Genomic DNA, 71621 nt, shown 5'->3' with positions numbered 1-71621 from the left:
GAGATTCCAAAACTGAAGAACCCTGCCCTTAGTTCCTGTTAGTGTTTCTGACAGGAACTTTATCCCATTTACTCATGCAAATTATAACTTTATTCCCTGCTGTACTTTGTGTTGCCCTCCACTGTCAAGCTGCTGAAGGGAGAGAGCACAAAAAGCCTCCATTTCAACCACTTGACCCTCTCTAGACTCAGTGAGGCTTTAACCTTGTGCCTTACTGGGTGCCTGTGACATTTTTAAAGGGAAGAGGGACAGAAACAACAAAAATAAAATTTGACAGGCGGTCTAGAGTTCAACTTTTCTCATTAAGAAAGACTGGTCCAGCATCTGAGCACTAATAGTGGGCTGGTTCAGGTAAATGCCATACAGTACCACAGTTACTGTGTAGTTTTTGAGCTATTCAGAAACTCCATCTCCTATTATGAGATTTAGGTCTGTCCAGGAAGACTAAAGTGCCTGAGTATCACTGAGGGCCTGGGAAATGGCACAGAATCTATGTTTACTTGAAAGACCAGAGTGGTTTTTCTATTAGCTGCTGGCATGCATGCTGTGTTCACACAACCTTCACAAGTCTCCCTTACCCCCATAGCAGGCAGTGAGAGCATCCCTCTGAGAAAGATCTGTGTTGACCTGGGCTGTCTGGAGTCCTTCCACAGCAAGGGAGCAACTTGGTATCCAGCTATTCCCTAATTAAACAATTCCTTAATTAAACAAAGCGTTCATCACATTGTGAAGATATTCTAAAAAAAGGTTAGGTGCTTATCCACTGTGGTAATGTGGACCTGGAAAGAATTGAAATCCAAGACAAGAGTAGAAATCCATGTAAGCAGGTGTCTGATGGATTATCAGATGCCAAGTGTTGAGATCTCACTGAAGAGAATAACTTTTGCTGTGTGAGTTACTGGCTATATCTTTTGTTGGCCTATCCTTACACAATAGACTATACAAAAGAGGTTCAAGAGAGATGCAAGGTGCTGTATGCACCCTTTTGCACCTCATCCTAAGATACTAACTTTGGCAATTCTTGCAATTTCATTGCATCACAATGACTGATGATCTTCAGCACAAGATTGAAAAATATCATTACTCAAAACCTGACTGGACATGGTCATGGGCAACTGTATAACTGCTGAAGTAAAAGGATTGCACGGAGATCTTAGCTTCTCTGAAAAAAAAATGTGATGGTTCATCCGTGTGTTTGCAAGGAAAGATTTGAAAATAACAAATGAGTTCAAGATCAAAGAGAAAAGAAATATGCACATTTTAAAATTAGACAATATTTACCCAATCTTCAGATTTTAGGGGACTTGACTCAGTAGTTTTGAACATTTAGGAAGTGCCATTGATAACTAAGATTAATTTGTGTCAGTCACTGGGTCACCCTTAAATCTGATCTCGGTGCTAGAGATAAACCACCAAAATGTTTCACTTTTTGAAAATGAGTCTTCACCTGCCCAGTTGACTTAGATTTCATCTGGGTTATTTTTGTTGAAAATAAACAAAGACTGCTGCAGGAAAAAAAACTCTCCCTCAAAGTGTAAGATACAGAAAGATTTGTGAGGGTAAATCTCACAAATTACTTGGCCTGGAATTGAAGTCTGAGTGAAAGGAGATTTTTGGATCCAATAAATGCCTTTGGAGACCACAGTAAAGGCATTGAAGTGACAGAGCATGTCTATGAAAATTCACTGCAGAATCAGACATCTCAGGTGCCTATTTTATCAGGAATCATTATGCTGCTCAGTGTTCCAGAGACAGTTCTGGACAATGAAATAGCTTTTGCATTCAAAGAGGTGACATTTAGTCACCAGGCATTTAACTGCCAGGCATAAAGGCTACTGCTTGTGAAAGGGGTTTGTTTGAGGCATGTGTGGTTAACTGGAGACCAAGGGTAAACTTAAAAATTAAATGTGCTGCAGCTCAGTCAATATCTTGAGCTCAACATTATTGATGGGGGGTGAGGAGGCACTTTGAGTTCCTGCTAAGCTTACTTAGAATTAGGACTGCCACAAAACCTCACCAAAAATTTGTTTTGAAATTGTGTGCCTTTGAGAATACTTACTTCAAATGCAAAAACCCAATAAAATGAGAGTGTGAATCTGATTTTTTCTCTGATGAATACACATCACAAAAGAAATAGTCATTTTTATATGTGTTTTCAGCTGAAGGCTGCATGCTTTGGGAACTGATATAATTCAGCTCAATGGAGCAAAGAAATAAGAAACAACAAGTTAACAGTTAGAGTAAAACTAATAAAACCAAAACAATTCACAACAAAACAAAAAGCCCCTCCAAAAGGTATTCTAACCAGAAAGCCATCTCTAAATGAAGGAATCTCATAACTGAAAGGTGGAATAGCAATGTGATCAGAATAATGCTGTGGGGCTGGCTACATTGAAAAAGCTTGTACAGGCAGGCTCAGGATACAGCCCTCAGACAAGCCTTCAGGAAACAGTGTTGAATGCTGTCACTGTCTCTCAGCAGTGACAAATCAAGGTATAGCTAGAAATACAAAGATTCAGAGAGAAAAAAATTATTTATTTTGTTTTGAAACAGCTTTAAGATAAGTCAGAAAAAAAAAAAAAAAGAGATTTAGCATACAAGCCTTTTGACAAGTCAGTCATTATTTTTAAAGATCTGACCAGGAAGCCTATAGAGAAAATCACATGCAACTTAGTATTTAGTGGAGGAAAAATAATTACAATTTTATTTCAGTTTCTTTGCCACTTTTTTCACCTATTGGATCTGTCCTAGTTTAGGGCAAAATTTGGGAGAAGACCTCTGGAAGGAGCCCCCAGAAAGCAAACCCCCCACGACCCCTCCCCCACCTGGTTCAGGAAGGATTTCCTCAGAGAAAAATGGAAAAAACCTGTTTATTTAACAAGCAAAAACACTCCCCAATACAAAAAAAATCAACACCAGATGACGAAACCCTTTCACCGTTCTGAAGAGATGACAAATCCAGAAAGTCTCTCCTGGGAGTGGTCCCCCAGCTATCAGTCTCCGGCGCTGGGGATGGCTGCTGCAGGTCACAAAATGCAGACTCTCGGTGTTTCTTGATGTTTCCCAGGTCCAGATCCAGAGCAGGTTCAGATGATATTCAGGAAAGGGAAAGGGAAGGGAAAAAGAAACAGTCCAGGGTAAAAATTGGACTGCCTAGCTAAACTAACTAATAAGCAAAAGCAAAAGCAAAAGCAAAAGCAAAAGCAAAAGCAAGCAATAAAGCCCAAGCCAGCCAAGCCTCTCTAGACACAGACCATGGGGGGAGGTGAGCCGGCTGATAACAAGACAAAACAATCCTTCACTTTCAGAGTCAGTCCTGAAGGCACAGAACATAATATCAGGCATAAACAGAACACACGATTTGGGATACAAACACCATACCATCACTCTAGGACAGGATCCTATTTTGGGTTGCAAGTATAAGAAATCAGACTGATGCTGTACCAGAAACTCCAGAGATTTTGAGACCCAGAGACCATTCTGACATTGAGAATTCCTGTGGAGATACACTGTCTTCCCCTTTCATTTGCAGTCTGGTTAATGAGCCTGTAAATTGAATTAACTCAGCTGAAGTGCTCAAAATCCAAGCTGCAATGAAAAGAAAACAAGATAGGAGTGGAGTATGGTGGCTATACTGGGCAAGAAAGACTGAAATAATAATAGCAGTAGTAACAATAATAATAATAACAACAACAACAAGAAAAGAATATGTGACTGAAGAGATATGATTCATTATATTGTACAAAGCAACCCATTAAACAGTGTTCAAAACTCAGAGTGCTGGGTACTCCATCAGTGAATCAGTGTTTCCCAGTTCTAAAGAGCAGTCTCTAAAGAGATTAAGAGTAGCTAAGAGGGAAGGCTTCATATTTTAATTTTTTCCCTGGTGCTATGGTATGTGCATATCCTTTCGGACAATGTTTGTCATCTCTTTTTTTAAATAGCAAATGAATGGCCCAGGGAAGTGACTGCAAATTGGAATCATAAATAACTAGATTTATGACAGCCACAATGCACTCAAGTGTGGGGACAAAGCTGGCTCTCATTGCATCATTTGTTCCCAATGGTTTTGAAACAATCAGTGCCAGAAGAAAAAAAACATAATCTGTCCTTCCAAGTTTTCCTTCCTCTAGATCAAAAAGTACCTGTTTCTCTGCTGGCAAACTGAAATGGAAGGTCTTCCTTCTCTGCTGGTGATGCCTTTGCAGCCCTTCTGCACCTGCCTGGGGCTGCTCTGTGCCAGCATCACCCAGAGCCTGGCTCTGACAGAACCTGACATCCCTGCGCCAGTGGGTGAATCACTGCCCAGGCTGCTCATTTGCACTGACTATGCTGTGAATTTCTGTTGGTATAAGGCAGTGATTTCACCCAGCTTCAGAGTGGTTTCATCAGTCAGTCCAGACAAGCATTTGCTGACATTGTTTCCCTGCTCACAGTAAGGGTTTCTCTGATTCAAACTGAGTGAGGTGATTCCTCATTTGTTTGCTGAGAAAACAGAGTCTAAGTAACTTAATGATTCATCCCTCTTGCAATTACCTCAGCCATTAAACAGACTAATACCCTCTGTCTGGTCTTTCTCTGTTTGCCTCTAGACTCAGTTATAGTTCACTTTCAGATGGAAAAGTCAAACCAGTCTCACCTCTTCCGTGTCCATGAATGGTTCTCCTGCCTCCAGATGTCATAATGACTTACCTTTGGGAAGTCATGGCTATTAAACTCTCCCCAGAGGCACATAAGAAAAGGCTGATATGTTTCTGATATCCTGAAGGTTGTCTGAAATACCATCTAGGATTGAATATATTTGTATATACAGAAATGTTTCTGCCACAAAAAATGGTATCCCCCTTAAATTAACAACAGCATAGCGATTCAGGGATTAGATGGCATTTCTTATCAGCTGATGGCTGTATGGGGAATCATGGTGTATGCAAATCATCTTCTTTATATAGGAGTCAGTGTGACGTTATGTTAAACAATAGCACTTGGAAAAAGCCCAATTTCACAAATTTTTTTCTTGTCTCAGCTGAAAAAATTGAAGACTTGGAGAACAAATATATAGAGATTTATCAAGTTTTGAATGAATAAACCTGCAGCAAGAGTACTAGAGGTGACATCAGCTAGTAACAATAGAACTAAATGAAAGTCCTTCATCTTATTTTCATCACTTTTACTTCTGGGTATGAAATGAGACCTAAACTACATTATTATATATTATTATTGCTAGAGAATCTACTGTCTACTATCACAATAATGATGTGGTCTTCTGGGGAAAAGAAAATTATAAAAAAGAAAGCACTGAATATATTTTTTTCTCCTATGAAAACCATAAATGACTAGTAGTCATGTTTTTGGCTCAAAAATAAATGTCAGAAGTAGTACATAGTGGAAAGCTTGAGGGAGGCATGCAAGATGTGTGCTTCAAGTCAGATTGAGGGTTATGGTAGATATTTGCTTGCTCAGCAGCAGAATTTTCCATCTTGTTAAGAACCAGTTATTAAAATTATTAGAGCGATATCTCTGCCCAAATTAAGGTGCAAATGAGACCATATACCAAAGCCAATAATATGGATTTTAATTTAACAGTAAATGTGAGGTAGAGAGGGAGGAGAAAGAAATAGGAAAAGAAAGACGTTGTGGATCCTGTGGATCCTGTCCTGTTTGTCCCCTTCTTCTGGTCTTAGTGGTGAGTGTCTCAGTATTATCAAAATGTTGGTCTCTGTCTTGATGGGGTGGGGGAAGCTGAAGAAACAGAGTCCACGTGGTTTATATTCACTCAGGTTCAGATGGGAATGCTCAGGTACTTCCCCTGAGGAGTCTCACACTGGATGTTACTTTGGATCATGGGACACTTCAGGAGTCTTTGATGATTTAGGGCACCTTCTAAAACATTACAGCCACTTCTCCCATCAGTGAAAGTAAGTCATGAAGGGGAGTTTTCACACAGTATGTGTGTGTGCATGTATGTATGTATATCTATCTATCAATCTATCTATCTATGGGAGTTTTTAGCCATTATGTAAGGGAGGACATTGGCATGATGAAAAGCGCTATCCCACCTCATAGGATTTGCCTCTTGTCAGACTTTCCCCTTACCTTGTACAAAATCAGCTGTAGCTTCCAGCCAAGGTGTGCATGCCCTCTGCATCTGAGCTGATAAATGGTCAATTGTTTGTGTCATTAAACATTAACAGTCCAGTCTCTCCAAGTCTGCAAGCAGTAACTACCACAAAGGAATAAATCTGACCCAAAAAAGGGCTGTTTACATGTTGTTTGCATTGATTCCCTCAGTGTGAGAGCCCCAAAATAACTTTTGTCCATCCAAAAAGCCTGGTTGGATCTAAACAAACCTAAAACATTTCTATAACCTAAGAATAAAATTTAAGAAAACATAAACCTACTCATAGTACTTATAAGTCCTTTTAATTTCACTATATGAATTTCTAAGTAATTAAACTAAAACTATATAATCAAACTTTTCTTGCATCCAAGGAATACTTGGGACATATATTTCAATAAGGCTACACAATAATGAAGTTTAGAGCTCAGCAATAGGACTCAGAAGCTGTTTAACAGAACAAAACAGTGTGTGTATGGAAGATTACCACCTTTGAAATTTATTAGTGCAGCACTCAATGATCTACTTGGAGTTTATCCAAAATGTTGAAAGCAACATGTAGGCCTAACATACCTACCTTATAAAAAGAGCTATAAGGATTTTGTGTCTGAAATGTGCACATATTTATGAGTCAAAAGATGACAGAAGTTTGACAGAATTTGAAATTTTATTTAGATGATACTACCCAGACAATATATCCATAAACATGGATAACCTCGAAAGTGTACTTGTGACACTTAATAAATGTTTATGAATCACATGAGAAAGAGCAGCACTAAACTGAATTTCCCTAGAGTGTTAGTTCTTTTCAATGTAACAGAATGCCAGGCCCCTTTATTCCTTATACTTGTCTTATTTATATTTTTCAACAAGCCAAACACAGAAAGATGGCCTCTATCTCCAGTGGGAGCTAGGAGAAATAGATGTATGAGGAATTTTAGGACAGGGTTCAGGAATCTCTGCTGCTGCTCAAACTTTTTCATGTGGAGCTCTGAGAATGGAAATGCCTCTCTGAAGCTTTCATGCTGACTTATTCATCTTTGTTTGCAATGAAGAAGGACTGATTGCAACACTTGAAAATGAACCTTGATAACTGTCATTAGTAATTTTTCTTTACAAGCAAAGAGTATGTCTCTTTTTAAAGTTCCTGGCTGTTCCTTAGTCATTGAAACAATGATAAATGCATTATGGATACAGGAGGGGATATTCTTCCTAGTGAATCAGGGCTTCCTGTAGTAGGTTCTTCTTCCAAAGCTTTGGTATTTGGATTGGGACATGTGATGGAGAAGTAGTGTCACAGATTTTAGGTCAGATTTCAAACAAAAAAATATGGGAAGACATTTTCACATTTAGGAAATTTAAGCAGAACTTACAAGGACTGTGTACAAATATTCTGCTCTGCTATTATCTTCTAATCTCAATTTTTTTCTTTCTCAACACAGCCCTACCTATAGTTTCCAGTGTGAATCCAAGCTCAGAAGAGCTTGGGCAGAGCCATTGGAATCATCAGACAGAAAACAACATTTTGGTCTTTTTTTTTTTTTTTTTTTTTTTTTTTTAGTGGTTGCTCCACAGCCTAGCAACGCTTTAGCTGACCCTCAGATGTGTTCTGTGCTAGATTCTGGCATCCAGACCTCCTTCCCTGGGACTTGCCTGTCAGTAAGGAGGTGGATTGGTGGAGCGGTACACTCTCTGCACTTAATCCTACCCCCAAGTAGGATGTCTTGACTGCATATGTGGCCCCAGAAACTGGTGGTATTACTTGGGTGGGTGCAACGAAATGTCTATTTTAATATCTGGCCCGTGCATCACGTGAAGGAGCAGTCTAGCTGAGTCTATCTTTTGACATGCTTTTTTTGTTCTCTGCTGAATTGAAGATTTTTCTCCCTGATGCTTCTTACCTACACAACAATTTTTTTCACAACAAAGTTTTCCTTTCCTCTACAAATTGCTGCTCTAATGGAAATATTTTTCTGTCATTATTTTTTCCTGTTCAAATAGAACACAGGAGAAGATATAACAGAGCTCTTAATAGAGCTCCCCATAGGAATTCAGTTCTAATCTAGACTGTAAAATTTGTGTCCACCAAAAGCTTTGGCATCTAGCTACAGGCAAGAGCTTCTGGAGAAACAGCTAACATTTACACATTTGTTATGGTGACCACTTACATGACTAAAAAAAGAAAGAGCTAGAGACAATGAATTTTTATACCAGCTAGGTAAGAGAAGTAATAAAAATGCTTTTGTTTGTCAGGTAATAATATTGTCAGGTAAAAATAATTGTTTGTTAATAGTGCTTGTTATCAGCTATTTGACATGGATCAAAATTTCCAGCCACTGTTCTTACTACTATAGTCAATAGGCTATAAGTGTTTTCCAGGCCCTCCTGAAGGAAAACCAGTCTTTGCCTTGCATGACTCTGCTGGGGCAGATAAAATATAACATATTTAATAGCTGACCTTTTACTTTATCAAGAGTAAATAAACAAATTAAGTCTGGAAGTACCACATAATGACAGAAGCAGCTTTTCATGTACTACTGCTTCTGTGTTTAGCTCAGCAGCTTGACTTCTATGAAAATCTACTGTGGGAAAAATCGAAATGAATGAACTGTTCAAATGGCTGTGAATTTCAAGTTCAGGATACTAATTGATAGCATTGCTAAATGTAATGTAGAGCATTCCTCTCTAAAGATTTTGGAAATGGATGCTTTCTGCTCACTCTAGCAAAAAGGATAGCAGAAAGTTTCCCTGTGGCTCTGTAGGTCCTTGTGCACTTGTGTGCATGGCCTAGACACAGGTCTTGATTTCCTCTTTCATTTAATTCCTACATTATATAAATTGAACAAAAATTGCACACAATTCTCTAATGTAAACAGCAATAAAGGCACAAAAACCTTGACATTCTATTTAACAAGTGTTTAACAGAATGTCCTAGCAACCTAGGATGGAGCGAGGCTGGGGCTTTCACCCCTCAGGGAAACCTGCCATGGAGCAGGGCTGGGGCTGTCACCCCTCAGGGAAACCCGCCATGGAGCGGGGCTGGGGTTCCGACACCTCAGGGAAACCCGCCATGGATTGAGGCTGGGGCTGTCACCCCTCAGGGAAACCCGCCATGGAGCGGGGCTGAGGGTGTGACACCTTAGGGAAACGCGCCATGGCAGCCACCTCCAGAGTCTTTGATGTACTTTTTTCTTGGTTGAATGCCCATCAAAGACCAATCTAGCATCTTTGCAAGCGAGCATGACATTCACGGCCATTTACAATTGAGTCTGCACTAATTATAAAAGATAAAGCCTGTTACCTCTAAACTTCCCTTTTCATGACTGTCAAACAATATATGAAAACAATAGAGAACTTATTTCTTATATCTGACTTCAAATATCCATAATGCAAGATTCATTCTGATGGCAGGAAAAAAGAAAACAAAGAAAATAGGATATAGGCAATCTTCCCAAGGCACAGAGAAGAAAACAAACATTAGAAAACCTTAGAAAAAATAGTTTTTCTTCATCTTCTCAGTAGCTGCTGTTTGAACTTTTGTTGTCTTACTTGTTCCTCTCAAAACAAGACACGTTACAGCTTTATTGTCTCAGTGGTGTATTTCTCCAATTGCTGACTTGCCATTTAAGCTCTGGTTCATCAGAAATCCATAACAAGAGATTCTCTGTGGAGGAGAGTTGCACAAGCCTCTGGATTCCTGACTATTCACCTCTGCCAATGGCCACAGTAATCTCCTAGCACACCTGAGCTTCCTGTTTTTCTGTGAGAGAAAGATTCAGCTAAAGTCAAGGAAACAGGGCAGAGGAGACGAAACCTTCCCTTGAGACGTTTTCAGGAAGGCCTGCAAGGACCCTGCCTTCCTTTGGAACAGAGGTGGCCGCGACACGTGGTGTTGGCTGTCTTACCCTGGGTGCCCCGTCTACTCCAGAAGGACTTTTGCCCACTTCATCACTTGTCTGTCCCTCCAGCTCCAGGGCCTCAAACCCACTCTGTAAGGTACCAAACCTCTAAGTCAGCTGCAAGTTTTGAGAATAAGGCAGTGAGCATGGCTCTAACTAGGGTTTTTTAGTCAGGTTTACAACAGATTTTGAGAAGAAAAAGAGAGAAAGGGTAGATACCACACAAGAATCCAGCACAGCCTCACCAGCTTTTTCAGCTGCGTACTTGAAGCACAATGCCCAGCACTTACACTGCACCGACTTTTTGTGTGTTCTGGTGACCAGAACCATCCCATGGTCAGGCCCAGGATAATTTGGGTGCCAAAGTCCTGTTGCCTTCAAACATCATACTTTTTTACCCAGCTGGAGCTGATTTCAGCATATTTGCTGAGTTGTTTCCTTATGTTGGCAGTTCTAGCAGATGGCCTTATGGACCCTAAATTCTGCATCTTTTGTGTCCACTATCAGTGGGCATCCTTCTTCCCAAGCTTTGTCAACTTCCCTCTGGGTCTGAGATCAGTGAAACATGCCCAGCCCTGAGTCTTAAAAGACAATTCTAGCAACAAATACTTTGTTTTTCTAACACCTGGACATCACTTCTAGCTTGCAGGTTGCTATGTGTGTCACAGGTTAAATGTCTCTTCTTGTTGATCAGGCTTGGAAGTGCGCAAAGCTCAAGCATTACAGGACATCCTTTCTTCAGGAAATGGGACCTCTCGCACAGTTTGCAACAGGTCCCCGCCCGCGCCTTCCAGAGTGCCAGAACGTTCCCAGCGCCATTCCCGGGCTCACGGCGGTGCCTCGCAGTTGAGAGCCGCCATGCCAGCGCGGGCGCCGCGCGGCGGGGGCCGGAGGGCGGGAAGGGGCGGGCGGGTGTGAGGGGCGGGGCGGCTCCCGCCCAGAGCCGAGCTCGCGCTGTTCCCTCAGCGCGTTCCCGCCGCGCTGTTGGGAGGGCGTGGGCGTGCCTCGGGCTCTGCGAGGAGCGTGTGGCCGCTGCGGGGTCCCAGCCCGCAGATCTTGCTGCTGACCGAGGCTGCAGGGCCAGAGCTGCCGTGCGCTGAACGATGCTGGGACCTGCCAACAGACCAGCATTGCTTGGTCCTCTGCAGTAGATCGAGTGTCACCACGAAATAGCAAAATGTTACACCTATTTTAAAACACCAGAGCCCAAGCTGAAGATGGTAATAAGAACAGACTAAAAGCACAGCCAAACAACGTGCATGCTCTAAAAATGTGGACCCGAGGAGGAGCCATGCTAAACACTTCTTGGAACATCGAAACTAGTTTAGAGGAAGGTTTAAATATGCATGGTTGCTTATGAATATACAATAGGCTGATACAAAGAAAAGCTATGTAGAGGGTGTCTCCAAAAGAGCAGATGTGCTCTTGGCTGAATGCCAAGTAACCATCCGTTAAACTTTGCTTTATTTTTGTATCCTATTGTCCTTTATTAAACTGCTATATTTACCAGGAGAGTGAACCTTGTTTTTCACACATCTGTGCAGGTTTCCTGGAAAGGGGATTTTTTAGTAGCAGGCTGTTGCAAAATACAACAAGCTGGTAAATTCATACAAACACGATCAGTTTTAGGGTAAAAACCAAAGCAACCATAGCAGACTGCACCATCTTCTCCATTTACCCTACTTGGAAATCCATGCAGATTAAAATGTGACCTACACCTCGTGGCTCTGGGCCTGTTCTGCAAACTCCCCACACTCTTCTTTCTCCCACAGAGAGAGAGGACCAGCAGCTGGAGGAGATGGTGGCGTTTCTGGACAGGGACTCACCACTAACAGCTGCCATGTCTTACAGCAAGCCGGAGGGCCCTGGTGCCAGGGAGACAGGTAAGGGCAAAGCCGCCCTCCCACAGCCTGGCCCAGGGGCTCTTGTGGCAGGTGATGTGGGGCCCAGGGCAGAGGCAGGGGGAGGCAGGAGCTGCTCAGCCATGCCGTGGCTGGGAGCCTCCTTCCTCCCCAAGTGGGGCCCAGCTGGGCCAGGGGCAGCTCCTGGGACACCCGTGCCTGCAATGGCCCCTGCTCTCCAAGGCCTCCAGCCCTGCCCATCAGCCAGGCATGCAGGCAGGGACAGAGCAGCCCTTGGGGCTAATGCTGCATCAGCCAAAGACCCCCGCAGAGGTGCTCATGCCCTCTGCCATTGGCTCTGTCCCTGTAGTCTGCATGCTGTGTCGTCGTGCAGAGGCTGGCCCCTGTGCTTCCCCAGGCCCTGACAACAGCTCCTGTGCTGCCCAGGGCACTCATGGGCGCTGCTGGGGCCTCACACCAACCAGAACCAGCTGGGGTGTGACAGCTCTGCTGCTCTGGGCATGGCTCTTGGGCAAAGCACTCGCGTGTCCCCAGGCTGGGGGCAGTCCCCAGGTCGGGCTTGGCAGAGCCCGTGTGCTCCTGGAGGTCTGTGGGCACTGCTCTGGTCCGGCCTGGCCCGGGTCTGGGGGGCCTTTGGCATTCCTGCTTGCCCTTAGAGCCGCCAGGGATGAGCCAGAGCTCAATGGCCCCAGCCTGGCCGGACAGTCAGGAGTGGAGCCTTCCCGTGGCTCCCCAGCACCCAAGATCATCAGCCCAAGCTCGGAAACACTGCCTAACAGGGTTTGCCAGTATTTTTTCCTGTTAGATCCTTGAAGGGATTTTGAAAGTAACATTGTTTGGCAACTTCTTCAAGGAACAAAAGTGACGCATTTCTAATTAGTAAAAGGTTTATTGGTTTCCTTGTACTTTCTATCAGGTATCCTTATGCTTCCTTCGGCATTCTGGAAAATAATGAAAATCTAACAAATTCTTCAGAGACGGTTCTGAATCCACTATTAGGAGAAGTCTCTAAATTCACTCTTTCTCTTAAATACATTCTTGACATATAGTTAAGTAGCTGCTCCTGTAACAGACAAAGATGTAGTGATTTCCCTGACTGGACAACACAACATGATGTTATACACACCGGTACGCTAAAACACTTTTGTTCCCGGGGAATTACAAAATTGGAGGCTCTTCTCGAGGTCCTGAACTAATTCTGCATGCCCATTCATACCTGCATTCCCTCCCCGTGCTCAGCTTTCACCTAGAGTTCCCAGGGAACAGATCTTACATACTCACCTCAAGCAATAATCTATGTCTGTCTTCCCAACCCTCTTTTTCTTCACTGGGGTCTGCTAATCTACAGAATAACTTTGGACCCTCTGCACAAAACAAAGAACCAATTAATAGGCTTAAACACTTCAGATTGTGCTGCTGCTTCTAACAATCATGGACAGCACAGCAAAAATGTTCTTCAGAAGTCAATTCTTCACATCCTTCCTGTTCTCTTGCCCTCCACCATTCTGTTGGCTCCAACAGAAATGTTCCCTACTGCAGCCTGGTGTACACAGAACCATGAAAGGCAGCAGCACTTTTCCTCAACATGCTGCAATCTAAATTGCAGTGAAATAGCAGCTGTTTCATTAGAAGCTCAGCACCAGGATCACACATCTTCCCCCAGAATTGAGGCCTGCTAAGGACTGAGCTCTCCATTGTAACACACCCTGTAAATCAGACAGACTGGAAGATTGCTAGGCGCTAACTGTGTGAACACAGCAATACATTTCAGCAGCGTTGTTGAATCAATCTCGAGAAATGCACATCATTTAAGCCTGTCTTAAGACTCCATTCTACAAAACATATAACAAGCAATTGTTTGCTGGCTTTGCAATTTTTGCGGATTCTGTACGTTTCCTTTGGTTGTTGTTTTCTTTGTTTCTAAATACAAAATTCACTGGATTCGGAAGAGAAAACCCCAGATTCATTAGGACGAAGAACCACAGGGACATATGTGGCTGACAAGAGCATTCAACAGTCCTAATGGTAACACCAGAAAGACAGGAAAAAGTTAAAGATGATATAAATACCTGAAAGGATCCAAAATATCTAGGTAAACTGTCAAGTGGCTAATGTTTTGGTAAGCTCTAAAAGTCCAGATTCCTATTAGACAATTATCTGAAAGAAAAAAAAACCAGAAATCTGCTTGGCCTTTATTTTACCAGGACTTTCTCATGGGATTCTACCACAATTTTGACCACAAGTAAGGATGCCAAATTTTGACTAGAAAACATTCATAAGCAGGCAGCATTTTTTCCTCCTCACAGAATTCCAGGAACAGTTTAAAAACTGAGTGCTGCTATTAATATTTCCACAGCATCCAACTACTACAGCCAAGTAGACAACAAATAGAAATGGAACTTGCATTTCTTGGTCCTTTTCAATTTCTCACGTCTCAGGCTCATCAGCACCCTCAGAACTGCTGTCTTGGAAACGTGAATCCTCTTCCCATGTGACTTTTACCGGCTTTATTATTCCAAGTCCGCAAGACTCTGCAATAACAGCACCAAAAAAGAAATAAAGCCAAAACCAGATTATTCCTCCACTTGTCAGGAAAAATTCCTCCTTTCAAGACAAATACTTACAGTGGAGAAGACAGATTTAGGAAGGACAGAATCTGCTCCTGCTGGATTTTCTGAGCTACATCTCTGGTCCAGGATTTTCCAGTTTGTTCTAGGGATCTCTTCTGTATTCATAAACATTTATTATTGCATTCAGAAGACACTGAATACCTTCTGAATTCAGCACAAGTATGGGAGGCTGGTTGCTTTGTCTTGTTGCATTGGTTTCTTTTTTTTAAATATTTCGGATAACTTCACACGGTTTCTCTTCTCTCCTTCAGGACTGTGACTCGATTTAATGTTGTTTCATCTTCTTTTCATAAGGCCTCATTTTATCTATGGTTAGAACACCCCAATGATCATGTGTTATTCAGTTTCCTTTTTCTAAAGGTCCAAGAATACAATTCAGTAACAAACAGAATGTTCGTGGATCTTGGGGTCAACTCCAGGATGTTGCTCCTCCCTCTACATTAACACAAATTTCTTTAAAATCTTGTTGGGTTCTATGAAACTTGATATGACTGGTGTGTCACCTTTCTCCCTGTTTGATAAATTCAGGGCATGACAACAAGCTTTTTCACCACTCAGCAAAAACCCCAATGCCTTCTCAAAGCATGCCTTTCAGAATGCCTGAGATGCAAGCATGAGTTACCTCTCATTAATCCACCACAGCCTTGGCAAGCAGAAATGAAGATCAAAATGCTTCTGCCTAATTACTGACTTCTGCTGCTGAAAATCCCCTGCATCCTGACCTTCTTTACACCATATTGCTCTATAGTGCCTGCCAGAAGCTCTTCCTTAGAAATGGCACTGTTAGAAGGGTTCTGCTGTTACCTTCTTTGATGCCCAACTCCTCTGTGTCTCCAAAGAAGGAAAACTTAAAAGCACTCGACTCCTGAGCTGCATCGTTCTCAGGCAAAGGTCCCAAATGGTCATCTGGGACAGAGTCCTGTGCATCCTCTTTGTCCCAGGGTATTTCCACAGTCTTTTCTGGTTTGTTCTTTCAAGGTCCAAGCAAGTCTTTTAAATCAGCAGCAATATAGTAATTGTATATATAGTAATATATATATATATATTACTATATATATATTACTATATATATAGTAATATATATATAGTAAATATAGTAAATATAGTAATTTCTTCAGGCACTTGAGGCAGTGTGTCACTCTCTTCTCTCTTCTTCCTTTTGGCTTTACTGAAATGAGATTGTTCAAGGATAGCAACACAGCACACATCCTTTTCAAAGACAGCTTCCCTAAGAGCCACCTTGCTCTGAATGTCTCCCTAACCATATCCAAGCCCATCAAGGAGTGGTTCACTTTCAAGAGTAAGCAGTGGGGAAACATCTGAGGTTGGAGTCTAAGGGCAAGAACAAGAGTCCTTTTTCATTTGCTACATCCTTAAGTGACTTTTCACTCAACACATGGCAAGACAGAAATCAAGGTATTTAGCATAAGAACACTTTCCTGACGGTAGAAATGCCAAGAGCTAATATGGTTTTCTCACAGACCTGCAAATCTCAAGGTCCCTGTACTGACCGCTCTCACCTTCACTTCCGGCAGCGAAAGATGGAAAGAAAGAAGAGATGACACTACATGCTGCTGTTGGAGGTCCTAATTGAGGCCCGACGTCGCTGGCGAGAACAGATGCTCCTGTGGGACATCCCTGATGGTGTCCCCCTGCGCCTGGGCCTCTCAGCCCTTGCTGCTGTCCTGCTGCTCCTGTCCTGGTGACTCCTGGACAGGACAGGTTGATTCGAGGCCTGGCGCTGCAGGTGGGAGCGGCTGCGTCTGGGGGATGTCCCTGACAAAGTCTCCCTTTGCCTGGGCCTCTCAGCACTTGATGTTGTCGTGTGGCTCCTGTCACGGCGACTCCTGGACCGGACAGGTGGACTCTGGGCCTGACCTTGCTGGCGGGAGCGGCTATGTCTGGGGGATGCCTGTGACGATGTCTCCCTTTGCCTGGGCCTCTCAGTCCTTGGTCTTGTCTGGCTGCTCCTGTCACGGCGACTCCTGGACCGGACAGGTGGACTCTGGGCCTGACCTTGCTGGTGGGCGTGGCTGCGTCTGGGGGATGTCCATGAAGGTGTCTCCCTTCGCCTGGGCTTCTCAGTCTTTGGTCTTGTCTGGCTGCTCCTGTCACGGCGACTCCTGGACCGGACAGGTGGACTCTGGGCCTGACCTTGCTGGTGGGCACGGCTGCGTCTGGGGGATGTCTGTGTAGGTGTCTCCCTTCGCCTGGTCTTCTCAGTCCTTGTGGTTGTCCTCCTGCTCCTGTCACAGCGACTCCTTGATCGGACAGGTCCATCTGGGGCCTGACCTTGCTGGTGAGAGCGGGTTTGCCTGCAGCCAGGCCCAGCATGTCTGGAATGGACCCTGTCTTCATGGTCAGGGGAGCTGCTGCACGTTGACCTTGATGTGCTGGGGCTGCTGGTGTCCGGTGAAGCAGACAGCAGAGACTGCTGCCATGCTGTGTGTTGGTGGCTGCTGTGGCTGCTGGTCTCTGCAGATGGAGACTGGGGATCCACCCTCAATGGCAGGACCAGGATGCAGGAGCTGGGGCTGATAGCCTCAGATGCTGAGGAGCCATGAGCAGGCTCCAGTCCTGACTGTCTGGTCAGGCTAGGGCCACTGAGCTCTGACTCATCCCTGGAAGCTATAAGGCCAAGCAGGAATGTCAAAGACCACCCAGGCCCGAGGCAAGCCAGGCCAGAGCAGAACCCCCAGCCCTTCAGGAGCAAATGGGCTCTGCCAAGCCCAGCCTGGGCACTGTCCCCAGCCCAGGGGCACCGGCTGCTTTGCCTCATACCCGTTCCGAGACCAGCACAGCTGTCACACTCCCAGCTCTGTATGTGATTTCTCAGGCCAGAGCAGCGCCTGTGGGTGCCCTCAGCAGCACAGGAGGAGCACAGGAGCAGTTCCCAGGGCCTGGGGAGGCAAACGGGCTCATGGACAACGTGTCCACAGCACAGGATTGTCCAGACAAATTCTTCTGTTTCTTTTCTCTTTGAGCCCTTGAAGTGACACACGTACCCTGCAGGGCCTCAGGTGCGGCTCCCCAACTTACCCCTCTTCCTCTGCCTCCTCCCTGCCTCCCGGGTAAAGGCAATCCCTGGCAGTGCACCTGCTGTGCCTCTCTTCTAGATCCGCGAAGCCATCGTTGTCCTCCCATGTTGGCTCTCTGATGGAGAAAGGAAAAGCTGATGAGTTTCTGATGTCCTGCCCTCATGGAGGTACAGGTTGTCCCTGCTCTTTCTCCAGCGCTTTTCCAAGTCCTGCGTGAAGTTGAAGCCCAGACTCACGGGACAGGGCAGGACCAGGACTGCTGGGGCAGGGCCTGGCACAGCACAGCACTTGCACCTCCTGTCCTGTGAGCCAGGCACAAGGACACCAACCTGAAGGGAATTCGGATCCCCATGATGAACATTTGTGCAAGAAATTCTTCAATGTCCCTACACAGGGGGCAGCGGAGGGATAAAAGACCAGCACGCATGGCCTGTCCCTGCAGGGCAAACAGAAGCAGGATGAGCAAGGCCCTGGTACTGCTGAGCACCTGCTGTGCCCCGAGGCGGAGGGGATGGCTCCTACCTGGATGCAGTCCCTGTGGAACCAGGCCCTTTTGCACGCTGGGCACACCAGGGTTCTGAAGGTCTTTCTATCCTCCACAGGCTCCATGCAGATGAGGCAATTGGTGCCTGGCTCTGGAGTCGCCTCCACCTCCTGCTCTGGACGGTGCTCATGGCAGTAGGTGCTGGAGGAAAATGGATGGGCAAAGTGAGAAATGTTGGATCTTCGCCCAGGGGCGACCAGGAGTGGGGAGGAGGTACCTGTAATCTGGAATATAGTGTGTGACACAGCCGCCCTCCTTGGCACAGGGCAGGTGGAACCATCTGCCACAGTCCTCCTTGCAACACATGATGGTTGCCCCGCTCTGGCCACAGACACAGCAGCGCTGGAAAGAGCCAAGCAGCCCCATCAGCAGCAGCCTCGGGGCCTCCCCAGGCAGCCCCATGGCTCTGGGCAGGGTGTAGGATGTGGCCACTGCTGGGTCTCAGCCCACAGAGCCGTCTGGTGGAGGAGGCTCCTGTGCCAGAGCCTCTGTGCAGCTGCTGGGAACCAAACTTTGTCCCACAGCCGGCCAGAAGGGCAGGCCTTTCATTCCAAGTGTCTGGGCTAAGCTCTGGCAAACCTTGCCTGGCACAAACCTCCCTGCTCTTGTCAGGCTCTCACCTTTTGTGCCGCCCGCCAGACTGCAATTTGGATGTCTCTAGGAAAATATCCCATGAGTCCAACACGATCGTTCTTTTGACGAACAAGTAGAGTGGCAAAGAACTGCAGCAAAGGGGATGAGCAGATGAGGAGAGAGAGGCAGAAATTGCCCATTGCAATGGCGGAGGGAGTGCCCAGAGCCACTCACCAGGCAGAACACATGGGCACAGAGCCCACGCTTCTCCAGTTTGTCACCGCAGATGTCTGGGTCAGCCTTTGCATGGCGACACAGCATGCAGGCTGCAGGGGACAGAGCCAATGGCAGAGGGCATGAGCACCTCTGCGGGGGTGTTTGGCTGATGCAGCATTGGCCCCAAGGGCTGCTCTGTCCCTGCCTGCATGCCTGGCTGATGGGCAGGGCTGGAGGCCTTGGAGAGCAGGGGCCATTGCAGGCACGGGTGTCCCAGGAGCTGCCCCTGGCCCAGCTGGGCCCCACTTGGGGAGGAAGGAGGCTCCCAGCCACGGCATGGCTGAGCAGCTCCTGCCTCCCCCTGCCTCTACCCTGGGCCCCACATCACCTGCCACAAGAGCCCCTGGGCCAGGCTGTGGGAGGGCGGCTTTGCCCTTACCTGTCTCCCTGGCACCAGGGCCCTCCGGCTTGCTGTAAGACATGGCAGCTGTTAGTGGTGAGTCCCTGTCCAGAAACGCCACCGTCTCCTCCAGCTGCTGGTCCTCTCTCTCTGTGGGAGAAAGAAGAGTGTGGGGAGTTTGCAGAACAGGCCCAGAGCCACGAGGGCACCAGTCCCTGCTCAGCCCTGCGTGAGCCCTGCTCCTGTCTGCCTTCTCCTCTCGTCGTCACTTCAAGGAACACTACAGTGTTCTCTGGTTGTTCCTCTGCTGCTTGTGGGAAGGGGGAGGCAGGTGAGCCTGCAGCACAGGCCCAGATCCCAAGGTGTGGGGCTCCTCTGGTCCCTGGGCAGCAGTGTCCCTGCCCTGCCTTCTCCTGTTGTCAGGTCGCACTGACACACGGCCTGAGCCCAGCGTTCCCTTTTGAGGCCTTGGTTGCACGGGTCACAATGGCCAATCTGACATCAGCATCGTGCAGCCAAAATTGGGGCAGCCACAGCCTCAACCCTGGCAACCATTTGAGGTGGCCCTATTGGGAACCCAAGTTCTGAGATGGGTGCAAAGGTTTGGTCAGCAGGGAACCAGGCAGGGACTCCTGCAGCAAGTGCAGGGTCAAATGCCAGGCCCCGAGGCAACCATCGGGCACTGTTCTGGTGCTGCTCCTGCAAGTTTCATACAGACACAGAGCTACCTGCTCTGTCTCAAACCTGTTCAGCACTGGACAGCAGGACACAGTAAAATGTTGTCTTGGGTATATGATTGAATTATTCAAAGTCCTGCAAAGACTCACATTCAAAGCACAATGTCGTGGTTTGACATGGAAGTGAATTTTTTCAAGAAGTTGAGTCCAACCAATCAGTAGTCAGGTTTAGATATTAGCACCTAGAGTAACCACTGACGGTGTAGACACGCCTCTGAGAGCACAGGGTTAAAAGCAAGACCTCCCAGGGGAACTGTCTCTTTAGTTCCGGTCATCAGAGAGTGCAGACTCTCCTCTGCCCAGCCACGGGCTGGGTGGGGGAGGAGAAGCCATGCGGCCTGGTCAAGGTAGGCTGAGGGGGCTGAAGGTCTGGAACTGAGCCAGCTCCTGCAGATGGAAGGGTGGAGAGAAGCGGAGATTCCCCCCCTACCAAAGGGAAAGAGACAGAGAGCCTGACAGCACCTGGAAATTTGCCAGCAGAGGAGAAAGAGGAGGTGGGGGAAAGATGCCCAGTGTGAGAGTTGGTAGTTCTGGGCAGAAATTTCAACCTGCTTTGGCAACCACCAGCACAGGAATGGCAAGAACAGAAAAAAACTAAAGAAGAAATAGTGATGCCCTCTGTCTTCAAGAAGAAGATGATCTCTGTTCTTGGACCCTTAGCCCCAGGGGAAAATGGGGGGGACTGTAGTCCCAAGATGAGAAGCTAAATTGCTGTCTCTTTTAGTCCTTAGCAAAGCATCCTTAAAAAAACCCTATAAGCAGTCTATCCATGCATAGTAATAAAAACACTGTAACATAGAAAAAGAAAGTGTCATACTAACAAATTTTCTCTGGGAAGTTACCATGTATAACATGGAAACACAGGAAGTAACAACTGTGTTTCCTGGGGGATCTATAGTACAAAAGAGACTCTTCTCTCCCTTGATAAATTAAATATTGATTATCTAAAAGGTAACAACTTAATCAAGAATCCCAAGTAATGTCTCACTGTAGTTATTTTAAAAATTAAGTGAGAAGAAAAGTATTTTAGAAAGTCTTCATCCTAGATTTAGTGTGTATATCTTATACACACTACAGTAATAATAGTCTAATAAAGTTTTTTTTTAAATTTTATTTGTCATTAAACTTGGGCCTGCTCTGCTCTGTTCCTAATAACATCTCACAACATTTCTATTGGGAAGGTGTATTTTCATAAAAGCACTAGCATTGCGCCAGTGTCAAACCATAACACACACACACACAAAAAAAAAAAAAAACCCAAACCCTGCTACAAACATTGAATTGACACAAAAAAGGTCAGCACTGAAAACCATCAAGTAGCAGCTCCCTGCCGAATCTCCATAAGGTTGTGTAAAAAACAGACTTTGGTGAATGAGGTTTAACTGGTAGGGAAGTTAAATGTTTTGATGAAAGAAATGTGCTCATCATTGATTCAGGTGCTGAAGTTTTTCATTTTTCCCCCAGGTGCAATGGACATAAACAGTTGTGACTTTGTAGATCTTGTGAAAAACTCTTCCTCTTTGCCTTTTTTTTAGCAATTCCAAATGCTTTCATATATACTTGTGTAATTGCTATTATTTGGTTTATTACATAATCACAGAATCAGAGAATATTATGAGTTGAAAGGGATCTATAAGGCCCATCATAGTCCAACTCCAGGCTGTGTGCAGGACACCCCAAAGGTCACACCTTATGCCTGACAGCATTGTCCAAATGCTTCTTTCCTTTCCTTCCCTTTCCCCTTCCCCTAACCCTTGCCCTTCCCCTTCCACTCCCCTTTTAATCAATGCGTATAATTTCTCCCTTTCTTGCTTTCTTCCTTAGTGCTAAAAAGTACACAATGTCTTTTTAATATTTAATTAATGAGATCACTTTACAGGTTTTAGTTTAAAGGTAACCATAGCACAAATGCATCCATTATTAACTGCAGAACGGCAGTGGCTTCTTGGGAACCCTCTTTAGTTTAATATGAGAACCTCTGTCAACAGAAAACAGCGCTGATATTGTTGTTAAGTGTGACAAACTGGCAAATGCAATGGGCACTACACTGGAACAATGCAAACTGCTTCTATCAATGGAAGAGGCGATGTTTAAGGGCGAGGTGAAGGCGGACAACGAGAGGCTGTTGAGGAAGGTTCGGTTCCGCGTCGCATCCTCGCACAGCGGGCGGGTGCTGAAGGAGGTGTACGCCGATGGGGAGGCTGCTGACTCGCTGGACTCCGAGTATGCCAGCAGCTCAGAGACTGACCAAACCAGCCGGCTGAGTGAAGTGGACGGGCAGCAGAATGGACACGTAGGGTCGGAGTGCGATGAGAATGATAATGAGCAGGATGACTTGCTCATTTTAGTTAGAGCTACTAAAGAGAAGGGGTTTGGTACAAAGCGAGTCAACATCCTCAGCAAAAATGGCACAGTCAGGGGAGTCAAGCATAAAGTCAGCGCTGGTCAAGCCCTTTTCGACAATTTGGCAAAGGTATTTCAGGTAGGTGGTGCAGATCTGCTGCCTGTAAGCTGTCTCTCTGTCCTTTTTAATTCCACACACTATTCTTCCCTTTGTTCAGACTGCTCTCATTTAGGATTTCTCAATATTCTGTCTCATTCCCATTGCTATCCACTTGCACGAGAGGGGCTTATTGGTCCTTCTTGTCTGAAACAGCTACACACTCCATATTGACTGTGAAATTTGCTTTTCAAAATTGACCTAATATTTGCTGAGTAGAAATATGTATGCTGTGTTTCCCATGTCTGGATGAGGAAAGAAATGTGTCAGAGGATTTAACTGGGGCTTTGCTGGAGATCTATACAGGTCTTCTGTACAGGGATGTGTCATGTTTCCACTCCTATTGTATTAATTCTAATGAGTTTACGATGTTATCTACTGTCCCCTACATGTAAATATGTATACGTGCAAATTCCATTCTGTTTAATCTGCAAAGTAAGTCAAACTAGGTGCAGGATGGCATCGATGAAGGTTTTCCCACATGAAAATTTCAGGGGAATGAAATCTTAGTCGGAAGTCTCTTTTATTAATGTCTGTTTTCTATATATTTTGTAGAAGGAGCAGAATATCTGTATTTGAAACAGTATATGCCACACCAATGACTTAGTCAGAGAAACAAAGGCCTTCAGAAAAATCAAGATAAAAGTTCTAAAATATTTATCTCATATATATAATTTATCTGTATATGCTATTCAAGCCTTTCAATCATTTATATTCACACAGATAGCAACAAGTGTGCAACCAGACTCTTTCTGAAGTTCTTAAAATCCAGAATTATGCTTTTCAGTTAAATTATCCTGTGATGGTTTCAGGGCATTATTTTAAAACTTTTTATGCAGTTTTAAATCATGGGGAATTTGATATTAATAATGACTTTTTGCATTTTGAAATTACTTTGAAATGAGGTAATTTCATATTACATTAATAAATGGCAATAAAGTAACATTCTCTTGCTTCTGGATATTAATTTATCCTCTATGTTGTACCTAAATTAACAGTCTTTTTGTCAATATCAATGTTCCTGTAGAAGTTGAAGTTTCAGAGAAGAATTTCATGTTCATTTTTGTTCTTTTACATTACATCACATAGCACCAAAGTAGTTTGCTTTCTTTCAAGCTACTTATGGAAGAGTTTGTTCTTAATTCCTTATGCTGATAAAATTTGTAACAAACTCACTTTTTAAAAGTAGATTTGAAGTAGTAAGTGTTAACTGAGGCATGTTTGGGTTCTTCTCCAACTTCAATTCCACTGTTCTGTGCTATTTCACTACACAGAGTACCCAATTTCACCCCACTAGCCTCATTCCCTTCTAAAAGCTGTCTTCTACTACATCAGTAGCACTAAGCTAAGAAATTTGAATCAGCTAAATAAACAGACCCATTTGAAGACATATGTACTTTAATTTGTGTCCCTGCCTTATTGTTTTTTCTATCCCCAGTTTTGTTGGAAGTTCTTCCCCAGGTTGGAAGTTCTTCAGGAAAGGCCCATGGACTGAGATCAATGTACTTTGATTGCAAAGCTTCTTGTATTCCTAGCAGAGTTAATGGAAGGACCAGTGCTATTTCCATGAGCTGTTTTGCCAGAAGAAACTATTTTCTTGAAAGGAGGCATATCCATCTTGTAACTTCAGAAAAGTACATGTATCCAAGTCTACCACAGAATTCCTTAATTAAAACCTGTAAAATAATGACTGGTTTAAAAGGTGATAAGGATTTTTTTTATTGACAATATTTTACTGTGGAAGAAAGGGAAAAAATTAAATTCTCAGATGAAAACAAACCAAACAGTTTTTCATATAGCATGCAATTCCAATGAAGAACTCTGCTACAGGCATTGCAAAGTCCAAAAGAAAAGGCAGGTTTTCAAAGTGGATGAGGAAAATACATGTGGAACTGAGAAGCTTCTCCCTAGGCAGGACTAGATGAGTGATTTCCAGAAAAAAAACCTATATTTTTACATTAAGCACCTACTGGATCAAAGACCTATATGCAACAATGCAACGAATATAATGTTTTGAGGTTTCTATACAAATTCAGATTTCCCCAGAGATAAAGCTCTAAGTCTAGTGAAAGAGAATGATAGTTTGCATATCTTTTATGTCATACTCTGAGCCAATTTTGTATGCCACATGGTGAGCTCAGAGAAGAGCAAAACACAAAGGTTAACTTTGAGATGGATTTGAAACTGCTTGATCCTAATGAGAAGTATGATTGAAATCCATCCAATTACAAATGAAATAATGGCCTTTAGAATGAGATTAGATGACGGTTTCTAGTTTCCTGTAAGCATGCTCCAGACAATTACTTGAGCTGTAATACCAGTTAGAGAACAAGAGTTCTTCTTTTGAAGGCTTAGTAAGATAGAAAGACGTTTTTGTTAGCAGGTACAATGCAAAATCTCTCTATCTGGGCATTTTTCTAAGTTACCCCCTTGATTATGTGAGGTCATCTCCAGTTACATGTTTCTCTTTGATAAGAAGCAGCAAATGTATAACAACAGTTTAGAGGAGAGTGCCCCTCCCTCAGGAGAGTCCATCTCTGCCCCTTTGATGATTCAACAGCGGGAACTCATATGAGATGAATAAACTGTACATTTCTCAGCGTTAGTGTCAAATCAGTATTTTTAATCTCAGAGTATGCACATGAACTCTTGACAAACCTTTATTCTAAGCACTGATATATTCTTCTGTGCAAATGCTTCTTATTTAGTATTCATTATATCACAGCCTAACTAAAATGTGCATGTAAGAAGCCAAATACTGAGTGTGAGTGTTCTGTGACTAGGGCATGGCTTTTTTTCTGCAATATCAGCATTCTGATTCTTCAGACTATGTCTGCAAACTCCTTTAATACGCTATTTCCCCAAATCCCTAGAGGCTCCCTGTGATAGAGGAGAGATCCTTTAAAGCAAATTACTTTGTTCAGATATTCTAGGGATAAGCAGGGATTCATTAACTAGGTTTTGTTATGTTGTGCACTCAAGTCCTTTAAATTTGTATGTTCAAATACCTGTGCTAAAAGTACTTGTGTATTTTAATGTTCTATGGAAATATTTGGATTTGTGAATATTTTTTTCACACTTTCTTACTACAGCTTTTCTACAGAATTGGTTCAGACACTTTCTTCCCACAACAAACTTATCTGAAAAAAATCACACCTTCTGGAGCTTTTTTCAATTTTAAGAGAGTGATGTAAGGCAGGAAGTATTTCTAGATGAAAAGGTCTTTTTGGTTGTTGTTGCTATATGATACAAGCCTGGTCTGAGAATGTATATCTAGATGTGTGTCCCCTGCTGCATCTTCCCACAGTCAAGCACTCAGCACTTCCCTCACCCGTTCAGTCCATGACCTCTCATTTCCACTGTTCTCTGGGAAGCTGAGTCCTTCACATTACTCTGGTTAAGGACTCTCTGTGTCCCCAGATGAGAGCTGCTCCAGCGCTGTGACATTGAAAGGTCTCCCTTCAAGTCACTCTTGCACACCAGGTCATCCCCTGGTGAAGCTGCTGCCAGGGGAGTGGGAGCAGCTGTGGGAATTGGGGCCAACACATCCATGGGGAAGGAATGCAGGACAGAGCAGGATACATCCAGGGGTTGCCTCAGCTTCCAGACAGAAAATTCTGAGGAAGAAAGGTGGGGAAGAGACCAGCTCTACTGATGCTTCAGGACAGCATGGTTTCCATGGCAACACCTCCAGCCTTTTCCTCCTTGGGGTGGATGCCACAAACAGACTGTTGACATAGCAACCACATCCTGGCAGGGTGAGGGAATGGTGGGTGGGGTGGTGATGGGTGTTGATATAACAACCACTCTGGGTGGGAAGGTGGGAGGAGGTCATTGGTGGTCATCTGTGGCAGGCAGGGACAGTCACATGCATCACCCAGCCTCCACTAGCACCTAACCTGGGCCTGGGGTTGCTTCCTGCAGTGCTGGAAATACAGGTGGCAGACAGCTGGGAGCAGTTTATTTGTGAGAAACACACTCTACTGAAAATCCTGAAAAGCAGGAGGAGCTGCTGAAGCTGGAGCTCCCACTTTCCCTGCTCGTGCACCTCCTTGGTATAAATTTTCTCCTGCTGAGACTCTAAAGCTGACAGTGTTGGCAGCTCTGAAGCTGGGGACATGACTTGCCAATTGTGTCAGAAACATAAGCCCCCCCTTCTCTGCATATCTGAAGTAATTGTGGTTTTATTTCAGTATACTACCAAAAATTCTGTATTCTAATATTACAATACTGTTTAAATGCAAATGGATATATTTCCTGTGATTTTCTGTAAAAAGTAGTAGATAAACAGTTATTTTTCCTTGAAATATCTATATAATTATAGATATCATTCTTTTCACAACCGATTTTTCTGACTAAGCCATTCCTATGGCTATGGCTGAGTCACATAGAGCAAAAATCCTTGGGTTGTCTAATATCTTACTAGGTAGTGCAATGATCATTTTATGCCAAACTGGGTTTCCACCCCAATGTGCAATGTAATGGAGCTCAGCCAAAGGTTTTACATAGGTGTCTCCTCATTTTCCATGTTGCAGCGTGGGTATTTTTCCTCCATTCCCATAGTTACACACTCCACTGGCCTTCCCGCCTCCTCTGAAAGGTCAGGTTCTGCTAAATTAGCCACAGAACTCATTCTCAGGCAGGGCTTCCTGACGTCTATTGCAAAAGGGCAGGCCTGGTTAACAAACCTGAGGAATGCCTTTGTGAGCATTGCGTCAGAAAGGATACGGGTGAAGAGTCAGACATAATGCACTCAGTCTTTATGAAATTTCCAAGCACAGTTTCTCAGGTAGAACTCACATGTAAGGTTGTGAAGTACAAGTCACTATTCAGCCTGATGAAGAATGAACTTATTCACGTTTAGAGAGAAAGGTGGGAAAGCATAAAGAATTATGTGGAAGTTTTTTAAGAGGATAGCTTTTGGGGTGTTTAAGAGCACTTTCATCTTTTTTTACTTGTAGGTGACCTGGAAAAGTGAATACACAGCAGAACATGCAGAGCTTACAAACTGATAGGACTAGCTAGTACCACAAACAAAATAAAGTGAAATACAGCAGCAAAACCAATGATCTTCCAAAGAAGTCAGAGGCTGCAAAGTGGTGTTAAGGAAAGGTTCATGTGTAGTAGAATAAGCAAAGGTTTTTAGGGTAGTTGGCATGTTGTATACCACTGCAGCCTCTGGAGCATATATCACTGCAATCCCCAGAAGTCTGGGGAGACAAGAAAGAGTGATCTGCACTTTCACTGGAAAAGTCTTGGTAAGACTTGAAGACATGATAAACAGAAGTCTGTATCTCGCTGATTAGCTGATGATCACTGCTGACATTCCAAAAATCACTGGATTTGAATTCAAAATCCTCTTCTAGGACTGGATTTACAAAGATTGCAAAAACTCCCCTGAACTTTGCCTTCATATTCTCCTCCATAAACACTTCTCTGACTCCCAAATGGACATAACTTACAAAAGAAAACAATGGACTGGATTGCTTGTATAGAGCCTTTGATGTAATAATGTCCCTTATATGGATAGAGATAAATACCACTGAGATGCAGGTATCTGAGTTACAAACTTCCAGTGTATTTTCCTAGTGTTAGTAAGTCTGGAAAACTAATTATTGAACAGTGTTGCACTGAAATCCACTGGAGAACAGGAAAAATTGTAATAACATGGAGGATCAAGTGATTATGAAAAGTAGGTTTTTGCTTGTTACAGAAAATTCAGAATTAGAAGGACAACTAGATCACTGCTGGAATGGGCACAGAATTGCTTCACCACTTGCTTTGTACCTTCAAAAGGGCTTTGATCTGTGACAACACTGCACTGGACACTGATTCTGCTGATGCTGTTGATCATGTCACAGTTATTAGAAGTGGTTTCCAGAGTGGGTGTCTGAAAAGACACACTGAATTAAAAAGGGAGATGGTCAGGTCTGTGAGCTTTTAACTGGAACCTGGATTTGGTCAGTACTTAAGATATTGGTTTTTATTTTTCACTGAGAAATCAGTTGTAAAGCTCTGAGGTCAGACAAGTCTATTACTAGACTATTACTAGACATTTTACAATTTGCTTCTGTTGGACATGAAATACATATTTTGCATATACTTGATAGGATCAGTAAATAGATTTTTAAGTATCTAAACCTCTGAAAGTGATATACAAGTTTTGAATTAAAAAAGACTCGTCTGTCTCATTTTCAAAAAGCGTAGATATGGGATGTCTTGACTTCTCAATATACTTCAACATTGGGTAGCGTACCAACAAAACTGTGCTTAAATGTATAACTTTTTTAAGACTGAGTCAATAATTGAAGAAAAAAAGAATTATAGGCTTTTATGCTGGCAGTCTGACCAGCATGTACTGGACATCTGTCTAATGCTCCAGTGCACTGCATGGCCTCAAAATAATTCTTGCCCTGATGAGTCTTGATCCTTGTAAAGGATCCATAAATGAGGTCAGTGTTCTTGAGACACTGGCCTTGTCCCTTGCATGAAAAGAGCATAGTGAAGAAGGAGTGGTGTTACTGCAGTAAATATGTATATACAGAATATGTAGTACTAGAGTGAGTCAAGACTTCACGTATAGATTCAAAAGCCTCACAGGCATCTGAGGAAGGACTTAGACATCAAGCTCCAAAACGAAGATTCTCCAAATCTCACTTGGTGCCACCTAGCCTCAAAGGCACCAAGAGCCTTTCCTTAATGAAAATTCCACTAATGCTCTGCCTTGCCCACATGCCTCAGCATATCAGGATTGACAGCACCTGACAGCTACTTCCTACTTGTGTCCTATGGGATCCATAAGAGTTCCATTGCCTGTCCCAGCAGCATGGCTTCATGTAGTAGGTGTTCCATGAGCATTCCTGGTGGATCAGCTCCTATACAAACTGCACATAAGCAGATGATGCTTTGTTACAAATTGCATCTGCACGAGGCAGTGGCGGGAGATGTACTTTGAAATAGACAGTCACAAGATAGTGATAATAAGCTGGAGTTGTGGAGTAGAACAGAGGATTGCTGATTCTCAACTTGCCAGGCCAAATAGTACTGTGCTCTTCAGCATCATGCCTGACTTCCATTTCCTTCCCTCCTTCCCTCCTTCCCTCCTTCCTCCCTTCCTTTTTGTCTTAAGCACTGTAGTGATCACAGTGCTCCAGCATGGAGGTATCCGAGAAAAACCTGTAGCCTTGAATTGCTTGTGAGGGAAAAGAGATAGAAAGGAGACTGAATCAGGTATTCAAGATATGAGAGATTGCAAATAATCATGTTCTGCTGCCTTGTTTCATCCTCTCTCTTTAAATCTAAAAATAGATTTGCTTTCTTTTTGAAAGAATGATTACAACTGCCAAATGGAAGAAAAGGCTTCCTAGTTCTACTAAGTGGGATTCCTAACTCATATTGGCCTCAGGAAATTTTCTGAGCTGAAAATAGTCATAAAATGAAACAGATTTAATAGGAAACACCATATATGCTTTCCAGACACTTATTTTTAATTATCTGTCTGGTAGATGACCTGGAATAACAGATGAGCACTGGGTCTAATCCTATGTACTGCTCTGTGACTCTTACATAACGTCCCTTTGTGGAACTGCTCAATAAGGTGCTCAGCCTTTGAATTAACATGGAAAATGCTTCATCTTACTTCAAACTAACTTGAAAAAGGGTCATGTTACGCAAGCAGCCTATCAAAAATATCTTAGGATGCTAGCGCAGAATTTTTTTCCACTTATTTGGAGAATAGATTTTTTTTCCTGAATTGGCCTCTTACACCAGAGATGAAAAAGATTAATTGATTAGTCTTAATCATTAATTAGTAGCAAATCTGTGAAGCTTAACTTGCTAACTGAGATGGAAAATAAGGAGAAAATATGTTTTGAAGTATTCTTATAACTAAGGCTGTCAAGAAAATTTGGGGCTATTCACTTTTCTTCGACATGTGCAACAGGCTGCTGGCTAGTTCATTGACTCTGAACCTTTGCATGCCTTCAACACAGCAAATAGAAATTTTACAGAACACATAAAGATGAAATAAATTACTTATGTGCTTAATTCCTAGCCTCATACTTGGTCATTGACCCTTAATTTTGTGTACAAATAAATTACTCTACAACCAAATATTTCAGGGTTCTCACTGCACTTGAGTGTCTTAGGTTAAGTATGTTTTACTTAAAACTTTACAAACATGGAAGCAAATATTTGGCTACATTGGGCCAATTTGTCACCAAAGTGCACAGCTGTGCAATTGCAAAAATATGGTAATTGTGAAGATGAAAAACAGCTACTTTATTAAAACTTTAAAAAATTTCTAGCAAGTTAAGTGCATTTATATCCCATTATTAAGTTTACAGATCTCAAAACTGTTTCAGTTCTGAACTAGGACTTGCAAATACACTAAGCTAGAAAATATAAATGTATATGTGCCGCAGGTATTGTTTTGCTAGACTGCTCCAGTCAGTCTACAGCTTGCTGTGATATTTGTCTACTAGGGTTGGCAGTTTATTACATACTGCACCAAAACAAGGTACATGATTAACAGCTTGACAGAAAGAAATTGTCAAAAAGACAATTTTTTTTCTTGGCTGGAACTTTGGCCTGTAGCTGTAATGTTTGGTGGCATCATAATTTTGTAGCTGAAATATAATAAAGCATTCTTTAGAATGGAATTTGCAACCAGAGGGATAAAGGGATGGCTTTCATGCATGAAAACCTTTCTAATTGCTGCAACATCCATTGCAAGGTAGTACAAAACATGAAAATGAAACCTCAATGAACTTTTCCAAAGCTTGTAAGAGGAATAATAGATAGGACAGCATCCCCAGCCTGCTGATTTTAAAAAGAAGCTGTAAAGTTACAGCTCCCCATACAAACAGACAATCTTGTGGTTTTCCTTGATGCAGTAGTTATATTGTGGAGAAGCTGCCACAGGACGACTCTTTATAGCCTCCATCAGAGAAAGCAACAGAAGTGGTCACAGATGAGCAGCTGGAGTCACTGAGGTAGAGACTCATTTCACGCATGGCAAGAAAGAAGACAGAAAAACCATCATTCATTGCTAGTACGAATTGTGGAAAGCATTTTAACAACCTTAGTGCTATTTTGCTTTGGAACTTTATCTAGGGACACCATCCATCAATGTCAGACAGGCATGTCTTCTGTACTGCAGTAAAACCACACACAGACTCATTCTTCCTCCATTTCTCAAAAAGAAATATAAAAAGCCTTTCTGGCCAATATTTGCACACATTTATAAAACCATGCCGTCTCATGAGCTGCATTGACAAATCAGCCAACACTCGTACAAATGTAAAGAACAATTTCTTTGGAATTCACCCTTGTTTCGAATACTACTAATTGCTAATTATCTAACAAGCTTTAAAACTATTAGGAATTGTAAGGAGACATACATTGTTATTTAAGAAAAACTTGTTTCTCCTTGAAAATTCTGTAACACAGAAGGAACTCAGTCTCTGAAGAGCTTACAGCTTTTTAAAGAAAATGCAATATTTTTCTGCCCAGACGCTCATATCTTGCTACTTTACTACATCTAAATGCAAAGCACTGTCCCTCCTAGCCCTGCAGGCAACTATGAAACATTGCATTGTTGTTCAAGTGGAGAATCTCCTAAGAGGCAGACTGACAGACACAGTGAAAAATGAGAGCTTTAGCATTATTGCTTCCTTCCACTTGTCACATTATACCTTGAGAACTTCCCTTTCCAGGTGTTGGCTGATGAGGTCTCTGGTGGGACCCCACCTGCAGTGCTGCATCCAGCCTGGGGATTCTCAGCTTGGGAGGGAAATTGACTTGTTGGAGCAAGTCCAGAGGTGGGCAACCAAGTTGATCAGACTCTCTTATGAGGAAAGGTTGAGACAATTTGGTTTGTTCAGACCAGAAAAGAAATTACTTTGGAGTGATCTAATTGTGGACTTCCTGTACCTGAAGGGAACTTAAGAGAAAAGATGGGGCAAGACTCTTTACAAGAGCATATAGTGACAGACAAGGGGGGATGGAATTCTTCAAATTCAAAGACAGTAGGTTTAGATTAGATATTAGGAAAAGATTCTTTACTCTGGGGGTAGTGAGGCTTTAGAACAGCTTGCCCAGGGAAGTTGTGGCCCTGGAAGTGTTCAAGGCCAGTCTGGATGAGTCTCTGATAACCTGTTCCAGTTGAAAGTATCCTGCCAATGCACTCTATGATTCTATGATGCTTTCTATCAGATTCACTCATATGCAGTGGGTAAATCTGGTTGTTCTTTCAAATCCCTCAATGATTCAAAAATATAAGCACCTACTCAGACTCTTCAAGTTCATAAGGATTTAAAAAGCTCCATTTCTAAAGGTCTTGTTCAGGAAATAGGTTCTTTTCATCTAACTGGAAAATATATCCATGGCAGCTGTTGTATCTGCTGGGTGGTCAAACCTTTTGCAAACCTGTCTGCTTGGTGGATGATATTCTTTTGCATCCTTATGTGGAAGATTGTGGGGTGTAAGGACACTTGTACTGGCCAATATTTACAGCTGAATGCCGATAATTAATACTATAGGTTTTGTTTTGGGGTTTGGTTTTTTTTTTTTTTTTTTTTTTTTTAGCTGTTCCTGACTGGGAGCAGTCTTGAATCATGTAGTTCCTTCAGTCAGGTGGTTTCAGCATCAGCTACTCCAGCAGGTCACAATAAATAAGGGCAAGAGGTTTCAAAACAGGAGAGCTGTCTAGTGAAATTTCTGATATGTTTTTTGTGCTGTCTCAATTTTCACTTTGGAAGAAGGTTATTCAACTGGCAGAAATGCAATCAAGAATAGAGGTTCAGCATTTTTTAAAGACATGATATGAAATTAGAATAAATGTTGTTATTGATTTTTCTTGCTGCACAGTATTAAATGATATCTATGCAAAGAAGCCATTGAAATGTTATTCCAAAAGAAAAGCAGACAGATGATTTAATAATCTCAGCTTCATTTGTAGTCTTATTCCTGGAACAGAACACATTTAGCTCTATGACATGATATAGATTCTAGCCCCTCTGTAAGAACATTATCATATGAAAAGTATGATTTTATGAACATTTTATTTAAAAAATACACATCTCTGAGCAAAATCCTGACTCAGACTAGAACGTAAATCTGCTTACACTGGCCTCAGTAAAACATTGGTCAGCTGCAGATGTATATATACAGAATAAGTAACTTGGTAGCTCTTTTGACCAACAGGTTTAGGAGCTGATATAAAGCAGAAAACCTGCAACATTCTGATTTTCAGATATTACACCTATAAGGTTAAAAACCAAAAGAAAACAAAAGCATACACTTTAGAGTCTTTTCAGCAATGGTGTCTATATTCTGCTTCATGAAGTTGTCTTGTATTTTACTTACAAAAAACTGGTGGATGAGTCATCTGTTCCCTTTCATACATCAAGGCCAGCAGCCACAGCATAGGCTATTCTAGGGCAGAGCTGTTTTATGTATGCTCTCGAGGAGTTGTAACAGCATAAAAATCTCAAGCTCTCTGCCTTTTTTGAAAATCTATTGCTTAAAAAAAGAAATTAAGCACTTAAAAGTGTGCAATGTAGATGGATCTTTAATTTTAAAAATGGATATTGAGTATATAAGTAATAATTAACTACTCAGGATTTAAAGATTAAGGTACCAAATTTCTAGTTATTATTAAGTAATGAGATAGCCGAGAGCATAGTTCCAATTAGGTTAAGTAATATAGTGGGGAAACAAAGTCGTTCATCACTCAGTGCTAGTGCAGGACAAAGTAGTGCTGTAACTATAAGATACCCCTGTGCATCACTTCCATGTATTGAGTGATAGGGCTCTCTGGGAAGTAAGGACTGAATCAGCACTTTGGTGCACTAATCACACCATAACTTTGATCTCTGCCTTGTTCAAAGACCTGTGCAGACTTCATTACCGGTTGCAGAATGTCTTGTGGTCCCAGGTGAGACAATGCTCTGTGAACACCTGAGAAATAGTTGTCCTTAACAATTAGTTTTTCCTTAACTTTAAGGATTAAAGGAAAAGTAGTTTTTCCTTAACTTTAGTGTAGTGCAAATGACAACTCCAACCTTTACACAATAGCCTGTTTTTTTATCTCCACCCACAAAGGTAATATTTTCAGCTAGACTTCAAGTTGTATAAAGTGTCAGGAAAGAAAAAGTACATAATATGTCAGAACTGAAAACTGAGGGAGAATGGTGGTTTCCCTGATTTGCTCACCATTTGCTGGGAGTTTCAGCATTTTAACGCATCTCATTTCAGCTTCTGTTTGCAGGAATACAGTAAAAGGTATAATAACTTTTGACAGAAAGCTTGTTGTCTGCTGAACATGAAAACTCCAGGGTGTATCCCAAATCAAAACCAGAATTTGTTTAACCCTTTCCTCTCATTTTATTCCTTAGGAAGGTAAACTCTGAAGAATGACAGCAATTTTTGAATTTTCTCTGCTGATGATTGCAGTTGAGAATGACACTTTATTTCATTTATGTATTTATGCTATTACCTTCTTCAGTTGTTTTTGCATGAACAGTTCTGTTATATATGACAGACTGACTCTAGGCTGTAATTAATCCATGAAAATCTGAAACATTTTTCAATGAAAATGCAATATATTTTTGCCTGAACTAAGTGTGACTGATTAGGGCTTTCCTGAATACCAGTTTTTACTTGCTGATTCTTTCTAGCAGTAGGAAAATCACCAGTTGCAACACTGCTGCAAATATAAAGAAGTAATGGACTACCGTGTTGTTTCCTGAGATATTCTGTTATACTGAAAGAAAGTATTGGAAAAACAGGCCCACTTACCACACAAAGCATAGCTGACAAAAAGGCAGAGCCATGTAATACCATGAGCAGGATCTCATCAGCTAACAGTTTTATTCTCCACTCAGAAATATGATGAATGGGATTGGTAAGCAGCTCAACAGATTAGAATACAGTTTTCATAGACCTCTAATGCCTGTTAATTAACCAAACTAACAGAAATTTGGGAATTATAAAGGAGATCACTGCATGCATTAACTGCACCTGGCAATGTTTAAACGTAAAATGAGTCAGAGATCCCTGTGTGCATGTGCTACTATTATGTTATTATTAGCATTTATCAGTCTCTACAGCAGTGTAAGTCTATTTTAGAAAGAATGAGTAACGAATTGGTGAAAGAGAGCAGCAAAGAGAAAGAGGGAAGGGATAGAAATTTTGTTTTTAAACTTCATCTGCCTGCCAGAAAACACTATAGAGGGTATTCCAATGCTGCAGCCAAGTTAAAAATAAATGGGCCAGAGCAGACGTTGTATTTTTCATGACAGCCATTTGCTGCTGATCACACAAGTCTGTTTCTCTGCAGTATGAAATGTTCTACTGAGTGAAGCAGCAGTGCTTACAGACACATGGGGTCAGGGTTCACAAACCAGGACTCACTTAGAGCCATGCTGTTTGCAAACTTTTCCATATGATCGGAGATATCAAACACTTTCATCTTTATCTGTCTATCCTCAGCAAGTCCTGTTCTAGTTCACTTCCGACTAAAGTCATCCTTATTTACAGAATATTCTCAAAGAGGATATGAGGTGGCCAATGATTGTCCCCAAATACACAACATAGGTTCAAACACCTAGAGCAGTGTGATAAATAAGAAGCAAAATTAAAAGATGCTCATGACAGGAGAAAATAGGATTTGAGCTCCACAACTGCTGTTTCAGGCAAATGTACGGTGTTTCTTTTTTTTACAGTTCAGGGTGTTATCTTGGGAAATGGTACATAAGCAAACAGCAGAATTACCACCAATGTCTGAATATGTAGTAGGATTAAACATTCCCTCCCAAGAGAAGTAAACATATTTGAAAAATCTTACTCATATTGTTAGAGAGAAATCCCCAAAGTAACTTAAAATGTCAGCTGACAGTATGGAAAATAACTATGCCACAAAAATAACTAGTAATTTATTCAAATATTTCATAATACATCCAAATATAAGCAAGTCTAGAGGTGTTAAAAAGTCCTTTTTGGTCAAGTGACAAAACACTAAGTACTAAACAGAGAAATTTCAAGTAGATCTACAAGCTCCCTCCTTCTGTTTCTAACCCCTCTTGTTTTGAGTAGAACCAGAGAACAGAAAGGCCCAGAAGAAAAAAAAAACAAAGCAAAAATTGAACGATGTTTTTTAAAACTGGAGAAAAAGTTCCATTTTATCAAAGTTCAATTTTCATTTCACTCTGTATTTATTCTTGTTGCTAGCCATAAAAGATAGAAGTGAAATAAACACTGATCAGCTGTTGAATAATAATTATTTTCATACTCCTACATATAACTGTTATCACCAAGTGGTAACTCATAACTGTTAAGCAGTAGGAAATTAAATGATGTAATCTAGGACAGATCTTCTAAGAATGGAGACTTATTCTCAGATTTCTGGGGACTGTAGTTTTTTTAGAATTGTGTAATTAATACTAACATTCTTCTCATGACCCATCTGGGATCCATTGTTTCAGTTCTCTGGTCTTCCACACTATTTACAGGCACAGCTTCAGGTAGGCAGATGCTATGCAGCTCAAGCCATACATTTTTAATTTACTGATAGCAACATTTCCTTAGGTGACATGCTGTAGACTTTTTTCCCCTCTTTTACATTAATTAGTTTCTGTTTGCAAGGTACACTGAAATAACAATGACCTTCCAGTTTGCCTGTTCTCTAACTATTGTCTGTTAGTGGACACAGAAAACATATGGAATGATAAACTGTGAATGATTTTTACTTTCACATTTAGTTTGACTTCTCAATTTCTAGCCATTTTAAAATGCCTGTATCTTACTCACATATGAGGCACATTGCATAAAGTGTTATGCTGCTGTTCTGTGAGCAAAGTCTTCAGTAAACTGTCTCCAGATAAACAGCTGAAAATAGTCAAAGCAGAAATTCAACTCTTTCCTTGTCCTTTCTCATTGATGTAAAAAGTCATAAACCCTCCCTCGGATAATTTTAAAGCTGGGTCCCCTTAGTTTCACACAGATCAGACATGTTACTATAGCCAAAATGAGTCTAATATGTAATGAAAATTCAAGCCAAAATTTAGTCCTAAATTAAAATATCTCCAAATGCTCACAGGATTCATGCAACAACATAATGTTTGTGTAGACATCACAACTGTGTGCAATCGTGTCACAACATCAGCCATATCTGCCAGAAATAATATTCTTCTTGCAGAAGAGAGAACTTTCTGTTTGACCACTGATATGCAATGCTTCATAGCAGATTTCTTTGGACTGGGTGGGAATCTTATTGCAAATTGTATACACATAATCAAGTACTTCACAACTTTTGTAAATTTTGTATGTGATGATTTTTAAAGGAATTAAGTTACACCAAGCAGTACAGGAGATGAGATAGAAAATGATGAGTGGGTATTGGGATTTAATGGGTAAAACACAATAGGTTATTACTGGTGGAAGCAAAGGTCCTCCCCTCCCCTCCCCTCCCCTCCCCTCCCCTCCCCTCCCCTCCCCTCCCCTCCCCTCCCCTCCCCTCCCCTCCCCGTTCTGTAGACATATTTGAAAAGATAAAGCTAACCAAGAGCCAGAACTAGTGGAAACCAAGGTCATGGAAAATGATGCTGGCTGGGTTGTAGATACTGAGTTAAAGTAATTAGTTTTCAGAAAATCTTGAGTGGTAATTATACAAGGTCTGAGACTGTGAATACAGGGAATTGGCTGGAGGGAAATAAAATAGGAACACTGATATTGTACAGGGAATTCAGGAGATAAATCAAATTCTTGTGGAGAAAACTGAGTTTGCCTGTGAGATGCTGGAGAAAGCTCTCTGGTATCTGGATTCACAGAGATATATTGGAGGAAAATGGAAGAGCTGTGATTCCGGTTTTAGAAATACTGTTTTAGAGCCTGAAAAGCTGATGTTTGGCTGTGAAGAGACTAAAATAATTTTAAGTGCTCTGTATTTTCATTGTTAAGATGATTAGGTTAATGTGTTCACTTGGATTCAGAGAATTCCTCAACAAACCTATCAGAGAGGGAAGCAATACTTTGAATTCAACACTTTTCAGACATAAACTGCAACTGACAGAACGTGCCAGAAGGGCAGAGTTCATCTGAAATGATGGCACTGTACATGCTCCATGGCAATGCATGGTGATGATCTCATACAAAAGGGCAAGATATTTGTGACACTTGCAGTGAGCATAGCTGACCAGAAACCAGGAAACTGTGCTCACCACAAAAGCTCCAGGTTCCATCTGGGGACATCTATCTGCTTAGTGATGTGAGACCTCTGGTGTGCTTCTGTCTCATTTTGATTGATTCATTACATGCTCAGCCCTACTGAAACAAAACAAGGAGGTGCCATCTACTTCTGAGATTGGCACCATGGAAATGAGCTCCCAGCCACTCCCACAACCCACCTGCAGCACAAACTTGTCATTTTGACCTGATGTACATCTCATGAAAAGGTAAGGGCCTCACTTAATAGCTGTCAGAAACCTCAACTGTGGCAGTGAAGTACTCTGTCTTAAAAGCATGAAGCCAAAAGTGAGAGGCAGCAGAAAAAAGGGTTCCACATGCTGGCAGTGTCAGAGGAAATAAAATCACTCCTGGAGGCCTGGCAAAATTGGGTGTTCATTTTAAAACTTATTTAGAAAGGAATTACTTTGACATGGAAGAGAGATGAAGAGCAATCAGGCTTTCTTGGGGGAAAGGGAAGCTTACTCTGCAATCTGGTCAGATGTTTGAAGTAAAGAAAGAAAAAGGGATGAGGGAAACATGAGTTTTCAATTACAACTTGAATTCAGAAGTTTTGGCAAAGACAGATGAATGGGAGTAGGTAGGAGGTTTTTTTTAACACCGTATTTCAACCACACTTCCTGGTGACCAACAGTGAGTTTAATCCTTTTGTTCATTCTTTTGATTACAGCTTAAAATTACCTGTATTTTAACTGCATCTTATGGTGAATTTTCTTTGTAACTTTTTTAGCTAAAAGAACAAACCAGAGTGTAATTTTCACCAGAAACTCAGTTCTGTCCAAAAGGTAATTTGAAGTTTTGCAAAATTTGTGTTCGTTTACCATTTAATTTTCCTGAATATCACGCTTCATCTGTACCTGACTGGCACAGTCTAGTTCTTAAGAGGTGGTAATAAAATTTAATAAGCACTTCTAATCAGCATTTATTTTATGCAGTCAAAGACCCAAGAAGCAAATCAGAGGGCTAATATATCCTATAACACTGTTACACAATTGTGCAGAAGTATGGGTTTCAATTTCCTGATCCAGTGATTACACCAAACAAAGAAAAAATGTTTATATTGCTATTCAGATTGTTCAGCTGAAAGCCATTTATCAAACATAGCAGATAATCAAACAACATGAACACTAGCTTATAAATCTCCTACTAGCACTGCACCTGTGGAAAACAAATGTTTCCCTGGTTGGATGCCAGGTTACAGCACACTACAATCAGCCTTCCAATACAGAGTAGGCACAGAGGGGAAATACGGCATAAGCCAATGCCAAAGAAAGTTCCTTTTTAGGACAGGTGTTGACTGGAGTTTGCACAATGTGTAATCACAGAATCATAGGATGGTTTGCATTGGAAGTGACCTTAAAGATTATCTAGTTCCAACCCCCTTGCCATGGGCAGGGATGCCACTTGCTAGAGGAGGTTGCCCAGAGTCCCACATTCACAACTTCTCTGGGCAATGTCATGTTTTATATAGGTTAAGGTAGATATTAACCATGCTCATATTAAATATACTGTAAAACAGCCATAAAAAGAAAAAAAAGTACTTATCAGAAACAGCAGCATTTTCCCACTGAAAAACTGAGCTTGTTTTGCTGAAATAAAAAGTTTTATGGTCTAGTGTTGTTTCCTGTCTCAAAGGAGCCATCTTGAAAATACTGTATTTGTAAGTAAAGTAATCCCAGCACCTTGTCTCTTGTATAGCAAGTCTTGTTAGTCCTAAATGAATTGATGAAGGAAAAAGAGGATAATATAAGAACAGGCTGTTTGATCAACAGCATCAGAGCAACAATTAACTTTACTCTCTCCTTTCTCAATGAGTTTGTTTCAGAGATGACAAAATACAGTTACTAAACTAACCGATGAAAAAACAAGACCAGAATGTGCCATGGCCCTGTCACTGAAGGCTGAGAAACACTCAAGCTCTCAGTGAAAATGAAGATCAATGTCAGAAAAAGCAAGTGTACTTCCCATGTGGTCTGAGCCCATTTTGCTCACCTGGCAAGAAACCACTGTATTTGGTAAAATGCATCCACTAACTCCCATGGGACTTTATCCAGGTGAATAGTCACTAATGTGTACTCAAAGAATTGTGCTCCAAGAGATAGAAACTAATTTTATGAAGTATACTCCAGTCAACCTTCTTAATGACAAATACATTGCCTTTGCCTAGTGTAAATACTATGAAATACTAGGAAATACTGCTGTTTCATTCACTTTATTTAGTGAATACCTTGTGAAAGACAGAGCATTCTCTCTGTCACATTTATTTTTACAAGGCTGAATCTTGGTTACCAGTTAGAACTGGTTGAAGGCCTTGAAATGTATGTATATTGTTAGCCAAACAAATAGATATAAAATAATCATCCTAGAGTAATTCTTTACATAGCTTACAATGATTGATAAACTCAAAAGAACCAAAGCAATGGGACAACACCCAATTCCTGATTTGAAATGCTACTTAATCCAGGAAATATTTGGCTACAGACATATTTTGTAGGAGAGATCATAATGAGGCTGAAAGGTTGTGATGAGGTTTCAGTTGTCCATTTTAGTGTGAGATCCCACAGCACACTTTGAAAATTAAAAGGGAATGTTATCATATGCCTTGCTGAAACTTGGCTTAGATATTTTCTGATTGCTGCCTTAACGTTGCACTGGGAGGTTCCTGCTGTAAATGGCAAGCAACTGAACCTGTCTGTCCTCAGAGAATTATTGCATATTATTTTTGCATGGTGATTGTGATGGCTGATGAAAATTTTTTAAAATAAATTTCTTGTGTTAAGGCTGTTAAGAAAATTGTACTATGCTGAATTTTGTGTTGAATTTTTCTGATGTGAAAGAAGCCATAAAGATGTAGTGATAGGATTATGGGGAATAACTTCCAGCAGAAGGAGAGTAGGTCTAGATTAGATATTAGGAAGAAATTCTTACTTTTGGTGGTGGTGAACAGGTTGCCCAGAAAAGTTGTGGATGCCCCATCCCTGGAATTGTTCAAGGCCAGGCTGGGTGGGGCTTTGAGTGACCTGGTTTAGTGGAAGGTGTCCCTGCCCATAATATGGGGATAGACTTCGAGGTCTACTTCTGACTCAAACCATTTTATGATTCTATGATTTTCTTTGGTAGTGGAAATTTCAAGGCTATTGGCAGTCCATCTTTTTACAAGCAGAAAGATTACTCGTAGGACCATGTGGCTGGCTCTAATATTGTATTGATATTTGTTTTGTGCTCCATAGTATTGTGTTTTGCTTGGTGCCTTTATAAGGCTAATGTGAGGGGAAGAGGACACTAGCAAATAGAATCACAGAACTCTGCAACAACTAAAGGTTATTCAAATAATGGTAACAGCTCAGCTATTACCTCTCTTACCTTTTCCCTACATAGGAAGCTCTTCCTGAAGGGGCTTCATACAAATGTCACTGGAGAGTCTAGGTACATCTTGTTTGGCTTCTGCTGAATACAGGAATGGTTCGAAGAACTGCACAATGTGAAAGGAGGTTGTTGGACACTCCTTGTTTTGGCTTCTAGTGTCTCACGTAAACTGCTGAGAACAAAACTATTTTCAGTAGCTCCTGCCTCTTCCCCTTCAATCTTTGTAAGGACTGTCTTTGCAGAACAGAGAAATGTTTCTTCTCTCTTACCAACCAGAGGAACATTTCCAAGGGTCTCCCCAGAGTCTCTCTTTTATTTGAGAAGAATTTCTTGGAGATGTCAAATTGGTAAATATGAGGTGTGAGAGAAATAAGGACTGAAAAAGCAAAAAAGAAACAAGCATTATATTACAGTATTTCTTCCCAGGAAAAGTGTAGACTAGGTTAGAGTTAATCACAGATTTGCTTCTGAATTTCAAACATTTCATTTTGTCCTGTCATACACTGAATGGCATAAATACATTAATAAGAAAATCCTGATAGAACTTTCAGCACTTGATAAATAAAATGTAATTAGATGTAGACAGATAGTGATCTTCTTTCAACTAATTTGAACATGTTTTTCATTTATTTGAAATAAATTTTGCCCTGGCTGACTTCACAGTATTGCTGTGCCCTGTTGAACAGGAGCTGCTTTTACTCCAGAGTCAGAGCTAGATGTGTATCACGTGGTTTGACTCTAGAAGCTATGGAGGCAGAGGCAACAGGGTCTAGCAGAGACCATGAGCCCTGGGGAGATAACTTGCCCTCTTATCAGAGTTCAGGTCACCTGGGAGCAGGCTGTAACCTGGTTGTGTGAGTGTGTGCTAGATGAGCAGCAGTAAGGACACTGAGGGTGAGGACTGTTTAGATATGCAAGTTTTTAGATATGCAAACATACATACAAAATATGTATGTATGTGTATGTATGTATAACTGGTTTTCTTCTGCTCAACATTTTTGTTGGATCATGAGTGTTGCATTTACTCATGAAAGCATCTCTGGCACAAGGTTTGTAATGTGTTCTAGATTCCTGCCTCAGCCTACTTAGTGAAGCAGATATTTCTGCCAGTCTGATAGTATCTAATTACAGAGCCAAGGGGTGCATAATTCAGCAGAATGCTCTGAGATGTTGAAAGATGATATTGTGAGACAGAGAAGGGTATATCATCCCTTGATTTAGGTCACACAAGCAATTCAGTACTGCATAAATAACATGTTGAGTGTTACACCTGAATATAGTAAAAACCTTTAAAAATGTGACAGGTGATAAAGCATTTCAGCTTTTATCAAAGTACTATAACAGCTAATTTTTTTTTCATTTATTATTTTTTCTTTAAAAGAATCAAATGTAAATTTGTGGGTGATGCTTCCATTGAAATTAATGATAATGTAAGCATGTAAATAGCTGTTCTTTTCAACCGATGGGGTTAAAACACCTGTTTATACTTTCTTTCTAGAGAGAGGATTAAAAAAAATGCCATGACTACTTTGGTAGTGTTGCTCTCATGGTTTTCATTTGCAACCAAATAAAAATGAGGCTAACATCATGAGTACATTATTCCTCTCACTGATGGACTTGTCTGTTTAGTTGTTTGCAGACATGGTCATATACAAAGGTTTTCAAAAAGCAAATTTCACCACTGTTTTAGGAACAATCACTTTATGCCCCAAGGGATAGCAGTGGTTCTTAAACTACAAGCAGAAAAGCATTGGCTTGGACCACTAATAGCTATTAGTCATGCTGCAAAAATATCCATCATAAGGGTTTTGGTTCGAAGATAAAAAGCCACTCAAAGTCACCAAGGCAGACAAAAATGTTGTAAGATATATTAAATAAAATCTATAGTGTTTAGAGAGTGATTCATGGCAAATATGCTGAAGAATTAATTTGATATTGTTATTCAATTGTTAATTTTATAAATTCCCTTTCCAAAGAGAAAAGAAATATCTGCTCAGTCTGGCAGGACTGGTCAGGGCCAAGGTAACTATGAGACCAATAGGAAAAGATGGACACTTCTGCTGCTGCTTCAGTTGCAGCTGTACCCCAAAATCAGGGATAAGATATCATGGAGAAAATCTGAACCCAAAAATATTAATGAGAGATGAATGGTATTTATTTGGCTTTCAGAAGCACCATGGAAACATCTGACTATTTTACTCTTTTTTCAGAGCTACTGAAAAGTCTGGTATTGTTGAGGCAAGTGTTATAGGGAAAAGGCAAATTCTCAAAGACAAGTTTTAGGAGTATGATTCTCAAATATTTCATATTTCTGAAGCTATAGTAATACAAACCAGTTTTTTTTTTTAAGACACTCCAAAATTTTCAAACAACTTGGAGATTCACATATTCTGTAATATATTTGTTGTACAGTTACATTGACTACTGGGATTTCCTTTAAAAAAGGCTCAAGATTTCAGTGACCTTCTCTTTGTTTTATCATTTACTTTGTTTTGTTTTACTGCCTTTTTTTTTTTTTTTTTGGTCATATTTTTCATATTTTTATATCTACATTTAGTGTCTACTACTCTTGTTCTCTCTGTCCTGACATTTTAGGTTTTGGTTTATCATCTGGTTTTAGTTCTGTATTTTCATCCCTTTTTCAGTCCCCAGAATCCCTTCAATTTGTTTCTCATCTGCTTGTTCTATTAAGCCTTCTCTTTTTCATCAGCAATTTCTTCCTTTCTTTTGTGGTGCCACTTGATAATGAGTGACAAATTTAGCCTCATGGATGACATCCCTCAAGATTTCCCCAGTTAAGGATTATATTTAGTCAGCCATGCCAGATGGATGCCAGTGGGATGGCAGAGGGATAGATTTTCCCCAGCTGTACATAAGGACAGGGCTTTGAACAAACTGGCCTAGTGGGAGGTGTCCCTGCTTCTGGAAGAGGTGTTGGAAGTAGGTGATCCTTAAGGTCCCTTACAACCCAAACCATTCAGTGATGCTATGATGCCATGATTTTCAAAAGCCCTGACTGACCTGATAAAGAAGTCTGGGAAAAGACTGAGTCAGGCACAAAGTAAGTAACATTGTGGGTTTTTTTTGTTCAATCATGAATAGGATTGAACTGGTGAAACAAATTACTTTTTCTCTATAGACAGAAAAAAAGGGCAGCTGTTTCTTAGGCTGGAAGTGGCAGCTGTGCTGTGAAGTGATGCAGGTCATGCTGCTGCTGTTGCTGACTACATGATTCTCCCAAGGAAAATACAAGCTCTTCAGGCTGAGACAGTAAAGCAGAATGTGCCCTTAGACTCTTGGGGAGATGGTAACATTGGGCTGCTAAACTAAGAGCTGTAAATGATGTAGAAGTAGAAGACTACTACTAAAGCAACTTTACTTCCTCCTGAAAACTTAAATTTCTTCCTTGGCAATCTTTCCATGTAGGCACTTTCTCTGAAGCACAACCTCGGCCCACAGGGTTTTCCTGAATCTGACACAGTAGTTGCCACCTTAGGCCAAATGGTATCTGTTAAGTGTTGCTTACAATCAAAAGAGAAAAAAGCCTTGCAACAGTATTATCATAGTAAAGTAAAAAGCAGACCTTTATTTGGAAGCTTCCAGGTGTCCCAGTGGTGATGGGCACACCTGGCTGGATTTCTACAATTTTTACAAGGTTAATTAATTAGGATATCTAACAGATATGCCCAATAGGAGATTAATTTGCCCCTGTAACCCAACCCTGGGTCAACCCCTTGGAGTTGGTCCAATGGCTTCTTTGCTCCACTTCTTGTTATGATGCCTCAGATTCTGGTTGGAAACCAAAACGTTCTTCTTGTAGGCCATCTTCCTGACAATAAGACTAAACAGTATTTCAGGAATTTTTTACAAGGTTAGCTTATTGTTCTAATATATAGGGGAAAGGGTAGGAAAAGTACTGGCGCTACAGCCATGCATTAGCTATCTAAAAAGCTACAAATATACGAAAAATATATAGAAAGCTTAGGGATCATAAGCTTCTTGCTTCAATGAGAATTCCACCTACAAGAAGTGCAAATAAGTGGTTAATATAAGTTCCTCCAAATCTTTTGATATATTCATCTGTCCAACTTCACAGCTTTGTTAAAGTTTTGTCATGCCCATTAACCAGAGAATAGCCTTCTGTTTAATTTCACCTAGAGTTTTATATGCATTTGTGAGTTATATGAGGTGATTTGAATTTCAAGTTTGCAAAGCAAAATTGTAAAAGTTCATTTTTGAAAGTGTCTTTCTTTTCATTTGTTTACATTGCTTGTTATTTATTATGGTTTTGCCACAGTTCCAACCTAGGAAGAAAAAGCACAGTGTTTACTGGTTTACTTCAAGAGTGTATTCTGGTAATTAAATATTACAGTTTTCAGCCTCTATATTGCTTAGAAAAGTAAGAATTAATATAGATTATAACCCCCCTGTTGTTCATTACCAATGTGGTTTTCAGACAGGTGGCAAGAAGGATATCTTTCCATGGTAAAAGTCCTTGCAAGGACAAGTTGTGTACATTTGTAGCACAGAAAACAAGGGTTCTATGAAAATTTCCCTGAAGAATTGTTTAATCAATGTTCTTGATACTTCTTTGCAGGGCAAAAAGTGGTATTTCTTCACTGCCACATTAGGAAAAAAGAAAGGAATAAACATAAAAGTGACTCTTTGTACATCCCTTCCACTTGATATCTTTCCGGATCACTTTACAACTTTCCATTTTTCCATCTCTTCAGCTGCTTATTTGTATGCTGTAGGGACACCACAGTCCTGATGCTTTACTAGATAATGTCTGTACCTATGGTGCTAGCCTCTGGTGTCCGGGAACAAGCAGCATTAGAGATTAGAGCTATGGAGGAACAAGAGCTTCCATTCTGTTTCACACTTCAAAATGTATTGTCACTCCAAAGAGGAAGAAATGAGGAATATGTGAAATTTTCTATTTAAGTAATATTTTAAGAACTTCTTTTGGTTACTTATGAAAACAACAAACTCCTCTTCCTTCAAGCAACCCATGTGTGGTTACTAAAATATTTTGCAGTATTTATATAGAGTACTTGTCTTTTATGGAGAGAATGAGCTAATTCTCTCACTTGGAATGTGTGAACGATATGCTGGAGGAGAGTCAATACTGCAGTAGCAGTGTAACAGATCTTCAACCCAGAAGATAGGCTGCAGAAAAGTCGCCCATTTTTATAAAACTTGTTCTTAAAATTGAATTTCTGACATCCGTTCTATGAGAAAAAATATTGACCTATCACAACATGATTCCTTTCCTGAATGGGAGATGAAAGCCGTGGCTACATATGTTGACAATTACACCTCAGTGTTCTATAAGTGATCTGTGAAATGCAAATATTTTTCCTGAGAACTCTTTCCTATATGAAGAACCTTGTAAACACCTCTCTAAGCAGAATATACTTTTTCAAGGATTTTTTTTGGTATTCAAGTAGTAAGTTAAATCATGACTGCTTATATTGCAAAATCTGCAATGGCATCTGCCCAATTTAACAACTGTGTTTTTATAGTTAATTAATGAGATAGGTAAAAAATTATCTTTTCACCCATCAAGGTTCATTTTGCATACAGCGCTACAGTGTAGTAGAGATATCCTTGCTTTTTATTTCCTAACTTGTGTTTTGACTCCTGAAATACTGATGAAATAAATATAATTTGCTGAATACAATGGATAATTTGGAAAGCTTGGAAATGCATTACCACCCTTTTAAAGCTGGGATTTTAGGTATATGTTTGAACATAGTATCTTTATTTAGAGGAATTATTCTCAGGCTTCTTGAAAATCTATCACACTGTCTCAGGGAAATTAATCCCTGTAGTATTTACACTATCTAATTGTTGTCATCCTAGAAAGGAAAGAAACAGCATAAACTTTTACATATTGAAAAGTGGGATAAAAAGTAAAATCTGAATTGTAGTGTGAAACTTTTTTCCAGCTAGCTGCAGTAGGTTTTTGATTGGACATTGAATACACAAAAAAAAAAAAAAATACACTTTTTTACTGTTGTTTGGATGTCAAAGTAATTTGTTGTGGAACTACATTAAAAATTAGGGATTCAGCTGTACCTTCTGCAGTCATAATCTAGTCCAGCATGGAGACTTAAAGTATTCTAAGCTAATGTTTGGTCATGGACATGCTAAGGCTTAGCTTAGGCTTTTGTCTTGAAGCAGATTGTCAATAACATCTAAGCTAGCAAGCTTAGTCTTAGTCTGGATACTGTCAAACTCTGTGCAAACACAAGTGACTGTATTAAGAGAATCAGACATCAGCAGATCAGTGTCAATTTATTGCCATTTGGAAGTCCATCAGGATCTAAAATATATCTGTTTCTTGAAAATATATGTTGACTTACCTTCTCTAAGACTTTCCAAAAAAGTCAAGTTGCACCTTACTTAAAAACTTAAATTGCCTTAAATTGCTGTTTTCAAGAACCTCCTTCTTCCTGTTCCATTTTCACATTTGAATAAAAGTTGAATGCTGGATTGTGTTTTTAAATGCTGTTTTTTTTTTTAAATAATATTTTAAATAAAATCACTCAATGCTTGGAAGATATTAACCCTTTGCTTAATGTAATAGGAACTATTTTTTTTTTCCAGGTCTCAACAGTCCCAGAGTTTGGCCGCATAGTAATTTATACTACCAGTCTTCGTGTGGTGAGAACCACTTTTGAAAGATGTGAACTGGTTAGAAAGATATTTCAAAATCATAGAGTTAAGTTTGAAGAAAAAAACATTGCTCTGAACAGTGATTATGGAAAAGAACTAGATGAAAGATGCAGAAGTGTCTGCGAACTTCCCTCACTCCCTGTTGTGTTTATTGATGGCCATTATCTTGGGGTAAGTAAAACATGAACCTATATTTTATTCTACAATTGGGAGGAGCAGATGAAATCTTGATGAATGAGAAGCAAGATTTTAAGAAAATTGGCTCCAATGCTGCAGTGATGGTAACAAGCTAAGACAGAAATCCTTTTGTAGTATGCACTGCACAGACCTTCACTGATAAGTTTGATCTGAAGATGCAAAAGATAACCAGGGAGTAAGAGGCAATAGTACATCTAAGATATCACCTGCTTCTTAAAAAAATATCTTATTTTGTAGTTGAAACCATGAAAATCTAGAGAAATTGATTTTTTTTCCTTATGAGAACCTGTATGTATGATTGACCCAGGAAGATGGACACTCATAGCATAAACCTGTCATTTATTAATATCTGTGTTGAATAAGAGACTAACACTTTGGGGTATCAGACTTTAAATATACATTGAATTTTAGATGATGTAGTCTGTATCAGGATCTGTAATCAACTGAACATATTTTAGATCCAAAATTGATTAATACTTTTTAAAAAGCCTAGCTGTAGAAGAGAGAGAAGGAGAGCCCAACACTGCCCTACTGTAAGACATAAACTCCAAATGGAAAATCCCAATTTGCACACTAGTATTCTAGGTCTAGAAGCCTACTTACATTCGAAATCACCTTTTCATTGAACCTGTATATTTGAAATTTATTTCTTATAAACAGAAAAAAAAATCAAAATAAAAAGATTCTGGAAAGTGGCACAAAGAAAACAATTTGAAAACTCAGAGAAGGTATTTGTCTTGAGTGGTGAAAAGCTAGCAATTAGCACCAACTGTGAGGCTGTGATTTGTGAAGGCAAACTATATTTAAACACAGTGAGGTTACTGTGTTTGCATCACTTAAAGCTTTCATTTTCATAAAACATTTAAGTAACAAAATGCAGTGTAACCATCAATCGGGGATAATAAATATTGGGGCTGTATGAACACTTTCTCCTCTTTTTCCTCACCCCTTCCAAGATTTCCATGTGTTCTGCATGAGTTAGGCTTCCCTGAGCATTATAACAAATGCATTTGCAGTCAAAGGCCTTGCCAGACTACTAGAGCAGCTGTAAAACCATTTGTGTGCAGAATATTAGCAGACAGTGATTTTTACGTCATTGTAGAATATGCTTTTATCAAAACTCTGGTTTGGAGAGTTCTCCAGCCACACACGAGTAAAAGTGCTACATTTAAGAGCAGCTTAAAATTCAACAGGATTCAGATGAAGATTTGTTCATCTAATTATTATGTTAAAAGTGTAAGTAGCGAATTATGATTGACTCCAAGAAAATGTCAGTCCACACATGATCAATTTGTCAAAAGAATTCAGATAAGCTACTGAAACTGATTAAATAAATTATGTGGTTAACTGGAGGAAATGCCTGGATATGGTCATTTTTGGTATGATGGATTGCCGTGTCTCATCCCAACTTCGCAAGAGCAGATCTGTTGCCAGCCCTGGCTAGCTCCACGGGGCGACAGGGCAGCGAGAGGCACTCCCTGCTGAACCCAGCTGGGCTTTAGAGAGTGCCTGCGTGGCTCCGAGGACACCGCTGATCCCACCGGCAAGGAAGGAGGCGACACCCTTCTGGGGGTAGGTCCAAGATTTATTGTGACTCCGAGGAGAGCCCCAGAGCCCAACAGCACTCAAAGAGGTCCCAGAAAAGAGTGAGCTCTGGGCCTCGAGCAGGCCCTGATATAGGGTGGGTGGGAAATCTGATCAGGCAATGGGAGAAGACATGGGAGTGGCCCTCCGAGGGAAGGACACCACGGTATCCACTGAGCAGGGAGGAGGGGAGGGACCCCAGGCCATTGTCCATCACCCAGCGACCCCGGCAGAAGCCTCCAGGCAGAGGGAAAGGATGGACAAGTCAGCTGGGAGGGGTCAGGGGCCTGAGTCAGGGTTTTTGGGATTGATGGACACACAGGTGCTGATGGGAAAACCCGGGATGAACCAAAAAGGCACAAGGGGGGTTCAGAGGGATAAACCATTTTGAACGTACATGCAGTGGAACCTAAAAACACAACTCCACAATGGATGCTCATTAAATTACTCCCAGTTGGGGGATTTTTTCTTTGTTTCTTTGTTTTCAAAGACTGTGAGAAAATTGTTTTCTAAAAGAGGAGTGACAGTGTAAAACCCAATAAAATCTCATTAAAACTGTCTTAAGTACTGTATGAGATTCTTTAGAGAGGTGTAGAAAAGAAGGCAAGTGAATTAGGAAGATAGCTTTTACTATGATCTAGACACATTTATTGCAGCAAGGAAATGACTTTTACATTGTTTAGCACAAGAAAACTAAATTGGGCTACTAAAAACCAGGAAAACCCCCAGATATGGGGTAGGTTTTCCCGCTTCTTTTCCTTTCTCTTTTTTTTCCCCCTTAACTTGATGAGGTACACTGTAGTTAGCTGGAAATAACTTTAGTTTAATGAGTTAATTAAAGTTATTTCATGTAAGAATGACATTATTTGTGGAAAAGCAGCTTTGTAGGCAGGGGACAATGCATGAGACAGTTCCTCTGCTCACAGGGAGCTCATGGCAGCGTGTGCCTCACCCCTCCTCCAGCACAAGGTCTGTCCCCCCCATGCTCTCCACTAATTATCATCATGGGAGGCACTGCTGCTTGCTGCAACACCATTCTGGTGTGCTTTAGCTGAGAGGGGATGTGCTTTAGCATGATGAGAAAGCCAAGTTCAGTGTGAGCAAGGCTAACATGGGCAGCACTCTGTGGCTGTGAGCGGAGTGCCTGTGGCTGGCAGGATGCTGGGGAAGGAGAGCCCCAGGAGGAGCCTGTCACTTGGATAGGTTCGAGGGACCTGTATGCCCTCATTCTGTTTGGTAAATGTGGCAAGCCCCATTATTTTATGGCAGTTATTTCTCTGTCTTAATATGTCTTCACAAGAGAATGTGAAATTCATTCATTTAGAGAAATAAGGAGGGGTGTGTGTTGAGAAGGTCTGGCAATCAAGTATTTCCCCCCCAGCTCTGTCAATTCACCTTCAGAAGACAGTGCATTGTGACCCCAAAGGCTCTATTTTGGCTGGAACCTGTGCTAGGCTTGTGTTTCATTAAAACGCAATTGAGAACTAATTACAGAATTTGGTCTCGTTGGTAACATGGATATTTCTATAATGGTTTTTATAGTAATTAACTTCTGATACGCAAATGAAACACAGAAATCCCAAAGCCTGGTGTGTCAGTAAATAAATCATGCAATATTTTCCTCTTTATTTCTTTTGTTTTCATTTTGAGTATTTGTTTCCTGAGAAACCCTTCCCTGGAGGAGATTGCATGGAGCAGTACAAAGGAGAATCTATATTGAGCTATGCAGCTTTCAATGAGTCATAACAAGAAAAAACCCCAACCCTGAAATAAAATATGAACAATTTTGAAAGGTGGAAGATTATTCTTAATGAGATAAAAGTAACAAAAGCACCAAAACCCAGCATATGTACATCTGATAGAGTATATTGTACCCAAGCTATTCAGAAGCACGGACAAAGTTGTTTGAGCATTGCAGGCTGTGGGGATAAATATTCACAGTGCTGTGGAATTTATCATTGCCTGCACAGGGACAATGAAACAAATCCATGACTTGGGCAGAAGCAATAAAAAAATCATATTTAGCCCCTGTCAGGGAATGTACTGCGTGCTGCAGTACAGCGGGGCTTTTAATTTCTTTTTTTTCAGGATTGACTCATTGTATTGCTTGACACACACTGTCTAAATATCAGTCTGTCAGGAAATTGCTGTTTCTTTCTGCTGCATGCTCTTTACTGGCTGATCTAATCCCTTCTTTTTACCTGAGGTTGTCTCTATCTGAAATGGAATTATGCCATCTGCTGGGATACCAATGCAGAATAAAAAATTACTTCCAGACAACAGAAAGCCACACAGAAAAAAAAAAAAATAATGGAGCATTCATTTAGACTTATAAAGCCATTCAGAATAGTTAAAGGTTTATGTATATATACATATATACATATATACATATATATACATATATGTATTTATACTCCTGGGAAAGGGATGCAAATAAAACAGTCAAATAAGTAATTAATTGTAAATATGTTAACTCATAGCATAATATTTAAAAAATACATGTATTTTTTTCACTTGAAATATATGATTGAATTCCAGCGTTCACTTGCCATACAAGCGAACCTTGATTTTTTTCAGATATGTGAATTTAAGACTGTTTTTTCTGAAGAAAATGTCTCCTGTTTAGTTTTCCCAGCTAGAATAAATGCAAAACAGCATTAGATTTATAGTAAAATTATTTTATTTGACACATCGGTTATGATCCTTTCCAAAGAATAATGCGACTGTTTTTGTAACTGACTTTTAGAAAAATGCATGTGTAAAATATTTTTTTTGTGAAACAGGAATTAACAGTTTCCTTTTAGCTGATTTCCAGTGGCCATATATATTTAGTTGTTCTCTGTGTTTTGTTAAATACATTCTTCTGGTATTCTCTTAATGGGAGGATATGGATGGCTCTGTGCCAGTATTACTATTATTTAATTATTGCATTCAGTCACCTAGGCTTTTCCCACTTGATTCCTTCATTTTGCAGTTTAACATGTCAGGAAACATGGTTCAGTTGCTTTTTACACATTAACCTTTCCCATTCTTTGCATACCAAATCCAGAATTTCTGGTGCTGGTACTATATTGCAGTGTCAATTGTCTCAGCTGATGGGCAGATTTCCAGGCAGTTATTTGTAACCCCTGTGTACCTGCTGCCAAGGGGCCCCTGGCTGTGAGAGGTGTGATGTTGTGGGCAGGGACAGGACATGCACAGCCCAGCTTCTCAGAATGTCCCAGTGAAGATGTGGGCCAGTGAATGGTGAAGTTTGTGAGTGCATTTTTTGCTGCCTTAACAAGAAGCCTTTTGCTTATGTGCTTAGCAAAATAGGAAATAAGGCATGCAATTTATCTGCACTGCAAATGTGTCCACAAGAGGGATGCTGTGGGGCCTTGCTAATCTTTCTCAGTATGTAAGGAATGATGTGGAAGAGAGGCTGCTTCCCAAAACCCGCAGGTATTCTAGTAAAGCCAAATGCAGAGCCATATATCTGTGTTTATTCCTTGATTAAGAATTACATTGTGGAAATGGTAATGGTTTATATCCAAGATAGGTAGCAACAGACACGTTTATTGAACAGAGTTGGGGCAGTAGAAAACTTAGTGGACCTTGTCCTAGTTCTACAGTTAATGGGAATTTAATATTTGAAATATGATGTTAATTTCTGGATGTCCTCAAGGGAAAATAATTTTATTAATTAAAAGGGTCTGGAAAAAATGCTGAGTGATTTAACCATGTCTGTGGCATTTCCTTGCCAATGGAATATCTGACTACAACCCCTGGACTCCTCCAGCATGGTAGAGATTCAGTAAAATTAGTAGACAAAAGGATTCACAGGCTTCTGCTTTGAAATTTCAAAAAATGGGTAAAAACCCTGAAAACTCACTTCTCACTGAAGATTATGCCCATTGTCCCTCATACTCCTTATATTACTCTCTGGAGGGACAGACTATTTAAGGCTTCACGTTCCTTTTCAAGTAATTGTGGACTGAGCACAACCTAGGAGGTAAAAAAAAGTCATCGCTTTCTGGTCAGAAAGCACCTATTAGACTTAACAGCTGTGTTAATTACTCTATTAATTATGGATTCTGTGTGTTAAGACTCAAAGATCCAGAGGGAAGGTTAACCTCTACAGACTTTTAGTTATATTTCACTTGGGGCAGCCATTAATCAGAGAAGACAGAGTGGCACTCAAAAACATTGATAGCCATTCTGATGTTTGGGTTTTAATTTAAAAACCATAGCTTTCTACTTTGAAAGGAACCCAGCTGACTGACTGAATATCATCAAAAATATAAATTCTTTAAAATATAAATCTATAATGGGAAACCTGTCAAGCATTTAATTACTGTGTTGTAAAAGCCAATTAGCATTATACAATATCACGGAAACATAGGGCAGAAGTTACAGGAATGCTTTTCCCTGTGGCAACAGAGAAGAGAGCTTTTCCTAAAGGGGAAAAATTGAGGCTTGTCCAGCTTAAGGAATTTGGAGTGCTGCAATGCCATCATCAATAAAGTTGCAAATCATTAATGTCTCTACTTCAGATGAGCAGCACAAGGTTTGTCTTAAGCTGCTGCAGTGTATCCAAACCCCAAGCCAATACTCCATGTGCTGCCTTGGCCACGTTGCTCCCATTGCCGGCTCCTCTGTGTGAAAGCAAAGATGAGAGGACAAACATGAAAGGGGCCAACAGACTGCTAAAGCCTGCTCTGCTGGGGAGTCAGACAGCCTCATGCACGTGTTGGAGCTGGTGCACTCTGTGCCTGTGACCTGTAATGGATTTCAGGAGTCAGCACAATAAGGCCAGCTCATCAGTCCTCTGTCATCTTCTGTGACTAATTAACTACAACTAATTACCTTGTGTGACACTTATTTTTTTTTAAATATCTCTATTTGAAAGTGTAACACTGTAAGAGTAGTGTCCGCTGAAAATGTGGCTTTCCACAGCCACTAAGATATAAGCATTTTCCTTATTAATTAAAATCATCAAACACAGACTCAAAAGTGTTTACAAACCAAGAGCAAAAAGATTCTATAGGGAAAATAACCTTAGTAGGGTGTCATAAAAAGAGCTTTGAAAGGTTTAGTTGCCTTTAGTTGGCTTTTGGGCTACACACTTGTAGCCTCAGTAGTTCCCAGCAAGGTTCTGTGAAAAGTTGGACACTTAGAGGTACATTAGGGTCACACATGTATTCCCTGTGCTAACCAGCAGCTTTTCCTGTACTTCCCAGAAACCGGGAGAGGTGCTGGGGCTGACCATGGGTAGTTCAAACTAGTGGCACTTGAGATGCGTGCCAGCATCCCACTGCACCTCAGCCCTGTGCCAGTGTCCCACCACACCTTTTAGTTAAGGCTGGAAGCAAACTCAAAGACAAAATTTAACAATCTGGAAATGTAGAGACCAGCAAACTGAGGCAGCACAACAGCATGTACTCACCACGGGGTGAAGATGTGGCCAATTGCCCCGGCAACAAGCAAGGCCTGTGTATCTGTGTCTCAGTTTCCTCACCTTTTGTTGGTTTCTGGTTAAAATGTGTTTGCAAGTGTTTCACAATAATTAATATTCAATGAAATTGGTTCCCTAAGTAAAGTATAGATGTTCTTATGTGGTGCTCTAATTAGAAGAGAAGGGAACAAAGAGTTCCATATCTTCCCTAACACTAATTTTGTCTGCAGGTCTCTTAGCATTTACTTACAGGAGGAAAAAGTCCCCAACACTTCAGTAGAGCTTTGGCTCAGAATGCAGAAACCCTAAGAGGCCTAATGTAGTCAGATTAAATTATTATTACGTACCGTTGTGTCTGACTTTAATGTTGTTAGAGTGTTTTCATTAGTCTTTTTCTCCTTGTGTTGTACATTAGGTACATTATGTCTTAATTCAGTGCTCAGCTGCCAGAATATTTGAAATACGATCTCCTCATTTTGCTGCAGTCTCTGATGTATTGTATATTTATAAAATTGTATTTTTTTTACATAATAACTAGAAATATTTCTTATTCTGTCAGGAAACATACCCTGTAAAATAAAGGGAAGACAATCAGAATTTCCAAGCTGTGTCACCTTTTGCAGAAAAGGAAATGTGATACATCACCTGTTAACGAACTTTAGGCATTACTATCAGACCTGTGATTAGATTCTCCTCTCCTTCTAGCTTTACTAAGGTTGACCTAATTGCAATATAATTAATGTGAGTCAAATTTGTCCTCAGCCTGTTTAAAATTTCAAGTCCAAATCTTCTAATCATCTCTGGTTTTTGCATGGTAAAATGCCTGACATTTTTCATCTTCTTTTCCCAATAGGGTGCTGAGAAAATTTTACTAATGAATGAATCTGGGGAACTGCAGGATCTCTTAACCAAAATTGAGGTAATTGTATTTCTGCAAATAAATATAGGGAATATACATTTACTACTTGTAATCAAGTAGATTTTCTTTTTTTACCATTTCCTTTTCTTCTACTATAAATTGATGAACCCAAATGCTTTTTTTTTTTTTTTTTGTTTTTTTGTTTTACTCTTTGTTGCACCCTGTTTTGGGATGGAGGCCCCAAATTGTTATTACCTAGCCAAATGTGTGTCCTAATCTTGGGACAACAAAGTACATATATAGGACAAACAATGTCAGACTACAGGAAACTGATAACTTCTCACTGAATACAATCACTGCTTCACTGCCTTTTGGTGTTGTTTTTGGTGTGTTTGGTTGGTTTGGGTTTTTTCTTTCTCTCATTTATTTTTGTCTCAAAAATGGATTTACTGCAATTTCAAGGGGCAGTCTGTTTTCTTCTTTGCTGGAGATGAAGGAAGTGGTTCCACAAACTGCCATCTGTTCAAGGAGAAAATGGCTATTGTTCAAGAAACTGAGCTAAAGCAATTTTGCTTTGTTTTAGTAACTAACTGTGTTAGTTCTCTTAACTACATCTAAAGGTATCTGTACGTTTACAAGCCCAACAAGCAATAATTAATATAAAGATTAAAAATATTATTCTCCTAAAATTTTGAGATTATTTGCAATGATTTTCAATGAAGTAAACAATCATCAAAAATTACAAAAGATGGGAGCACACCTGAGATAAAAAGAATATTAATTTTCCATTAAATATTTCCAATCATTGTTCCTGGAAGAGCTAATAGTAATAGGAGCTGTTTGCCTTGTGAAGAACAGCAAGTTTATAAGCTACAGAACAAAAAGAAAAAAAAATGCCTTGTTTGCGTGTTCATCTGAGTTTTCAATAGATGAATGCAATTCTTAATGGATTTGCAGAAATATTTTCATTTTTTCTTGATGATGCTCCATATACTACATTTTCTGTGGGTATTTTACTGTACTCTGGTAATAATTTTTCACTAATTTTTAGTGGTACATAATTCCTCAGACTAACAGTAGCAGGAATTGTATGGATTTTTGTTCTTTGTGAACAAACCTGCAAAGTCCTTACTCAGCAGTGCAATGCTAAAAGATGTGGTGGTAAGTACACAAAGTGGCATACCTTTCCTTTCTCTGATTTGACCTTTAAGGCAATCATTAAATAAACTAGCCACATTTTCAGCAAGTGAAACTTAAAAGTGTCTTTGAAATCTCTTCTTCTATGCTCTGCTGTCTTTAATCCAATAAAAAAATAGAGGAAATTTATTGTTTTACTTGGGAATTGGGATAATTGAGAGGCCTCAAGCCTTCCTTCTGGGTATAACTGTTGGACACTGATAATCTTTCTTCTTTACTCATAAAGTTTCAGCATTCTACATAAATTTGAATACACCACTTATTTCCTTGAGTACCACTTGTCAGAAACTATGAATGGTTTTTTGATATCATCAGCTTTAACTGTAATAGGTATAATATGTTCAGCATGAGCATGCAAATGCTGAAAGTCATAATATTTTAATGTACAGCATAGAAAACATAGCATCAGCATAAACTGCCTGGAGTTTGGATTCAATCATCGCAATACCTCTAGATTTAATCTAGACCTAAACAACATCTAAGTAATGCATGCAAGCTATCCTTTCACTTGCTATTTGGGCAAGTGTAGATGCAGGCTACAGAGGTATTAAGTGACCAGTGAACCTGCAGGGAGCCTCTCTGACATTGCATGTGGATCTGGTCAAAGGAAAAGGCAGACTTACTGCTCTTCCATGGTGGTTTGCCATGGGATGGGGTGGTGAGTCTTGCCCAAAATGGGAACCAGGATGTGCATTTTTAGCTGTCCTGGAGTCCTCATTGTCCTAGACCTTATGGTGGTTGATGAGGTAACATTTTTTTCTTTCTTTCATTCTTTGAGCAGAGAGTCCAGCACCCTCAAGAGTGCCCCTCTTGTGGGGGCTTTGGTTTCCTGCCGTGCTCAGCGTGCCATGGGAGCAAGATGTCCGTGTTCCGGAACTGCTTTACGGACTCCTTCAAAGCCCTCAAGTGTACTGCTTGCAATGAGAATGGGCTCCAGCGCTGCAGGAGCTGTGCAGGCTAAAAATGGCATCTCCACATGTTCAAACAAATTTTATGGTACTGCACCGGTTTGTAATATGCTTTTTTTTTTTTTTAATTAATCCATTTATCCAAAACAGTCAATAAAAATCCATTTGTTGTATACTTCTGGTTTGAGCATTTGAGCTTTTTAATTTTCGATTGTCAACCATATCATGAACTCTAAAATACGTCTTTCTAGTATCCTTATGAGAGATTTGTAGTCTGGAAAACTTATCACATATATGAATTCTTTCTTTTTCTATATGGGATCATCAGCAATCATATGTGGTTTTGAGTAATGCACTGAAAATTACAGCAAAATGAAGGTCAAACTTCCGGTTATTGAGCAGTGCTGTTTTCAAATTCAGTAAGAATAAAGATTTTGTAATGCGGACTTGCCCAAGACTGTTCCACACAGCACTTCCCTGAAAAGTCACTAGGCCTCAATTCTGTCCTGAATTCTATGTGGCAACAGAAGAATAGAAACATTTCTTGAAAGTTCCATGAATCAAGTTTTTCTTTTAGTACTGTATTCTCTTTGTTACAAAATTATTGTTGTTAGCCAAAGTTACATTTAATATAGTAGATGTTCATAAGCATGGTAGTATGTCAGAGCTTTATGATTCTATATGTCACAGTAGATCTTATAATGATTCAGTGAGAACACCTGACAGCTTTATAAATTGCATAAAAGTAATTGAGGATGAGATTTCAGTTTTTTCAGCTTAGTAATTGTCAAGGTTTGATGACTAGCCTAGCATGGTAGTTTCAGGGCATGGTAGTTTCAGGAAGGCCCAGGTCTATGCCCAGACAACTCTGTAAATACCTTTGCCAATTTTAGTGGGTTTCCCCAGCGCAAGCACAAGAGAATTAGTCAGCGATTAGCCTCAATGGACTGTGGGCCCTCCACACGGAATACATTCCAGTTTGGGAGTGCATTACCATTCATGCACTTCCACAGAATACTTTTTAACAGGGTAACTTTAGTGAGCCATCACCAACTGGTCATTCTGACATTGCACATCTGCCTCATGTTCCTGCTGTCAGTCTGTACTGACACAAGTAGTAGAAAGTTAGTAGAAAGCATCTTGGTGAAATTAGTGTTGGCTAGAAAAGGCTTCCCTGGTAGTCATTTCACCCTGCCCAAGCTGCATTAGCAAGTGTTGAGCCACGTCATTTTTGCTTTCCTCATTCTTTGTAAAGTTGTGCTGACTAGGGTTTAGGTAAGTCAGTTTGCTTTACTACATGTTGTTTACTCCAGTTTGGTACCCTATTTCCCTTCCCTCTTTCCCATATAACCTTCCTTAATTTCTCTGTGATGAAAAACTCAGGTATTCTTTCAGTCTTTTGGGCACAGCACAGCTGTGGTATAAACCAGGATAGCCACAGCTGCACAAAATATGGCTAGCAAAAAAACCCCGTTGTTTTTCTGATGCCTTATTTTCCTCACTGAATCATTAGACATCTTTCCTCCACCTCCCTTCCACATGTTGTGTCTAGAGGTGGTAGCTGGTGCTGAAGAGTTGGACAAGTTGAGCTTACTTATGTCTTCCAGCATTTGAATCAAAGGGACTTATGCATATTCTATTAAACGTTGAATGTGCAGGCTTGAAAGTGCTTGTACGATCCTATTGCTCCTACAGATTTTACCTTAAGGCTCAGAGGAAGCACCTGGATCTTTGGCATAACATGAGAGAGATTCAATTTTATACAAAGGCCATCCATAATTCTTAGCAGCACCTCAGCTATAAAATTCTGAATTGCAGATGTACTTACTTCTTTACAGCATGGGTAAGAAAAGAAGAAAGAAAATACATTACCATTCTTTTATTTAATAGTCATGTGCCTTCCATTTCTGGCTAGTATTGCAGTCCAAGCAGGTATGATGGAGAATGAAAGGCAGCATAAAGCAGAATACTGATGCTTAGAAAGTCATCATTTCTGATGCATGAAAACAAACTTTTTTTAGTTTTTAACTTGCTATGGATCTACAGAGTGAGAACATTCACAGTAGTGAATAATGAACTCAAGATGGCATACTCAAATTCATTCTTGAGGGAAATTACTAGTGAAGAAAATGCCAGTGCATTTGTGATAGTAACTCCACAGCCTTCACCCCTGAGAGGACATATTGCTTGATGAGATGGCTCATATCACCATTCACCCACCACATGACCAAATTACTATGACTTGACAAAGTATGCTAAACATTTTCAGTTTCACTGAAAACAAAATTTCTTCATTGAGCTGGAAGAAGGGTTTGAAGCTGATTTTCTTGCCATTCAGGCAATCAGAAAAGGACTTCTCTTCAGAGTGAAACAAATCTTTCTTCTTTCCTGATTTATCTCCAGGGGCTCTGAAAGAAATCTGGAGAGACTGTCCTAGCCAAAGCTCTAACCCTTCAGAGGCACCTAATGCCGATGAGCAAAGATAAGGCAAAACCTCCTTAATTTTATTTTTAGAAGGAAAAGTTATGGAAGCAAAAGGTCAAGTTTTGCAGAATCTTTTTTTTTTTCCCCCAAGGATCTCTATGGGAGACACAAGATACCTAATGCTGACAAACATAGCATTCTTCAGGCACTGAGTATTTGTCAATGTACTAGAAAAGGATTTTTTCTCTCCTCTCTCACCAACTGAATCATTAGTTTTTTCTCTCTAGGTATATTTTTTCTTGTAACAGCCTGCATGAAAAACAGATTTTTTTTTTTTTTAAGGAGATATTTTTACATGTATTGTTTACAATCTCTGCTAGGGTTTTGGGTCTGGCTTCTCAGCTCTCCCCAGCCATCCTAGAAACACTAAGTGTGGCAGAATGACAGCACTACAAAGGCAAGCCCAGGAGTTGAGAGATATGATTTTTTCTAGTATAAAAGATGCATCAGGCAGCTAGCAATGCAGCTTTTAAGTCATTCTGAAATAAAATGAGGTATGTAGGTCTGATTTATACCAGTAGTGCATCTTTACTTCCAAGGAGTTAGCAGCCATCTCCTCTGTGTTAACAAATAAGACTCATCTAACTGCATCTTTGTACAGGAAATTTTCTATTTCTAAATGCATCAAGCTCTGCTTCTCTTGTTTCTGGCCCTCATGACAAGGCTGAAGTAAGGATCCAAGTAAATGTTCTCTACCTGAAAGCTCAGCATATTGACCTATATGAGAGCTAGTATCAGAGAGCAAGGTAATCCTTAGGCTGTTTCTATGCAAAAGTCTTTATGAGCTTAAGAAAGAGGCTCTAAGGTTTGGTGTTTCAGTCCAGTAGCTTGCAGCACTCTTTCCAGTGGACTACATATCTGAGCATAAGACTGTTCTTTAACACTGTAAAGAGCAGTGTAGATTCACAGTTTGTGCTGGGCCCCCAGTGGGGCTGTGGCTGAGCCTCATCCCCAGTGGGCACAGCTGTGAGAAGCAGGTGGGCAGCACTGACAGCAATGAGCCATAGAGTGCCCAGGTTACTGACCAACCACCCAAGGGAACAGAGGGCACACTTGAAGCCTTGTGATGTGGTGTGGTGTTGCTCTGTATGGGCTGAAGCTTTTGGAAGCTGTATGATGGTACTGTGTGTATTGTGGCTGTCTTAACTGCAACATGTGCTGTGGCATATGCTGCAACAGGGCAGAGGGTAAGGAATTTTCTTACTCCAAATAGTGAGGACCACATAAACCAGGGTGTTCATCCTCCTGTTTTCTTTCTTTGGAATGGGTTGTTTCAGAATAATTTTCTTCCCACTTGCACTAAAAGACTAGGAATTATAAATTTTATTTAATATTACACTATTCAACATATTTGGCTTTTTCCTGCTGGGGAGTAGTTAGCTCCTCTAGCATGCCAATTGATATTAATTTTCTGAGGAAAAAAAATCTGGGGATTTTCAATAAGAAATAGTGCATCGAGAAGTTGATTTCCATTCAAACTCTTTGTTTCCATGGTATATTCTTTCTAAAGACACCTAAAACTGACAGACTCTGTCAATAGCCTACTGTAATAAAATATTTTATATAAATTTGGAATGGTGAGAGTTTCTGCAGGCAGAGCTGCAGAAACAAGCTTGGCCTTTTATTTAAAGCTAAAAACTACATCAGGCATAGATCTTACTGACCTCCACACTTAATTCGGAAGTTTTCTAACCTCAGACATGATCCTGTCAAATTAATGACAAACATCCTACTGATTTAAATTCCTGGTCAGCTGGGTCTGGCCTATCTTCCCTTAACAAGTGAAGTGCTGTGAAATATAGAATTATGTAATTAATACTTCACTGTATAAATTTATACTGTATAGTATAAATTCATCTTTAAAAGTAAGAATGTGGTGTCTTGAAGCCCTCCAAGATGTTCACTCACTCTGTGGTTTATTTGTCCTATATCTGTGAACTCATAGAAATGAATGAAAAGGATCTGATAGGTCTTGAAATAAGACAAGTTAATTCAGCTGTAAGTAAACATGCATTGTAAGAAAGCTTTCTGCTTTTGACTTTAATGTCCTGTGAAAAAAGTAACAATAATTCCTTCAGAATTTTGGAATTTTATTAATGTAAATAAGGAATGACTCTTATTGACATGAGCTCCACAATTTTCATGAGCGAATACCTAATGGAAGACACTTCAGGTACTGTTCCTAGCTATTGTCATCGTATAATTGCATTAAAATGAATTTTATTCTCTTAGCGTGAGTTACATTATTTGGCCACAAAAGCATTCAACAGGAAATATTTATACCCTAAATAATTTAGTAAGGAGAATTAAGATTGCTTAGCTTACTTTAAATAATTTAGAGATGATAGTAAAGGACATTGTAATCCAACAATAACTTGAAAAGTAAAAATTATTAGAACTAAGTCTTTGTTTAATCCAATTTCTTTCTTCTAGCATTAATTTGTTTAGGGATAGTGAATCGGGAAATAATTGCTTTAGAAGGAAATGACTGTGAAAAAGCACTTGCAGTTTAAGCTTCTTCTAGCTTATCAGCTCTACTTTGAAAAATTGGTTTCAAATGAGTTAAAAGGTTCATGAAAACCAATAAGTTTTCCATTCAAGAAAAAGCACACTGCAATAAGACATATACTGCTGTTGTCTCTTTGAGGTCTCATATTTTTGCTGCTGATGGGAAAGACATCTTACTGCAAACAAAGGTTTATTTAAAAGACTCCTCTCTGTCCCAATAATCAGAAGTTTATTTCAACAAAAATAATTTTCTTTTAGTGGCCTGAAATTTTGAAGTTTATATAAAAGAAATATGCTGCAGGGTAATGCCGTTTGACAGCTGACAATTATATTTTGATCTGGAGAAAAAGCCTGCTGTGACAACACAAAACAAACAACAGTTATATGACCAGTCAGAAGAGTTGACTACAAGTTGCAATTTTCATTATTTATTGTGATCTGTTCTAAGTAGGCAAATAATGATCAATAAAAATTCATCAAGCTACACCATATAAATGTGAGCGCTCATCAATTTACCACTTAAAAGTGGCTATTTTACTTTATAAATATTTAATCTAGTGGATGCATTCTTGTCTGTCAGATATGGGCAAAATTTACCCGACTTCTGATTTCAAGTCAGGTAAATTATAAATGAGTGAGGATGACAAATACACAAAACATCATCTAAATGTGAATCCTCTCTGTGTTAAGTCTCAGTACCAACATTATACCATTATTTTGGAACTCTGCCCCTGATTTGAGCCAATATCTGAGACTTTGAAGAACATCCAGACGCTGTCTTGCCCTCAAACTTCATTTGCACAATAACTTTCCTCATCATATTGCATATGGGACTAGGACACAGTAGGACAGGAATGTTGTATTCCAGCAGAAATCCTCCATCCTGTGGGATGATATATTTAATCCTTGTGCACCAATAGCGCTGCACTGGCAATGAATGCTTTATACTGCCTCAGGGATCCAACCAGGCAGAGTGAACATCAGATCAATACTTCAGCCTGCAAAATTAAAGGACTCAGTAAAAACTTTTTTTTTTTTTTTTTTGAGTATAAGCACAAAGATAAACAGTCATCATCATTACTCTTATATTTGAGATAGTGCAATCATTGCTTTTAGCATTATAAGAAAATCATCCTGCCTCTCATTACAGCTTGATGGTAATAGCTGATGCTGATAAGTTTTCCCTTCCAGCATAATCACTGAGTAATATTTACTAGAATATTATCAAGCATCAGGATGTACTTTTAAACATAAGTAGAATATTATTATTATTATTCCCTCCATCATTTAGGCTTTCTCTCAGAAAAAGCCAGAATAACCAAAGTAAGATTAGCAGACAAACCTATCAGAAAGTTTAGTCTGTAATCCTGTTCCTCAGTGTTTTACAGAGATGCATTAATGTATTTTCTGTGGGATGCAGTTTCCCAGTGAGGCTTCTTGCTATTTGATGTTGTACTCTTGTGATATCCCCAACAGTGCACACAGTGCTCTGAGACAGGTGGTGCTGTGCTGCCTTTTTCCTCATCCCATGTTCTTTTACCAGTTTGGAACATGATGATCCTGACTTTTCCAGTCTTTTTTTGTGTTTCTAAATAAATGTATACATCCTGTATCAAAGAAAAGTTAATAATTAAACCATCTCCTTTCTTTATAGCCACCAAATCTCATCTTGTAAGACATACTTCATGAGCAATGTGGTTTGAAAACCCTGGAATATTTTTCCACATTTAGTCTCAACTCCTTTATCATGTCTGTAATGACAGTAAGTCTTTCCTATTGCAGCTTATACTTCTTGCAGTGCATCTAATGTTCAATAATGCCAAATTTGTCATGCCACACCTCATGCTTGCCTTCAGACAACTTGGTATATCTGCTTACAGTATGATTTATAGCCTCAGGGCCTATTCACAAATCCTATTGTCCTCTCTTGGACGTTTTCTATCTTCTGTCTTTGCTGTATTATGAGTTATGGTCCACAACACCTTGCTATACCATAACTTGGTGTTAGAATTTGATCCCAGATCACTTGCTGCATCCCCTCTTCTTAGAACTGTTTATCTGTCCTGCTTAATAGAGGTCATTTTTCCTCACCTTTCTCTCCTAAATCCTCAACTGGTGTCACCTTTGTCCTTCAGATCTCCTGACAGCCACCTCAGGGGGGCTATTCACTTCCTGGAATGAACTGTCTTCATCCAATACACCTACAGAGAAACAGGATAAAGCCAAAGCAGACGGTATCTTTTCAGCTTAATGTGAGATTTGGTTTTTTTGTCAAGTTATACTAAATTTCTGAAGCACTTTTTTCCTCACATGGCATTTCATATTGACAATGAAAGTATTAATTATAAACTGATAGAGGACTACTTGGCTGTGAATCTGAAAGTATTTAATAAACAGAGAAAATCAGCACAACAATTCTGAATAGTAAATCAGATTTAACATACTTGTTTTAACATCCTAGCTTGCCTCAGAGGCACAGAATCTAAATCTCCAGATAAAAACAATTTTTTTAGATGCCCAGATTCATGTGGATGCTATCAGGCAGAAATTGGAATACACTAAGTCGTCTACACCGTAAAAATTTTTTCTTTGAAGTGTTTATCTTTCTTAAGTATAAAGTTTTTCCAAAAGCTTTATACCTGAGAACCTAAGTCTCTAACTTTACTTCTTTCCTTCCTCTATTGATGTTATCAGATACCTAGAAATAATTAAATGTTAAACACAGATATAACATCTACTTTAACTTTAAAAATCTAAGCGTGTATAAAAATCAAATGTGTTGCAAAGTACATTAAAATTATCTTTTTGTTGAAAATTTGTTCCTAACATGAAGCAGCAGGTTCTCCATGCATCACTGCTTATTAGGGTTAGATGTCCACAGTGACATGCTAGTAGGAAGCTTGGTAATATTTTTTATCTTTATCAGGATTTGATTCTATGACATGAAATAACTATTAATACCTTCAGCCATTACATTCTGAGTGGTTTTATTTTGTGATAGTACAAGAGGATCAGACTATGTCTACAGAAGCAAAGATTTACATTTCATAATAATGAAGGCTGTCACAGTTTTTTGGAAAATTTTTCAATTTTGAACATTGCATAGATTTTTTCTTCTGTAAGCTGCAATTGAAACTGACTGCCAATATTTTGTCATTTCACACAGAAATATGAGAATTTTTCAGTGCTTTTTCTGTTGACCAAATACTAGAAAATGCATCTTATCCGTGAAGGACAACTATTACCTTGATTACAAGAGAAAGAACTTAATGATGACACATACATTAGCTGGATATTTTATCTAGTTGAAAGAAAAATATCTACCACCCTTCATGGATGAAATAGTTCATGCATTTTGCTATTAAATGAAATCAACCAAATAAAGATTTATTAACTAACTGCATTTTAGCTTCCTACTCTGATGCACCTTTGTTCTAGAACTTGTTATATTTGCACCCTGCTTTTAATGTTTGCTTACATTTGAAGGAAGATTATGAAAAACTGAAAGCATTATATTTTCCACAAGTGGCATCAGCTGCAGCCCAAGCCCTCACACAGTTAAAATCAAAACTTAAAAAAGTAAAGCTCTATTTTTATTCCTTTGTTTCTGAAGAAAATAACTTGAACATTTGTGTCATTGTACTCAGCAATTTGTTTTGCTACTCTCACAATGCCACATGCCCTTCTCATTTTTTATTGCAAAATTCTCAGAAGTGGGCCCAAAGTGGAAGAACCTGTTCCTGGCACAATACTTATGAGTTGCTCTAGACTCTGCTGGACCAGACTAGTTCACATTATCCATTAGTATTTGTAGTCTTGTGTGAGACTTGGGGAAAGATTGCAGCACTTCAGCAGAGATTTTTGGGTATTGTCATGCCCTACATGCAGCCATGTCTTCTGCAGCCCACTGTGGGTGAGTTTTGGGTGCTGTGGGACATATTGGCACCTCTCCTAATGAGCCTCTGTGAATTGGCCAAAATCTGTGCCATAACTAGGAATACATGATAGATCTTAGGTAAGGTTTCTGTGTTTCACAGAATAAACATAACAACCTGTCACATTACCCAACCCAAACCTGATTACCCTGATTTTCTGTTACAGTTTTGAATTACCTTCTTTTAGCATTTTACTTTATACCATCTATTTTACGCTTAGCAATTCCTACTAGTAAGTGTGTATAGACCTACAGCTCATAAAAGAGCTCCAAATAAGAAACAAATGCTCCCCTTCACACCTGAAAATAAAGAGAACATGAAATGCAATCTCTTTTCTCGATACCAACTTCATTTCAGAAAGAAATGTGCAGAGGAACATTTTTATCTATATAAAGTATAGATTTAATCAGTAGCAGTGTTTATACTTAGTAAAAGATGTCTAGTAGTCACTTTATATGCTGCAAGAACAGCCAGAGTCAGAGATTTATCCTGGACTATGTGCATTCATGGATACTGTAGGACAATCCTTCTCACAAGGTCCCATGTTCAACCATGTACCTCTAGTGGTCTCCAATAACATTCCACCTAGAAATGTTTAAATGCCAATTCTTGCAGATGAAAGAGGCTATGCAGTCTCAACTCCTAAATTAGTGAAATTTAGCCTGTTAAGTAAAATTAAAAAAAAAAGCTTGCCCAGAAGAAACATAAGCTATGTATTCAGTTTATTTAATATAGTTTTAAAATAACCACAAATAAAAGTCTCCCCACAAATGCATCCATTCACATCAGTCATTTAATAGTAATAAAAATCATGCCAATTCAAATATTTTTCATATATTTATCTGGTAGTTTTCTGGCTTTCAGCCACTGCACAAAGGACAAGCTCTTCACAACCTTTCTGTTCTCTTGCCCATACATATCTCATCTCAATAACAACTTGAATGCTTTCTCTTCCACTGTGTTTTCAGTGGCACAACCTAACAGTGTCTTACACTGACCTCACACCCTCCTTCTAAAGTTCTGGAAGGCTCTTTGTTAGCTTTTACTGTGTCTGCTAACTTCTTAGGGTTTCTTTCTATTATGGATATCCTTTAATTTCTTTCTTTTATGCCAAAGAACCTTGAGTTTTTCACAGAGACCTGGGTTTGCCCTTTTTGAGAGAAAATGCAAAGTGCCTTTCTGATCTATGCTGGGGCAGGATAGCTTCAGACTCATTACTCCTTGCATGGGGAATTATATGAAATTATGAGATCTTGCCTAATTTGTTGTTTGCCTGACTGGTTTTTTTTGTTCTGGAAGGCAACTATGAGACAATTCAAGTCAATCTTGTTACTCTGAATAGTGTCCCTCTGAAGTACACAGTGAAAGTTTGGTTTGGCATTGGCTTCTTGACCAGTTTCTTTTAGGTAACCTTGATTTGTTTCTAATTTCTATGGTGTCAATAATCCACCGTAATATTTAAATAAGCAAAACTTTTGTTCCCGTATCAATGTTACATTGAGTAACAGTTAAATTCCTAATGATTTGAATAGTGAAAAAGTTCCTTTGGTGCAAAGCACTACTGGCATCACAGTCTCCTTGTGTAAATGAGGATGAATTTTTTTTTCCATTAGAATGAATTCATTTTTTTAATAACAGGAAAAATTTACCTGATTAAATTTATCGCAACCTTATAACAAATGGAAATTGCTGCCTCTGTCCAGAGTCAGTGATCATGTTAAATGCTCATTGAAACTAAGAACATTCTCCAAAATGGCATTTAAGTAGCTTTGGTGTGCAACTGCACTAAAAAGTCACATCTCTGATGACACAATGGCCTTGTTGCCTGTAATAAAAACCACTGAAGTTTAGTTGCATTCTAATATTAACTGTGAATGTTCCTGCTGTGAAATTATGATGTTACTGTTTGGTTAGTTTTGTCTTTCTATCCTATGATATTGGAACAAATCACCATCCAGTACAAAGAAATTCATAAGAGCTACACCAGAAGCCATGTCCTTCCTCCTTAATGTAACTTAATTTATACATATTTTTTTTTTGTTTCTGGGGAGGAAAGGACTGAGTTGAGTAGCCCTAAACTAGAAGTAGTCTGTTAGGCAAACCAGAATAGACAGTGACACTGTGAGACTTGTAATGGGAAAAAATATGATACTGTAGTTTCTTTAAGTTATGCCATGCAGCCTTTTATTGAGTTTCTAGCAAGTTTAGATTTTTTAGCACTGTACCTTCTGCTGCAAACTTTGAATTACTGCAGGAGATCTATAACAATTGAGCTTGGAAATGCAGTTTTAGAATAGATTTTAAGCAGCACTGAGCTCTTTAACAAGAAAAGGGATTTGAGACTATACACAGGAATAGCAGTAGATAAGACAGGCTGGGCAGAAATATTGCCTGGATGCCTTCAAAGTTACTTGATCAGGAGGTAATAATTTGTTAGTCTATTTTTACTTCATGGGGAAAGGTCATGGAATCCTGAAAAATATTGCTGGAAAAAGATAGCCTGCACACAGTAGTCATGCAAAGATCACGTCTTCTGGATTGAATGCAACAGAAATTCTGGCACAGCAAAAGTGATTTTGAAAGACTTTTAAAATAATCCTAAAGTAATTGGCATTACAACCAAAGGGGCAGAAGTGTTATTTAATTCTAGGGAAAGTAGAGATATCTTTGAGGAACAGTGATTAGCCAAAAGTTGCCACTGCATATCTCTAATCATGCTAAATGATGTAACTATATGCATAAGTAAGATGGAGATTGCTGCAAATGAGAAGTATGATGAACAGGTCTGAACAGGCAGTGAAACCATTCCTGTTTTGTAGCAATGATGATTTCCTTTGGATTTTAAGTTCCTGATGAAAAGTAGATGCTGCTTCCATCTCTCTTAATCTAGGGGATTGCTCTCTCTAATTTCAGCTGCTCTAAGCTCATGATTTAAGTGCATATCATATATCACAAGAGATCACAATTTGGGTGAGCTGTCTGAATTTCAAGGATGCAGTAGAAGAAATCCCCTTTGAGAGGGTTTCTGCCGATCCAGTACCATAGTTCAGATGCCAAAGCTATGCAAATAATCATAGCATCACTTGTCCCTAAATATTTGAATGTATTTTCTTGGAAGAAAATACTTTCTGGTTAAATCTTTCACACATCTTTACTCACATGGCCATAGCACCTGAATTTACAGCAGGCCCTGGCCTATTACATTACCCAGTATATCAATCTGAAATATGACACAGGGGAACTCTGTAGCCTCTGCAATATGACACACGTTGGAGCCATTATGTCAGCAAGTCATGATGTCTGTGTAAGGCAAATAAAATATTGACTGTCAAAAAACAAAACTAACAGTGGTCTCAATTTTTAAGGTTCCTTGTCAGCTTTTGCACACATTTATTACAGACCTAGAAATAAAAAATAACATTTCATAATATATGGGGGATTTGGCTGGTTTTCCATCCTCAGAGATAACATAGCAAGAATCAGGGAAAGAAAATAAATAATTTGTCAATTTCTAAATCCTTGAAACATAGTGAAATAAATAGGTATTACAAGCAAAGTCTACTTTTTCTCACCTGGAACTAAAAAAAAGTAAAAAAAATTAAAAAAAAATAGACAGGATTTACTAGTAGGGCAATACATTTGATTGATTGTTCACAGTGAAAAGGAGAGCATATCCTAATTACAAAAGATGAGATTTCAGAACTAAAA

At 40.0% G+C, this 71621-nt stretch overlaps 2 protein-coding genes and 2 long non-coding RNA genes across 5 annotated transcripts; 1 reads left to right on the top strand and 3 right to left on the bottom strand.

Moving 5' to 3' along the window:
- Positions 1-12745: 12745 nt before the first annotated feature.
- LOC128786958 (uncharacterized) lies at positions 12746-14033 on the bottom strand. The gene is made up of 3 exons (XR_008430521.1): positions 13946-14033; positions 13158-13240; positions 12746-12939 (listed from the first exon to the last, which is right to left on the bottom strand). It is a non-coding gene; the product is annotated as an uncharacterized LOC128786958 (long non-coding RNA).
- A 248-nt stretch (positions 14034-14281) lies between these two features.
- LOC128786957 (PHD finger protein 7-like) lies at positions 14282-19714 on the bottom strand. Its single transcript, XM_053940728.1, has 12 exons — positions 19317-19714; positions 18896-18987; positions 18709-18810; positions 18306-18430; positions 18067-18229; positions 17874-17980; positions 17546-17659; positions 17288-17406; positions 16027-17134; positions 15311-15674; positions 14501-14812; positions 14282-14407 (listed from the first exon to the last, which is right to left on the bottom strand). Exons 1-9 carry the CDS (start codon positions 19357-19359, stop codon positions 16071-16073), a joined length of 1929 nt encoding a protein of 642 aa, XP_053796703.1. The 5' UTR covers positions 19360-19714; the 3' UTR covers positions 14282-14407; positions 14501-14812; positions 15311-15674; positions 16027-16070.
- Positions 19715-22085: 2371 nt separating this feature from the next.
- On the top strand, positions 22086-59045 carry GRXCR1 (glutaredoxin and cysteine rich domain containing 1). Of its 2 annotated transcripts, none has more exons than XM_053941944.1 (4): positions 22086-22496; positions 48738-48977; positions 56876-56941; positions 58860-59045. In XM_053941944.1, exons 1-4 carry the CDS (start codon positions 22089-22091, stop codon positions 59037-59039), a joined length of 894 nt encoding a protein of 297 aa, XP_053797919.1. In that variant the 5' UTR covers positions 22086-22088; the 3' UTR covers positions 59040-59045. The 2 variants fall into 2 exon arrangements, with proteins under 2 accessions (XP_053797919.1, XP_053797920.1); XM_053941945.1 differs by having other exon boundaries at positions 22086-22527; positions 48748-48977.
- Positions 24017-26222, bottom strand: LOC128787642 (uncharacterized). Its single transcript, XR_008430765.1, has 3 exons — positions 26097-26222; positions 25671-25895; positions 24017-24190 (listed from the first exon to the last, which is right to left on the bottom strand). It is a non-coding gene; the product is annotated as an uncharacterized LOC128787642 (long non-coding RNA).
- Positions 59046-71621: the final 12576 nt, after the last annotated feature.

This window comes from Vidua chalybeata, chromosome 4, assembly GCF_026979565.1.
Source record: "Vidua chalybeata isolate OUT-0048 chromosome 4, bVidCha1 merged haplotype, whole genome shotgun sequence".
In the NCBI taxonomy this organism is placed as follows: domain Eukaryota; kingdom Metazoa; phylum Chordata; class Aves; order Passeriformes; family Viduidae; genus Vidua; species Vidua chalybeata.
Note: the sequence above shows the minus strand (reverse complement) of the source record. Positions and strands in the feature narration are given on the sequence as shown.

Bases quoted from the DNA above. Each gene is read 5' to 3' on its own strand.
- LOC128786957 (XM_053940728.1), bottom strand. From the start codon at position 19,359: ATGTCTTACAGCAAGCCGGAGGGCCCTGGTGCCAGGGAGACAG. The intron at 18,811-18,895 runs GTGAGTGGCTCT...CCTTTGCTGCAG, and splicing joins GTGCCCATGTGTTCTGCCTG to TTCTTTGCCACTCTACTTGT. The intron at 17,135-17,287 runs GTATGAGGCAAA...TTGGCCTTATAG, and splicing joins CTGTGCTGGTCTCGGAACGG to CTTCCAGGGATGAGTCAGAG.
- GRXCR1 (XM_053941945.1), top strand. From the start codon at position 22,089: ATGGAAGAGGCGATGTTTAAGGGCGAGGTGAAGGCGGACAACGAGAGG. The intron at 22,528-48,747 runs GTCTCTCTGTCC...AGGTCTCAACAG, and splicing joins AGATCTGCTGCCTGTAAGCT to TCCCAGAGTTTGGCCGCATA. The intron at 48,978-56,875 runs GTAAGTAAAACA...TTTTCCCAATAG, and splicing joins TTGATGGCCATTATCTTGGG to GGTGCTGAGAAAATTTTACT.